The sequence below is a fragment of the Xenopus laevis genome, chromosome 4S, assembly GCF_017654675.1.
Source record: "Xenopus laevis strain J_2021 chromosome 4S, Xenopus_laevis_v10.1, whole genome shotgun sequence".
Lineage (NCBI taxonomy): Eukaryota > Metazoa > Chordata > Amphibia > Anura > Pipidae > Xenopus > Xenopus laevis.
In genome coordinates this window covers 82,328,899-82,400,987 of record NC_054378.1, presented here as the reverse complement: position 1 = coordinate 82,400,987, position 72,089 = coordinate 82,328,899, and the positions used below count along the sequence as shown (strand labels likewise).

Sequence of the window (72,089 nt, the reverse complement as noted above, 5' to 3'; positions counted from 1 at the left end):
TTCAAAATTGAATATAAAAAAATCTGTTTGTTTTTTTGAGAAATGGATTTCAGTGCAGAATTCTGCTGGAGTAGCACTGTTAACTGATGCGTTTTGAAAAAAACATGTTTTCCGACGACAGGATCCCTTTAAGCAAACTGGAGGCCATAAAAAAATCCTTTCGAGGGCAACATCTGGCTAGTGGGCCTCTAGTTCAACAGCCCTTTTCAATTGGAAGAGAAACAATTGCAATCATCTAAATTTATCTTGATGTAAATCCAAAGGTCATAAAAACAGTCCAGAAAATGTACTTACATGCTAAAGAGGAGGCCCTTAAATAATAAACACTGAATTCCAATTTAGGCTTTCCATTTGTTCTTCATACTACTACTCTTCATGGGAATAAGCAGGCAATGGTATATGCATTAAACCAGGCAAATCATGGATCATAATCATACTTTTATTTTTTGGAACACTAATATCCCCAGTAATAATAAGATAATAGTAGATGAATGGTATGAAACAGTCCAAACATTAGCAATATTTTTATTTTGAACATCCTTTATATAAAGGTGAAAGTGAGTTGCTGTCGTTAAAAAAATGAAGTGTTGAAAGTAAATGACCAGTAAAATAGAGTAGTCAAAAACATACAATCTATAGGGTCAGGATGGTTAATACTCAATATAATATATGGCTGTGTTGCTATATATGTGGCTGTGGGGAAGTATATTTTGGAAAAATATTGAGATAAGGGCACAGCTTTATGAAAACAGTGATCAATAAACTGGAAAATTAGAGTCTCTAAGAAAATGGCATCTAACTAATACTGTTACCACAAAAAACTCCTTAGCAGTGAATGTACCACCTGCAATCCCAGCTCAGGCATGGTCAAACAGGCAAGCAAAAGCATCACTTCAAAACCCTTCTTTCCTTGGACCATTATCTGAACCAAACTCAATTAAACAGAAGAATACTAGCCCTATCCCACACTGGCAAGAATTCCTCCTGTTTCCCCACAGGGCAGAATGCAATGTATGCTGGTCCTCATGTTGTCATGCAGCATATTAGTGAAGCAGCAAATCCAGGATTCATTTCAGGAATCAGCCGAATCAGAGACTTTTCCAGCATGATTGGAATTTGGCTGAATCTGAGGCTCTTTCAGGTAGGAGTATCATCAAGAAAAGGAAAATACTGGCACACAGAGCGTTTGCAGCAGGTAAGCCTTGCTTTAATTCAAAAAGTGCGGAATGTGCAACGTTTCAGGGTCACGCCCCTTTCTCAAGCATACGGAATCATTAGTGAACAAGATATATATAGGTGAAACAATTAATCAATTTGCATAAATTATTAACAAAGGTGTTTTTTCTTTTTAGCAAGTGTAAACCAATACAAGCATGTAAAGATTATAAAGATTTAAAATATTATAAAGATTTAAAATATAGCAGTCCACAAATCTCCTCAATTGTGCAATATCATTGTGTAAAATGGTGTCCATAAAATCAATTATCCATAAAAATAGTCCATAAAAAATTAATGTGATGTCCCAAATCCATTCGGGTTAAAAAAAGCGTGTGTAATCTAAAAATAGAAGATCATCTTGAAAAAATTCATTGGGTAAGGTGCAACAATATAATATAACGCAGCTACAGTTAATGTTTTGTAAAAGGATAATAATTAGAAACAAATGTTGTTCAAGACAAAATGTAGCAAAATCTGTTAAGCCAACAGTTACTTAGTAACTCACCCTGTACATATTCAGAAGGTACTATTATCTATCCCTGGATGATACTCATAAGTAAGTTCTTATCTGTTAAGAAAAAAGAAATACTGTTTAGGATACAGATAATTATAGTTAAAAGTCAATCATTCCTGTTCTGTAAAAAACTTGTTTAAACTAAATTTATAACTGTGAATACAGTACCACAAGACGTTATCAAAGAGCATATGTGAACATTTCTATGAACAGTTTATAAAAAACAGGAAAGATTGTACTCCTCATTCAGACCCTTGGGACACCTAGTTTGGAGCCGCCATATCCAGAAGCATTCACGTTGGTGTAGGCAGCGTTTTTATCTTGGCCTTGTATCATCAACACATGCTAATTTGCGAATCTCAAAAAGGAGAATTCAGTGCATCCCTACAGTACCTGCCCAAAAGTATTACCCCCTCGGAACCTTTCCTCTCTGTCTTACTAGCCCAGTCAATGCTCCTTTCCTTAATTCATTTGGCTCCATTATTACATTCTTTGATTATTATCTTTCCTGTATACTCTGAAACAAGCAGCAATTTCTGGGATTAATACCTATCACCAAAAACTACTGCTTGAGGAATAATAAGTTGCCCCTACCCTTTTAATTTCAAGTAGAACCATTGGTTGATGTTGTTCCACTTACACTGTAACACACTGACATTTATGCAAAATGGGTTCTCTGGGCTTGGGGTACTCTTGTGGCCTACTTGCATACCTTGACTCACAATTCATCAATGATTCATACCCAGGTTAGCCTACATCCAAATGAATATGGAAACTAATTTCCATAATTCATTATATATACATTGTTAGGCTGGATTCCAACAAGCTGTTATTACATTACCCAGTTTTTTGTTTTTTTTCAAGTTGCACAGAAGAAATATTATCACATATGTAGTTCATCATCATCATCATCATCATTTATTTATATAGTGCTGTCAAGATACACAGTGCTTTCATGGGGAATCCCCAAACTTTCCCTTATCAGACATGCATTTAATAAGTGCCTATTCAGTTAGGATCACTGACACCCTAGGGCATATTCAGCAAAAGATAAAATGGATATGGTCACAGTATTTACTTTGACCATTTACTTAACGCTCACTTTCACCCATTGATGAATACCATTAGGCAGGATGAGAAAAACTATAGTTTCACTCTGTTGAATACAGGTATACCCCTCTGAGTTTCAAAAAGAACTGCTGATTTGAAAGCCTTGTATAAGCAGTTTAAAAAAGCATATCTCAAAAACCATTAAAACTAAAATGAATATAAAGTTCTCCAAGCACTCCAAGTAAGTTTACATCAGTTCATTTTTTGGGGTTAGACACCCTTAATTTATAACTCCTGCAAGTTACTCCTTACTAGTTACACATTGGCCAAGTTGAAGCATTGGCCTAGTTGACACCCAATCCCTTTATAACTAGACACCTCACACTTGAATAATATGTATTTCATGTTTCTAGACTTAAAATGGTTAGATGAAATAATACAAAAAAAGAAATTGTATTTATAGCAGTCCACTGATCTTGCAACCCTATATCAGATCAAACAGGTGAATCCAGACTCTAGCCAGTGACATAACTATAGAAAAAGCAAACCAAACCCTGCAGTTGTGTGGGGGGAGGGGTGGACTGCGTGTCTGGTCTCCTTACAGGAAAAATAATGCCCCCTCCCCAACCTATCCTCTTCTTCATATATTTGTGCCAGGCTGGGTGAGCAGGTGATAGGCATAGTTTATTGCAGGGGTGGGGATGATGTTGGGGGCAGATGGGAGATGCTGTGCTCTTGTTATCCACTGACTGTAGGTGTAGATTTGGACTGTATTGCTCGAGAGTCAGGGGGAAGTCCTAAAAGGGAAAAGGTTAAAAAGTGTTCTTTTTCAAAACCAGCAATTTTGGCTGTGTAAGCAAGCTGGGGAAGATATTTCTACCTTTTTTAATTTTCCTTCAACTTAGGTCACACATTAGCCATCGGAAAGCTTGCCAGGGTGTATATGCATTAGGTTAAAAAGCACACAAGTGTGAATGGAGTTCAATGGTTTCCTCAGGCACAGGGTTCCTGCTGAGAGGCACTCCAAATATGGCTTCAGAATGTGGCCCGCATGGCAGGAAGTCTATCTTTGTTAATAATCATAATTATATTTGTATTATTAAGTACTGCTTTATAACAAATAGGATATAATTATATTTTTGTAATAAAGCTGTGGCCTTGTACATCCCCAACTTTGGGACGTCCCAATCTTTTTCTTGGGTTAGCAGGAAAGGAGGTTGTTTTGGTAAGGGTTGCTCTCTCTTAGAAGAGAGGAAATCAGAGGACCGCACACTGGATCAATTAAAAGTTTGTGTCTTCAAGCATTAAAATACATACATGGCATTATGGGCCTATAATGCCATGTGTGTATTTTAATGTTTGATACAATCTGACACAAACTTTTAATTGATCCAATGTGAGGTCCTCTTCGATGCTACACGGCGTGGGACTTCAAGGGACACCTGCACCTGGTAATTTATGTCCGGTCTTTGCCTGTAGGATCCTCTATGCTATGTTTTTCCATTTCTGATTGGCTCTCTAATAGAGCCTAAGCATTGAAGCCCCAGTCATGCTGTTCCAATTCCTCCCATTTATTGCAACAGACCTTACCCTGTCTAAAATATGAATAGTGATTTACAAACAGATAAAATGTCTTTTTCATATTTTTTCTACAATGGAACTTTATAAATAAGGGATTTATATTGTGTTTACTTTCTCTCTTTCTGATTGTATTTATTACACTTCTGGTTAAGGGATCTTACACACAGCTAACTGCCCTCCCACGTGGTGAATTTTTGGGTGCTATACAAATTAGAAATGCAGGAGTTAACTCTTTGCAGGAGTTTGACTCTCTACATTGGGTACTGTATCGATAGGTGCACACTCAGGCTGGAACTACAAGATGCGTCTTTTTGAAATCCGACGCGCTGAGAAGAATCGCATGCGAGGAAATAAATATATAAGGTAAGTAATAGAAATGTCGGAGCTTGTCACTGCGTACATCCGACACGACTGTCGGATGTGAATGCTGCACATTGTGTCTTCAGTACTACAAATGATAAATGAAAATCATTACCCTGAATAAAAATACATACACTGTAACAAAGTATCACGTGGTAAGATACACAGACGCAAACAGGTCCCTGCCCATAGCGTTTACAATCTAAGCAAGTATTTTTTTTTTGTTTTATTTCAGTGACTATCCATATTCAAACTAGCAGCTGTGGTGAATGGCTGTTTTTGCTGCTCCACTTCTGACAAGAATTACCAGATCAATGAATAGGCATGTATTGGAAACAGATGTACCACAATGATAAAAACCCTGTAAACTGCATGTTAATAAGCGTGAGCCATTCAGGGTTCTGGGAAACCTGTAAATGATACATGATACCAGCAGAAGATACACATACTTTACACAATTCCATTCACAGTAACAGTTTGTTTTCTTTCTTTGGAGAATCAACTTTAAATTAGATTCACCTTGTTCCATGTCCTGCCACCTCAGTTTGCCAATTTCAAACAGCTGCTGCAAACTCAAGTTATTTTTTGCTGTTCAATGTTCATCCCCTTTTGGGTTAAATATTAAAGTCACGTGGTGCTTGTTGAAGCCACGCCCACTTAAAGCAAACTTCTCTCCTTTCAGTACTTTAGTGCCTTGGGCCTAGTTCTGTACTTGTGCTAGTCATACAAATAGATATTTTTTAACAAGCCATTGTAAGGCAGAACTGCAGAAAACAAAAACAATGTCTCGTATGCTGAGCAGGGACCCGCTGGATATCGAGGTACTGAAAATAGATTGTTTTTTTTTCTTATAGCAGATGTCAGTGCATACATTATAGATCATGAGAAGGCAGAACATGCTACAGCAAGTCTCACTAAGTGCATATTATAGTAACTGCCATCCCTGCTGTTCAGTAGTTTGTTTGTTAAATTAGCAGGTTTAAATTTTTGATTTTCTCTGTAAGCAACACTAGGGGTTATAAATCCACACCTGCAGGCACACACAGCCCGGATTTCATCAAGGGCAGAGAAACACTTTCTTTGCAGCTGGCAGAAAGATTGCAAACAAGAGATTTTATTTGTCAGACAAGTAGAGCTGAATGAAAGCTAGCAGTAAGCACATGGGGAATGCGTCTTAAAGAAATGTATGTTTTCTAGGGAATGCAAATAATTAAAAAAATGGAATTCTTACTGATGATTTAAATATTAATAGGATATTTTAGAATATGTTGTTGTTTTTACAACAGGCAACTGTTTACTGGTTTTAACTAGTGATGAACAAATCTGCGTGGTTTCCCCGAAAAATTTGGGAATTTCACTGTAAGTTTGTAGTTTGTTGTATTTCGGTGAATCGAAACTGCACAAATTCACCCATCACTAGTTAAAACCAGTAATCAGAAACGGTGAAAAATTTGTGAATGCATTGAAGTCAATGGGCATCAAAATTATTTATTTTTATACGCGCAACTATTTGCTCCAAATGCAATAAAGTCAATGGACGTTTGAATAATTGTGACGCGTGGCAATTTTATGCCACTTTTGACACACATCAGGTTTTTTTTGATGCGGCAGATGTTTTGAATTGGCGATAATTTATTTGATTGCGGTGAAACGCAGAAATTTGCAGCGAACTTGTGTTTCTGGAAAATGTATTCGCCCATCACTTTGCACAGACTGACAGTGCTTGCACAGTTGTGCAGAAAAGAGGACTTTGTAAAACGTGGAGTGTGTAAACAATGGGATCCTGCAGCTGCCCTGTATTAAAAACACCCAGCATTCCAAAAAAATTCCCCTGCTGAGTGGTTCTAGGAATTGTTGTTTTATAACAGCTGGATGGTCACATGTTTCTTGCTAGGCTGGTGGGTGCATTTCAAGGAGATTCCGAACAACCCCTCTTATAAATCTTGTAAATCCTGTGCACATATAGTATCAAATAATCATATGAGTGAGCCACCTATCCCCCACAAAGCAGATCATATCCCCAGGACAAGAATCCTGATAAAAAAAATATAGTTTAAGCCCAGAAGTGTGATCCTGGCATGGCCAAGGCATACCTCCCAACTGTCCCGTTTTTTCATGACAGTCACGATTTTGACAGCTCAGCCCGCAGTCCTGCAGTTACTGAAAAGTCCAGACTGTCTCTTTGATCTTCTGCACTGGTGCCAGAAAATGATACAAAGTTTCTGAAACATAATTAAAATAAGAGTCTTTTTAGCAGAGAGCCCAAAACTTTGAGCAGCTGCACTTGGATACTTTTGTAACAATTTATGATACGCAAAGATACTAATGTAACTATTCAAGATAAGCAGGTCTCTTGTGGAAACTGAGACTCAAAGGGATATTTCAGCTCCATTAGTAAAACTGTTATAACACATAAAACATGGCCCTAAACGCCCAGAAATGTGTTCAAACTTTCATAACCTGCCAAATTGTGTATAATGGACATGGTAATTGGGTGGTGTGGCCTTAAAATAGGTGTGGTCAAAAAAAATTGTTGCGCTACAGACACCTGAAGTTTTCGTCCCTCTTTACAATTTTCAAATGTTGGGAGGAATACCATGGTACTTATATTCTACCAAGGATGTTAAATTACATTAGAGTAGTTACCTGTAACAACCAATCAGATCAACATTATCTACTAAACAGAAGATTCCTAAATGGTAAACCAATATAATTTTTATTTGCTTGTTTGATGAAGTATAAAGTTCTGATTTCTCTTCCCTTAGGCAAATATGTGGATAAGAAGGGTGTTTATATTTCAATGTATGTACTGTATAATGTGGTTAGTGAGGTCACAGTGGAATCCTAAGGGCCACTGGTCATGGTGTTTTGAGTAGATTTCTAGAAAGAGGTTTGATAGGAACTGGGCAGGCAGGAGTTCAGCAAAAGAAAGAAGCTCTATTCAGCAGAACAAACAGAAAGGCAGGCACTGGCAGTAGACACAAGGTGTTCATGAAGCACAAAGTCCAAAGAACAGGCAATAGGTCAGCCTGGCAGAGTTAAGTCAAGGTTCAAAGCAGAAACAGAGCAACATTAGGAGCACTAAGCAAGGGCAGAGGCTAGTAGGCATGGAACCAATAAACTTACTACAAACATTGGTGTTGTTGGGCTTTTGGGCTCCTACATTTAGGCATTCCCCTGTGGGCAGTTTTAAAGCTTTCAGCCACAGATGAGTGCATGAAGAACCACAGCCTATTCATTTAAAGGAGCCTATACTCACATAGACACATGTAGGGCACCCCACACCACTTTTGGGGTTCACCTAACTTAAGTCACCAGTTAGCCCATCCATGCATCCCTTTTGGGGTTGGGTACCCTTAGCACCACCTAGGGCCTTTGGATGCCCCCATCCCAATAGGTGTAATAGGCCCTGGTTAGTCAGCTCACCCACCCTTCCATCTCAGCTTCGCCTCACCACCCTTACCATTGTATGCCTTTCCACATTTGGGAAGGTGCTCTCTTCATCTTATCTGGCTCTTTTCTCCTCTCAGTCTAGCATATTTCTTTAGTTCAACCTTCGCTGACACATGCCCACCTATAGACATTGTCTCTGAGCATGAACCAGTGTGACTACTACAATATATTACTTTATTTATATACTGGCCAGACTAATGATACTTATCTTGCATTTGTGTATTGTTCATTATGAATATCATTGTTCACATGTTTTGAAAGCGTATCTTAAAGGAGAATTCAACCGTTTACCAATAAAAATCCCCTAAGCCCCACCATATGTAGACCCCTCACTCCTCCCCTCAGCCTAGCTGCACCCTGGAGAAATGCCCCTAACTTTATACTTACCCTTCAGTGCAGATACAGGCATCAGAGTTCACTGCAGCCATCTTCTGGGTCTGCGTGTCTTCTTCCAGCTCTTTTTCAGCCTATTTCGGAGCATGCACAGTTGCAAACCGGTAGATTGATTCACCTGTGCATGCGCCGCTTCACCGGTTTCCCACTCGGATTACCAAAGACCCGGAAGATGGCTGCGGTGAACTGCAATCCCTGAATCTGCACTGAGGGGTTAGTATAAAGTTAGGGGCATTTCTCCAGGGGGCATCTAGGCTTGGGAGGGAGGTCTACGTGGGGTGGGGGTAGGGTTTTTTTTGGTAAACGGTTGAATTCTCCTTTAAACTTAGGGGAAGGAATCTCAGTAGTTCAATCTATTGTATTATTTATCAAAACTTTCCAGACTGCCAGGATAGCTTTGAACAAATTTGCCCATGTATCAAAGCTGATACCTGTATCACAATGTCTTTAGCTGCTTTGAGCAGAAAATCTGTCTGCTCAGTAATATTGTTTATCAGTATATTTGTTTTATTTTGCACTCAATAGGGAGAGCTCCTTGATCAATGTTTCATCGCTCAGCTATGTCTGTGTATCTGACAGCTGTTTAATTGGCTGCTGTTCAGCGACTTTGTCATATCTGTGCATGGTTAACAATGGGGGCAGATTTAACAATGAACAATAACTTTTAATGACATTGATTTTAAACAGCTGTATCATTTGAGACATTTTCTAGAAATGTATTAATATGTCTGTGAAAAAAATGTTTAACTTACCAGAATATCCCAAAGACTCGTAGTATCAGCACTAAGCTGACATTTTGTATAAAGTCTTGCTCCCCACTGCAATATGCAGATGGGAAAAAAAGGATTTAAACAGTTATTTCCATGCTGGAATGAATTGTTCCAGAGCAGAAAATACATTTTTAAATCGTAAACCCCCAGCAATGTTTCCTAGAGGTCTTAAAAATACAATATTGGTCCCTATGTTATTTGGATCTAACAGTTAGGAGTATGTAATATGCATTATGTATAAATCTTATGTATCTAATTTCCACTATACATACACTGTACAGCTACATGTACACATGTTAAATGTCTATCAGTGTTCTGTTCCCATTGCTGTTAGTGCTGCTTTAACACCAGTTTGTGCACATGTACAGTAGCTTGATTTATAAAGTCCATATAGGGAAGTCAAAGGCAGAAACTCTGATATGTGGAGAGAGTTAATCAGGCTTTCCAGAGCATGGAGAAAACTGCAGTTGACCCACGAGCATTTTGTCTTTGCAATTAACATACATAATGAATTGTGGAAATTAGAATATGGAGTGTTTTTTAAGGACAGCCTACGACCCTGGCATTTTGCCCTCAGCAAAAAAAAAATTGAAAACGGAACTTGGTATGAATTTAGCAATTCATTTACATGGAAAGCACTGTATCTGCATACTTAATAGACTTTTTCTTTCCCCATGGGATTTCAGATCTAATTATGGAGTGCTGTGTGCTGCATTCATAATCTCTTATTGGTATGCAGATTTTACTATTTAATTTTTCATTGATATTTCCTGAAAGTGTTATTTAGGAGAGTATAATGTATTAAAATTGTACAGTGTCAGTTTTACAGAAAAAGCAATGTGGTGAATAAAAATATCCACCTTCATGTTATTAAATAATATAGTGATTTATAGCGATATTTCATTTATGTGGTTCTAAAGGCTTTTATAAAGTAATGGACTACTGTTAGTGCTCTATTTTTCTGCAGTCTGTAGCTTAGCCCATGGATTGCCTTATAAGCCCCATTGTTGCACTCATAAACAATGTGTTGGCTCTAGCGGGGAACTCATATCCATTCCTGTTTTCCCTATGCAGGGCCAGAGACAGCACCTCTGATCTGGCAACATGATGGCAAGGCCATAAAGGATAGCTAGCATATTTTGATTTGTATTGCATTGCATTGCATAGCCCTGATATAAGTCTTTCTTTCGGCTCTTTGAAGGTGACCCAAAGTAGTTACATATGTATTCAGCTATCTCTGCCCTTGAAAACCCATGCTCTACGTACAAGTCTTTGCAATTAGGAGAGATGCTAACATAATATACAATACTCAGATGGTAGAAGTAAAAATTTGACTAAATTGGAAAACAAGCTGGCAAATGAGGTTTTTGGTAGAAATAACATAAATGTAAGTTATACACTGAATGGTAGTGTGTTAGGATATGCTTAATTGAGAATAATCTGTTTTTTTGTCAGTTACAAGCTACGTTACTCTATACATTGTAATTCAGTGGCTACTGAAGCAAATAGAATTGTCTTGTACAGCGCCGGGCCAACCCAGCCAGGCGCCCTAGGCAACCTGGCCGGCCACGGCGCCGGCTGAGTGCTTGCTCTGTTGCGCATGAGCTTAACTGCGCTATGGTGCGCATGTGCAAAACTGCGTTATGGTGTGCATGCGCGAAACTACGCGTGCATGTGCAGAAGCGCAATTCGCAAAAAATAAATATCCACGGCAGTTGGTGAGAGACAGGACCGGACAATGGGGTAGGCAACAGAGCAGGTACGTGCCTGGCGCCCCCCAGCTTTGCGCCCTAGGCACGTGCCTACTCTGCTTACCCCTAGTTCCGGCCCTGGTCTTGTATAAAAAATGTATTAACTTAAGGGGTTCAGTATACAAATAGGTTCAGTATACAAATAAAAACTTGGTAAATAGGCAGTGTAAAATAAAAAAAAGTTTTTAATATAGTTAGGCAAAAATGTAATCTATAAAGGCTGGAGTGACATTATATTGAACAGAACACTATTTTTGCTTTGCAGCTTTCTTGGTTTTCACTGAATGGTTGCCAGGAAGGAACCAATCAGTGACTTGAGGTGGGGTCACATGGGTCATAACTGTTTGCTTGTGTATGTAACCTGCATGCTAAGGATCAATTGCAAACTCACTGAACATTTATGTCCCACATGGGCCCCCTTAAAATTGCTAACTAACTCAAAGTTAGAGAGCTGAAAAGCAGGAAGTTGGGTTCTGTTGTTTTGTTAGACATCCAGTCACTCCAGCTTTTATACAATACATTACATTTTGTAACTATGAGAAACATTTTTTATTTTGCAGATACTATTTACACAGTTTTTATTATTACACAAACTGTTCCTTTAAGATCTACAGTAAGAATAGTATTGGTGTATATCACCATTACAGTACTTCTATCTGCACGTGACTTTAGGTGTGGCTATCAGGGGTAACACAGGTTAGATGGGGGGGTAAAGTTTTCTTTTAAAACATTTTCAAAACGAACTGTTCTAAACCATTACAACAATAACCAGCTAGCAATTGTATGTGTTGTTGCTTTTCTTGTTACATTATAAAATGCTTCTGTGGAGCTGTAAGTAGAATGGGATTCCCTAACAGGAGAAATAAATGGTGTAAGCATGAAGGTTTTGTTGGGTTTTCAAAGCAGTTTTCATTGTTATATTTGCTATACTGGTGTAAATGGTAAGGCTTTTTACTGTGTAACTTTTTAAAATGAAGTTTTGCACTGCTAAAATATGATTTGTACATGCAGCTTTAAACACTGTTTTGAAAACTAAATGACACCACAGATGCTTTCATAGTTTAAATTTGGTAAATCAAACAGAATGGCATGCTTGTAAACATTATAATTAAATTCTGTAACTGGAATCCATATGGTGGTCAGCAATCTCAAAATTATCAGATATTACACTTAACACTTGCTTGTGTTTATTGTGAGTAAATTCAATGATGAAAGCATATTATGCCACTCTTTTAATCTAGTTCCATGAACAATCTTCAGCTCACTCCTAAATTCTTTGAATAAGAGAATTCTTATAAGAGTTGTTTATTTTTTGTTGTTGATACTCTGAGCTAATTTTGCTGGGTTGTTACAATGGGTCCAGTTTTCATTATGCAAATTTGCATCAGTAATCCATGGCAACCAATCAGATGATTGCTTTCAGTGTTGAACCTGCAGCTGGTGCTAATCACTGATTGGTTGCTATGGGTTACTGCCCAGGTGCAAATTTGCCCGTTGTTTATAAATGAGTCCCACTGAGCCTTCCATACATCTTATTGACTTTTAAATACTACCTGTATTAAGCTAAATAGCAAGAATTGCATTAGTAGCTTTAACATTTTATTATAATTATGTTTTTTTTTACATTTAGTTTTGTTTTCATGTTAGATCTACTTTACAACCACCAAACTTTGTCTATTATCTGATTCTTCCATTGCACTTCCACTCTACTGCTACTTTACCTATCTCTGAATTCTCATCAGTAATCGTCTACCCCATATGCTTTCTTCTGACTATTCTACAGAATTTATGCTAATTCTAAAAATGTTCATGTCTTTGGGAAAATCCTCTACTATTTACAGGACATCATTCAAAAATGACTAGTTCTTAAGTGTCTTAAGCTTGGTTACACTTTTGTGCTACAAATTCAGTGTCTAGAAACATTCAGATTCTCTGCATTTTCAACAGAAAAGGTTGTTCGTGCTTTTCATGGGTTTCTTAGCCTTATGCATTTTATGAGTCCTTTATAGTCACAAATGAATGCTGCAATTTGAACTTTTTGCTCCAGGCATTTAGACATTTTATCCAAAAATGTCTAAATACTGCATTTTAATGCATGGCTGTATAATCACAATGATGAAGCATGAAGTAAAATAGATAAGAGGATTTCTTATGTGTCTGGAGACCCATTAAACGGTAAATAATGTGCTTGTTCATGGAGGGAGATTTAGAAAGGTATAAAATATACAGAGCATGCATTTATTTTCTTGGTCATACTGAATGTTTTGTTCATTTAGCACTCTGCTGCTGACACTTATTGTGCTTTAGGGAAATCATGCTCTGTAAGTAGGTCTCAATATTGAATCAAATATCACATTATATATTAAGGGATTGTAACCTGTCTGTACTGCATTGCTTGAAAGTACCCTAGTTCTCCTGACTGTGTAAATGGTTAATATATATATACTGTGTGTGTATATATATATATATATATATATATATATATATATATATATATATATATATATATATATATATATATATATATATATGCTAACTAGTAACTAGGATTCAACAAGGAGTTATTCTTGCTGTTCATGATTTCCCTGTAGTTGTATAAATGCGTAGAGGAATAACTCAGATAACACCCAGTGTGTGCAAAATTGTTGAGCATAAATAGACAACCCTTGCATTGCTCTTTCTTTTCTTTTTCTTTCTTTTCCTTTTTGATTTTTTTCTTTTTTTTTTCCCTTTTATACTAAAACGTATTGAGTACCAGATTATAGATCTTTGCAGCTCAAGGCTTCTGGTGATACATACATTTTTTTCTTTTCTTTCTTTTTCTTCTTTTTCTTTTCTTTCTTTTTCTTTGTTTCCTTTTATATTAAAAACTTAATAACCCCTTATTGAGTACCAGATAATAGATCTTTACTGCTCAAGGCTTCTGGTAATACATATTCACCGGGGTGTCAGAAGAAACTGTATATGCATGCCAATTACATATATATTAATTTGTGGAGGTTTCTTGTAAAGAACAACCCACAAATAGTGATGGGCGAATTTATTCAAACTCACTCGGAGTCGTCAAAATTGTCACGCGCATAAAAATGTTTGCACGTCAAACTTATTTGGGTGCCCATTGACTTCAAAGTGTTTCACAAAATTGTCACCATTTCGCAAATTTTTTTTTTTGCTGTTTTGATAATTTTTTGTCGAAGCAAAATGGGACAGAATCACCCATAACTACCCACAACAGTACAATATTGCATTTTTAAGGAAATAAGCATAGTTTATTCCTTTGAATATTCCCTTGAATTGAAAAATGGGCAAATCTGTATTTTTGCTCCAAACTAACACACTGTAAATCTAAAGTCCTTAATGAATAGACAATACTTGTAATTCACTGATTCATTGGGTCTGGAGTGCCATTGAGCCCACGGAACTAGACTGATACAGGATGTCATCAGACTTTAAATCCTCATGATCTGTTTCAGCATTGGATTTGTGAGGCTCAGAAATGTCCAGCTCCAGTTGAATCACAATCTTTCTGTGGTATCCACTATAGCCCAAGAAACTCCTCTACCTGAGTAACTTCTAATATGCTCTTCTACAAGCTGACCCTCAACATACAGTATGCTCCTGAAGTATTAGAAAAACTCTTTCCACATCTAATTAAGCTATGCCCTGGATAGGAATTTTATCAGGAGACCATCCAAATAGTAAACGATCAGAAGAGTCTGACTTCTCTGAAAAGTTGTAAAGACAATCACCTGGGAGCTGTAGACTGACCAAATGGGGTTAAAGTGAACTGGAAGTAGAGAACCCTAGCACAAATCTTAAGAACTTCTAGCGCTATGGGCACATGATGGTATATGGCTGAGGTCTATAGAGGCAAACCAGTTGTTCTTTTGGATGTTCTAAGTATAAATTATTCAATTTAGAAATCCAAAATAGTTTGCTTTCCTACATTTTTATAATCTTAAAGAGTGGAGAATATCTTCCTTTTCCTCTCTCTACCTTTGGTACTGGGAGAATTAACTTATGTTGAAGTCCATGAACAATGTGTATAGAGCCTAAAATGTTGTATTAACTGTATCAATCTGTGTTTGAAATTCTCCTTATGTTGGGTTTCTCTTGAATCTGTTTGTAACCTACTGAATAGTCTGTAGAACCCAACTGTAAGTGCGCCAACTGACCTGGTCCTAAAGAAGGGGAACCAGGTCTGCCAGTAGGGAGTGTACTATATCAGAATCCTCTCCCAGAATGATAAGCAGAAAGCTTCAAATGTTTAGTATACTGTGGTAAGAAAAAACTCTTGCCTCTGCACGCTCTCTTTATGATTTCATAAAGCTTCTGTCTAAATAAAATAGAACCTTTGAAGCTACTGGAAGGGTAATGACCCTAGCTGTCATCTTAAAAGATCCACATAAGCCTCCAAAAATAACTCAATATTGCTTAATTTCTGCAAGGGCAACTACAATGTTGAATCTATCCACTCTATTCATCAAGTCATTCTCTATATTAATTAGCCATAAGCTCATGACTCTTGAGTCATTGCAACAGCAAAGCAGTTTAAAAGCTTTGCATTTTGTCCCTATTTGAATCTCTGCCTTTCATATTCAGTATTCCAAACTACCTTGGAGATTGCTGCATCCACTTAAGAATCTCCTATAACAGTCTAGGATACAACAATTCAAGCTTTGGTAATAATGGTCTCCCTCTCTGGCCTCTTCCAGCGAGAAGTAATTTAAGGGGGTCGTTCACCTTAAATTTAACTTTTAGTATGATGTAGAGAGTGATATTCTGAGACAATGTGCAGTTGATTTAATTTTCTACTATGTGTGTTGTATTATAGCTTTTTAATCAGCACCTCCCCAGTTTGCAATTTCAGCTATCTGGTTTCTAGGATCCAAATTACCATAGTAACCATGCTTTGAAATGAATAAGAGATCAGAGTAATACAAAGTAGCAAGAACAATACATTTATATGTACACAGCACTTGGAAGCTGGACAGAGTCAAAAGAAGGCAATTAATTCTATAATTAGATTTGAACAGTCACCTACAAGTTAGAAAACAAAAGCAAAGATCAGATTGTTTCCTATGGGCATTATCTCCAATGTTAGTAAACACAACCCAATGTACACCACACATCACTTGAGCATCACTTTGCAAAAAATCAGCGTACTACTCAAGCTATGTAATAATATTCAGCAATTGTGTATCTCTGTGTATAATTTGGTGTAACAGAAGCAGCCGTTTGAAAATGTTATGGGAAAATTCATCCATCATTGTTTCTGCTTTTCTTTTCTTTTATACTTACAGTACTTGCAATTGAATGTTTACTATTGAAGTAGTGTAAAATAACAGGTCAAATCTGTTGTTCAGGTGGTTTAAAATGAAACCCATGCCTTTTTTCTGGCAGTAATAATTTTGCACAATATGATATATAGGGCCCTATAGCTAATGATAAAAGGGCTTGTATCTCCACGTGATTATTTGTGAAAAGTGCAAAAATTTTGGTATTTATGCTTTTTTGCACACAGTGCAACATTCATTCTCGGGATTATTTTGAATGATAAACATTTTAGTCAATACTGAAGAAGCAAATGGGAGGCACTTGCACTTGCAGGGTAAAGGGCAGTGCATGGGCCAACTACTCATTTGGATGAAATACAATGAGTACCTATATGCACAACATGCAAAGAGTGGCCATTTACTTACTCTCGTTGTTGAAGAGATCTGCACTCACAGGACTTAATAAAAATCCAAATCCTCTTTATTATGGGGAGACTTAACATTTTGGCCTTTTCGCATTTCTCACCTGTTAACCTCACCCACATTTTCTACAATTCCAAATGGGCCCTGCCATCTGGCCAAGAATTTGCTCTCTACCGTGGGGATCAACACTGCCACTCTATTCTCCCACCTGGTATTGCCTCAGCTTAGCGGACAAATGGTATACCTTTGCAAGTGCTCCTTAACCAGAGGCATCACTTCTGAAATCCTTTCCCTCATTTGTGGGGAGTAGCTTAACTCTCCCAAGTCTCTTTTACAATATCAAGCAGTCCCTGGGGCTTGCATCTGTACACCAACTCAAAGGGGGAGAACCCTGTGGATGCCTGAGGCACCTCCCAAATAGCTAATAAAAGAGCAGGTAATAAACAATCCCAATCCTTACCATCTTTTTGTACCACTTGCTTAAGCATTATTTTTAAGGTCTTATTAAAATGTTCAACAAAGCCGTCTGTCTGAGGATGGTAGACAGAGGTACGTAACTGCTTTATCTGGAACAATTTGCATACCCCTGCCATAACCTTTGACATGAATGGGATACCCTGGACAGTGAGTATCTCCATGGGAAACCTCGTCCTTGAAAGGCCTCAACATCAGTGGGAGTCAACTTTTGGAGAAAATGACTTGTCCTGGTGGTTACCTGGTTACCTGGGCCAATGTACCAGACTGCTGTCCTGGAATGAGCTACTGTACTGCCTCGGCCAACAACTTGGCTTTGGTAGTTGTAGCTTGTAAGGCAGTTGCTTGTATGGCAACAGACTCCCGCAAAGCAATCAACTAACAATCTGTGGAGAGCTGTTGAGTCACCATGGCGGATAGCTGCTGCACGACCAGGCTCTGTTGAAGCTGGACTGTAGCCAGAGCAAGTTGCTGTAACGGTTCCTCCATCTTAGAGAAAATAGTTTACTGTCTCTTTAAATGTCAGTTTTCAGATGTTTTTTTCCCCTTGGTAGTGCCTGCCCACATCAGAGCACCAGTTGTGAAGTCCTGTGCATCTACATATAGCGGAGCTAATGTCACCGGCGTTACTCTGTCACAGAAGCATGTGGCTCGGATATTTTCCATACTGTATTGACTGGAGCCATTTTGTTGATTGGCAAACTATCCACCTCCAAATGCTTATTGACTCATCAAACAAACCCCTAAACAGACATCCCATAAGGACATGCAACAAATGACAAACAATTTATAATATACTGTATGGTTTAACACAACAGTAAATTTAAATTAAACCAGGACTAGAACAATAATATATCAGTTGGATTAGCCAACAAACAAATGCAGGTCAAAGTCCTTGTTTGATCCCTTGGGATTTAATGTCTTTAATCTATGTATCCATTGTACTTCTGCTTTTTTTAAAATCATAATCCGGTTACCTCCTCTCCGAGGCTGAGGAATATGTTGAATGACCCTAAACCTCAAATCTTCTGAAGTATGACCCAGGAAAAGTACAGAATTGTGAGTGTTTACTGTGGATCTATGTTGGGAAAACCTGTCCCTAATTTTCTGTGCTGTCTCACCTACAGTATGTAAAGTTTGGCACCTTATGCCATCCTTGGGAGGAACAAAGAAGGCATGTTGTTTGGGAGGAGGATTCATCTCAGCTCGTACAAGTTTCTTACCTACCGTGCACCCTTTTCTGAAAGACATAAGACATTGTGTGGTTGTTTAAAAATTTTCACTGTAAAGTATGCATCTTGTAATACAGTAAATGCCAGTGTTTACACAAAATCTGACAACTTTTCACTCTGAGAGTGATACTGGCCAACTAGTTATATGTTGTCCTTCATTTTTTTCTCTATTCCGTAGTCCCTTTTTCACTCTGGCAACATTTTCATCCAAAGTGTCAGATACTCTCTGTATAACAGTTTGGTCTTCATTTCAGTCAAATCCTGTTCCAAAACAGGTGATTCACTAGTGATCCAGCAAACTATAGTAAACTGACTAATAGGTATGGATTTTTTTTAACTGATGGAGGATGGAAGCTATCATATGCTAATATAATATTTTTTATAAAAGCCTCACTGGTTTGCATAATTTGAACATCCAATAAAGTCATATTATAGAGATCAGCTGTCACAGTGAATTTAATGTCCTCATGAGCACTGTTTATTGCATCACGGAAGGTGGACAAGGAATCCAAGCCACCATGCCATAGGAGGAACACATCATTGATGTACCGCCAAGTATGAATGAGTTGGCATATGATGGGTTGAAAATGGCTGTCCCCTGAAGCTGCAAGAAAAATCTGTCCTGAAATTTAAGTAATTTCTATGCAGAATGAAGCTTAATATCTCCATAAAAAAGAAATTGAATTTGTTACATGTCACTGTTTTGTAACAAAACCTCGATAGCATGTAATCCATGTAAGTGTGGTATAGATGTGTATAGACTTGTGACATCTGATTCAATAACTATACCCTGATCAAAAGCTTGTTTAAACAACAATTCAAATTCCTCTTTAATTTTTTTTGGTCGGATCACTTTGTGATGGTACATAAATATTATTGTCCGATAGCTGATCTCATCTATATATATTTATGTGTGTCCAAAATCACATTCATGCCACCCTTATTTGATGGCTTGATTGTAGTATTGGACATGGAAGCTAATACTGAAAGGACTTTTGATTCCAACCTAGACATTGTATGATCCCCTGGTAGTGCCCATATATATATTGTTTTCTATTTCAGATTTCACCTTTTGTATATTTGTCTCAACTGCTGGTTAAGTTGCGGTTTGAACAAATCGACTTTTTAATCAAAGGCCAGTTTTGTTAACCTCAAAACCATCTGAATGAACAGGAAACCCATAATGTTCATGTCCACTTGAAAAATGGGTTTTCAATCTCAGTTCTAAAAGGCAGTATAAGTCCACTTGCAATAGACGTGCCTGGGTGCAGTGTCCAAATTAAGTACATTTAACTCACAGAAAGGTCCGCACTCTCAGGACTTACTTGAAAATAAAAAATTTTTTATTAAAAGACTAACGTTTTGGCTTCTCCGAGTGTGAACTTTGAGAAAGGCCTCGGAGAAGCCGAAACGTTAGTCTTTTAATAAAACATTTTTTATTTTCAAGTAAGTCCTGAGAGTGCGGACTTTTTCTGTGAGATATATATATATATATATATATATATATATATATATAGATAGATAGATAGATAGATATATAGATATGAGACTGTAAAAACAACCATCTAATAACTAGGGATGTAGCGAACGTCGGAAAAAAAGTTCGCGAACATATTCGCGAACTTGCGCAAAAATGCGAGCGGTTCGCGAACGGTTCGCGAACCCCATAGACTTCAATGGGAAGGCGAACTTTAACATCTAAAAAAGACATTTCTGGCCAGAAAAATGATTTTAAAGTTGTTTAAAGGGTGCAACGACCTGGACAGTGGCATGCCAGAGGGGGATCAAGGGCAAAAATGTATCTGAAAAATCTGCCTGTGTGTGCTTGGAAGAGATAGTGTAGGGGGAGAGCTGTTAGTGATTTCAGGGACAGATGATAGTAAGTTTGCTGGCTAGTAATCTGCTTGATACTGCTCTGTATTGGAGGGACAGAAGTCTGCAGGGATTTGAGGGACATTTTAGCTTAGGTAGCTTTGCTGGCTAGTAATCTACTGTTCTCTTTAAACAACTGCCATACGTTGACCTTGTAGGCATTGTTTGCCCAGTTTTTTTGGACGCAGCCACTGAAGCACAGTTGCCAGAAAAAATATGCCATATAAATGCTGAAAATAGTAATTTTTCGCCATACGTTGACCTTGTAGACATTGTTTGCCCAGTTTTTTTGGTTGCAGCCACTGAAGCACAGTTGCCAGAAAAAATATGCCATATAAATGCTGAAAATAGTCATTTTTTGCCATACGTTGACCTTGTAGGCATTGTTTGCCCAGTTTTTTTGGTCGCAGCCACTGAAGCACAGTTGCCAGAAAAAATATGCCATATAAATGCTGAAAATAGTAATTTTTTGCCATATACGTTGAGTCAACGTATGGCAAAAAATGACTATTTTCAGCATTTATATGGCATATTTTTTCTGGCCTCTGTGCTTCAGTGGCTGCGGCCAAAAAAACTGGGCAAAAAATGCCTACAGGGCAAATAATGCCTAAAAGGTCAACTTATACACTACTACAGCGATGGATACGGATTATGTAAAATATATTATGGCTGCTTGAAAAAAGTCACTCCGGTGTTTTTTCTGGAGACGGTAATATTATGGATATTTAGACAGAATGTGAACAAGGTCATACAGCTAGATGGCAGTTGGTTGAATAACACACTGGGCAAAAAATGCCTACAGGGCAAATAATGCCTAAAAGGTCAACTTATACACTACTACAGCGGTAGTAAAATAAAAAAAAGTAAAATAAAAAAAAAATGAATATTAAAAAAAAAAATTAAAGTTGGTGCTGCTGAACTACTAGGAGCAGCAGATTAGCACACCAGTCCCACTCCCCAACACTGCTAGACTAATAGCACTGGGCTCTTATAGTAGTAGTAGGTGTAGTAGTAAAACAACAAAAAAATAAATAAAAGCAGTCCTTACAAGGACTACTGTTATTGCAGCAGTCAGCAGATGAGATCAGAAGCAGGACAGCTGCCCACTGCAGCTACATACAGAGCACTGCAGTAGAAGGTAGATTACTAGCCAGCAAAGCTACCTAAGATTAAATGTCCCTCAAACCCCTGCAGACTTCTGTCCCTCCAATAACAGAGCAGTATCAAAACGATTACTAGCCAGCAAACTTTCAACTGTCCCTGAAATCACTAACAGGCAGCAGCTCTCTCCCTACACTATCTCTTCAGCACACACAGGCAGAGTGAAAAAACGCTGCAGGGCTTCGGTTTTTATAGGGAAGGGGAGTGGTCCAGGGGAGAGCTTCCTGATTGGCTGCCATGTACCTGCTGGTCTGGGGTGAGAGGGCAAAAAAAAAACGCCAACAATGGCGAACCCAAAATGGCGAACGTCGCGCGACGTTCGCGAACTTCCGGCGAGCGCGAACACCCGATGTTCGCGCGAACAAGTTCGCCGGCGAACAGTTCGCGCCATCTCTACTAATAACCACTATCATGAAGAAGTAAGTGAAATCCATTAGCAAAATATGCCTTTCCATAGTTCCCAGAATAGGATTGTGAGCTCTTTCCGAGTCTGCCATTTAGTACAGAGAGCAAGTGCAATACTATTAAAATACTTAATGCATTTTCTTGGCATATTGCACTATGGGAGCTGTGGAGATAATATGAATGAAAAAAATAACGCACTTCTTGCTGTGTTTCAACCATGACAATCAACATCACTCTGTTCATTTGATCAGTAGATGCTGCAGGGCCATGTTAATTGGCTGTTGTTGCCTCTCTTGCACTCAAAGTAATGGTCCACAAAACATCAAATTTACTGGAAAATTTAGTGCTGTATCATAAATATGGCCTTTCATGTTCAACTGACAACCTTTGTTGGTGAAACTAATTTGTTCTTTTAGAGAATCTATCCATATGTGAGCTTATGTTTGCAAGTTTCAGGTTTTAATAAATAGTTTTATATACCAACTATAAGCAAACAAATGATTTAATTATACAATACAGAATAAGAAATATAGCAAATTTTGTAATTTTTGACTAAATCTTCGATGGAAACAGATTCAATACAACTAGTTTTATTGGGGTACAAAATGCTAATACAATTAATACTGATTATTTTCTGAGTTTTTTTATAAAAAGTGTTAGCATCACTTAAAAATTCATGTTACCAATAACCCCGCCTTTATAAAAGCACCCTAAATATGATTGCCAGGGGTCCTCCAAACAGTTTGATGCCCATTGTGCATAGGTTTACTAAGGTATCTGGCCCCTTCAGATAATGAAAAATCAACACATTGACTCAATTTTTGTGGGGTAAAAACACAGAAAAATATGATTCCCAAAAAAACATATATTTTTTGGAAAGTACACATTCTACTGAATCTAAAATGGGTACCCATGCCTTTCTGTGCCAAACTAGTCTGAAGGCTTTCTCAAAATTAGTGGTTTTGGTGAAATACCTGAAAATTGCCTGAAAGCTTCAACATTCCAGCATTGTATAAGACATGTATCATTACATAAAGCATCCTAAATATGAACGCCTGGAGTCTATTAAACAGTTTGATGCCCAATATGCACAGATTTATCAAACTACAGTATGTTTCATACAGAGACCCCCAAGTTCAAATAGTGCATATGAATTCTCACGTATGACACTCTGGCTACTACAATATAAGCACCCGGTATGTGTATTATCATGCCATTAGACCCCTAACAGTATGGAGACCCTAGAAAACCATATATTTTCTGAAAGTACACATACTGAAGAATCTATAACAGGTAAATATGTATTTCTACTGCAAACTACCAAACTGCAAAGCTATGCAAAACACAATGCTTTTTAGGAAATTTCTGAAAATCATCACAAAGCTTGCATTTTACCCCATTATATACCCCACATTTCGTAACATACCAGCAAAAGGCATCCTTAATCTGAACGCCAGGGGTCTACTTAACAGTTTGATGACCAATATGCATAGATTTACCAAACTATGTGGCATACAAAGACCCAAATTCAAATGGTGCATATAAATTCTCACTTATGACACTCTACTACAATATAAGCACCCGGTATGTGTATTATGTGCCATCAGACCCTTCTAACACCATGGAGACCCCATAAAACCATGTATTTTCCAAAAGTACACATTCTGATGAATCTAAAACAGGTAAAATCGCTTTCTATTGTAAACTACAAAACTACAAAGCTATGCCAAATATAACACTGTTTATGAAATTTCTGAAAATTGTCACAAAGCTTGCATTTTACCCCATTATATACTCCACATTTTGTAATGTACCAGCAAAAGGCATCCTAAATATGAACGCCAGGGGTCTACTGAACAGCTTGATGCCTGATATGCATAGATAAACCAAACTATGTTGCGCACAGAGAGCCTCAAATGGATATATAGCAGACAAAATTCCCATGGGCAAAATGAAATAACAAAGAACAGAGCGAAATAAAATAAAATCACTAAAATCCAACTACACCACAAAAATCCAATGCTTTTTTTTTTTTCTTGCCTAGTGTAGTCAGCAGTCAGAATCACGGTTTGAATATTTTAACATGGCCGAATAGGTTTTATGGACAGAAATAATAATCGAACACCTACACAAAGCTGAAAATGCAATAAAATCGCTAAAAATTTCACCAAAATCACCCCCAAAATTGCAATATAATCACCAAAATAACACAAAAAATGTTTTGTGCAGTGCAATTAGTGAATACACTATTCGCAATGGCAACAAAAATTTTTTTCAGGCAAAAAAACAGTAAATGCGATAAGAGGAAAATAGACACAAAATAGTGTATGCGTGTACACATTGACAAATTGCGTGCGTGTGCAAGCGTGTGTGAGTGCTGTGAATGTGTGTGACCACCCTGATCCCCCAAAATTGTATATGTGTGTAAGTGTGAATGTAAATGTTCATTAGTATAATAAGTATGTGTTTGTGCGGGGGCACTAACCTGGGGTGGCAGGCTGCAGATCATCCATTTAGGGCAGGAGGCAGAGCTGGAACCGGAGGAGATGGTCTTCCATGCAGGATCCAATAAGTAGGCGGAGCTGGAGGGCCAGGAAATGCAGGCAGCAGCATGACACATAGATTTTACTTGTCTGCTGCTGCCTTGAGACTCCTGGGCGATCGATCACAGGGGCCACTCATTCCCCACTTCTGCTCATTGCCTAGGGGCTCTGGAGAAAGTAGAATGGAATGAGTGGCTTTACAAGCTGCTCCTCCATTCCCAAACCCGTAAATGCTACAGAACAAAGGTTCTTAGTCCTGTGTCATTTAAATGGTTAAAACCACAAACGCTAATTTGAATTCAAATGTGAGATTTATCACACCTTGACCCTGGAAACTGTTGTAATTCGACTATTCTCCACCTGAAACCTTCCAAGTTCATGTAGAAGTCAATGGCAGAGGTCCCTTGAACTATTTGAAAATGTTAATAGTAGTGATGAGCCTAATTTTTGCTAAGTTTTGCCTCGAAAATGACGCCCCATAGACTCCAACGGAAGAATAAAATGTATGTCAAAAAAAATGTCTTGCGTCAAAAAAATTTTACATGCAAAAGTCGAGTCGAGGTCACAAGACTATTCAATCAATTTTAGACCAAATTTTTTCATAAATAGCAAAGCATTCAAATTGTGAATAAAATCATGTTTATTAAAGTTTAGACAATTCACATAACTCTAAAATTCGACCTTTGATAAATAACTCCCTAAGCATTGCCATCCCAGGCACGCATCCTAGTTGAAAGGTTAAGGCTGACTTCAGAGGAAGGCTCCGGAAGGCTGCAAAAACATGGTGCCTAATGATGGTCCACTTTCCACAGATGAAAATTACTGTGTTTCCAGTACAGGTACTACTATATCTACACTTCACATAGCCTGTAGAATTTAGAGCCATTTACATTTCTGCTAAAACTATCCTATGACATCCTTAAGGAAACCCTCAACATGCCTTGAGTATATGCTCACAGAAAAAGAGGTGAATACTACAGATGATCATAAAGAACCGTTTCTCTTTAATTGCTTTGTTTAAGCAGCTCTGTTCAAAATCCACTGACCCTTGCAAAATCACAATTAATATGTAATGCTTCTTATATTAAATGATATATCATCAGGGTTTTAAAATATATAATTGTATGCACGTATTCATGTAAACCCTCTCTCCTTTAATTTTTATTCTGTTTTGTAGCCCTGTGAAGATGACCAAAAAAAAAACTGTAATGGGAAATTTGATAGGGTTTTGTGCAATAGTCTGTGAAACATCCCAGAAAAAGATGATTTTCCATCTAATGTGGCAGCTTACACTACCTAGAAATGTAACATTTGTATAAAATAGTGATATTTCCAGTAATAGGATTGTGGTGATTTTAAAGTAATTTCTGCTTTCATTTTTGAAGCAAGAATGACATTTTCAGACTGACTGTTTAAAATGATGTGATAGTTTTTCCTATTACACATCTAGAATAATACTGTAAGAGCAACTTTTAAATAAAGGGGTTTTGACATCTTGGACATGGCACAAGGCTGTGAAGAGTTTAACCTGGTGCCTATAACTATTTTTATTCTTTTCTCCAATGTTACGTTGGATTTTTAAATGCATAGGTTTTGCATTATACTAATGCAAAACCTGAATTACATGTCATTACAAAATGCTCAAATGCTTGACTTTCATAAAATACAGTTAACAAAAGTATTCTTAACATATTTTCTCTTATTCAGGTAGTGGTGTAACTACTGGAGTTGGGGGTGCAATCACACACAGGCCCACACCCCCTTTGGGGTGTGGACCCCAGAAATCAAATGTCACAGCCAATGCTCCCTCTAATTCTCTGATGTGATGTGCACAAAAATATGTGGTCAATTTTAAAAACTGTGTGCGGGTCAGAATATATGCATTTTTTTTTGTACACACCACAATTTGTTGTGTGTGCTAGCCTCAAAATGTTTGTGCACAAGCACAAAGCTTAGAAGGAATATTGGTCATGACATATGGCAAGGGGAAAGTTTTCCATAAAGTGGGAGCTGGTGCAAAGACTTAGGTTCACATTCTGCATCCAGGCCCCTCCATGGCTAGTTCAGGGTTTTTATCTAAAACACATTGGCTTTTATAAAATGAATCTCAAAAGAAAATTACTGAATACATATAAGCCTAAATATATACTTCAGACTGTTTAACTTTTTTTGACAAAGTGAATCTTTTTGGTAAACAATGAACTATGTATTATAGATTGTTCTAATATCTTTTTAAAATGGGTCTTTGTGTAAAATATACATAACCATTACCATATCCATGGTTACAGTACATTAACATTACAATGCACAGGTCACCTTAAAATTAGGATAGCCAAGACTTGCCATCTTTTTGCATATAACAGGTGATATAGTGCAATTCTGGTTTAGCAGCTTCGGGGTTACAAGTATATAGGCTGAAGTCTAGTAGAGTTTCGGTTTGGAGTGGACTTCAGCCTATATACTTGTAACCCTGAAGCTGCTAAACCAGAATTGCACTATATCACCTGTTACATGCAAAAAGATGGCAAGTCTTGGCTATCCTAATTTTAAGGTGACCTATTCATTGTAATGTTAATGTACACAGATAGATAGATAGATAGATAGATAGATAGATAGATAGATAGATAGATAGATAGATACTGTAGATAGATGATAGATCATTTATCTTCTAGAGTAACAGTCCAGGCCATTGCGAAATCTGTTGTTGAGTAATCTTGAAAATGTGCTGAGTTCAACTAAACAAAAGAAGTCAAAAACAGAAATCCTTATGCTGGCTGCTTTCTACAGCTGGTATGTTAGTTTCTCTGAGTAGACCATTTTAAAAAGTAAATTGATATTTAACCACTTTTAAGTCTCATACTTGCATAATACTTTGTTACAGGCTGCATACATTTTTTTCTTAAATTTGACCTTTGGTGGGCAGTTACTTGTTTAGGTGAACTTGTGCCTCTAACAATTTTGAATCTATTTGCAATGAATGTATGAATCTGTTTATGAACATGAACTAAGGTGGCAAAACTTTTTCCTGTTAGGTTTTTACAGTATATGAGAAAATGTGCTGTCAGTAGAGACTTTTTCATTTGGGCAAAATGTTCGTTAGCAGTCAGATATTGCATGTGTAATTTGTAGCAATATACAGGGTCACTAATTAATATGTATGCGTTTGATTTCTGTATTTTATTCTTCAAATAGTCATCTTTCCATCTGGTTATTTTTTATTAGCTGCAGGAGCTATAGAATGTTCCCATGGAGATATCAGTATTCATGCATCTAGGAAACAAATTGTATGGCTTTGTGTGTGTGATGCTTCTAGGGAGGTACTGCATTTTTTCTGCTGCAAATATTCCATAAACTTCATTAACAGTTCTTCATTGCAGCAGAAGTTATGAACTGGGCTAGTAATCCATAGCAACCAATCACCAGTTATATAATACTAATTTATATGCCTTCAGGACATTTTTTATTTCAATAAATAACCCTCTAACTTAAAGGAGCAGACCGAGAATCCAAAAAAAGACATAAAAAGACGATATAACTTGATTTCTGTCTTTTGATAGTATGAGCCCTATGATTAATAAAAATGACTTTGCACAAGGCTGTCTCTGCCCTAAAATGTAGTACATTTTAAAACTTACTTTTGGGAAATTAAACTTACCGTTGGGAATTAAAGATCAGATGATGCTTATAACTGAGAGAATATAGCTGAAATACTTATCTCATATGGTATGAGCATTATAAGACTAGGAAAAGGGACGGCTCATCAACTACGAACATAATGAGTGCATGTAGGTTACAATAATGTATTAGCAACATGATGTCTTGATTGAATCCATTATTTTAAAGGTCCGCTTGATGAATATATTTGACTTTATGGATGCACATTGAATATAAAAATTCAGAGAAATCCCTTTTAAACTAGGCACTAAGGATGAATGGAAAATTGTGCGGTGTATATGAATCTTCAAATAAATCATTACATTAAAACTGAATGTGCATCAGAGTGTTATACTGTAGCTATTGCATATATTTGGCAGCTTGTAAAATTCAATGTACAGAACTAATATTTGGTTGTTTGTCCTTGAAATAGCATTTCCATGAATATTTATAACACAAATAAGCTGATACACAGTTCCCATCACTGAGTAAAGTGTGTAAGTGTTGCACTAGTATGAAAGACCATGTAGAACAATACAACTATCACCCACCAAACTGTGGAATAGTGATGCATTTGGTGCAGTCGATTCTTCTGCCTATTTATCCACAGTCTCATTTTAATGGTTTTAGAGGTTTTTGAAAGCACAAATAAACTTTCTTTAAAATCATGAATGCCATGGAATTTATTAAAAGATCCTAATTTAAAAAGCGCATATGAAAAGAAGCGCTGAACAATCCAAAGAAATATGAATACCTCTAAAAATTTCAAGTTTATTGGATAATTCACAGCGAAAAAATCAGAAAACCTCTAAAAGCCTGGCTTGATTAAAAAAGGTCCAATAGAATCAGTGCAAATCCCATTAACTTCTAGAGGACCTTGACAACTTTTACTTTGAGCTTTTCGCGGTACATTTTTAGAGATTTAAAGAAATGTAGAAAAACCACAAATTTGTAGAAATTTGTTTAAAAAAGTAAATAGGCCCCATAGTATTAAGCTTTATGTACTACTGCTACCCTCTAAGTAATTATCTCTAATAGATCATTGTGTGCTGAGTTACAGAATTACAAAATACAGATCTTTCTCATTTGTCTGGTACTGATCCTGTATCATGTCCGATAATGTTCTTCCCTATGTCTTTATCCATAATTGACCTCCTTTTGTCTGGCCTTAGTCAGTTTAAAGTGTGCCATAGTTATCACATATTTACCTTTTTTTTAACATTCTCTTGATTTAATAATGTTATTATAGGTTTTGACCTTATAGGGTAATTTTTGAATGCACCATAAGTACTGGTTCTCTAAAATGATTGCAATTTAGAAAGCACATTGATGCAATTAAATAAGGTACATGCATCAATATGTGCTCCTGCACTTCCACTTCCTGCCAATACATCTAACCTGCCTCTTCTGATGAATGGTAAGCTATTGCACCTATTGACATTGAGGAACCCTAGGATTGCCACCACCCTAGACCTGGTTGTAGCGCCAGGATTTCCACAGTGGGGGCATCAATAGGCAAACCAGTCTTGCACCCAGTAATCACAGGCAAATGTTGTTTGGATGGAAAAGTGGAGGAAATAAAACAAAAGCTCATATACTACATATTCACATTTCATTCATACTGCTCTATCCTATTAAAAAAACTGTCCCAGATGCCACCTCTTCATGACCCACCTTCCACTGTCAGCCCACAATGTTGCTGTATGTATTTGAAACAAAACAGAGACCATTAGAAACGAGATGCCTCCACCTACCACCTCTCTTGTTTCATAAAACAACCTAAGCGCTCGCTCGTCAACAAGGAGAAAGAATCTTCATTTTTCTTCTGTCTCACACCAAATCACTTGCCTTCCTAATCAAATCCCTTTACATTTTATTTATTCCCTTCACTCAATCACTCTCACCATTGTCACGTTACCTTCTGAACTAAGTCTTCACTTGAAACATTTCAGTTTATTACCCATTACATTCATATAAATCCATTTACCAAGGTCTTCAATGACTTTTTATGCTAAATTCTAATTATAGCTCTCTTTATTAATCAACTTTTAATATAGTGGACCATTAACATCTATTTGACATCTTACTCTCCCTTGGTATATAGGGTAAATTATTGTCTTGGTTCTGGTCATAGCTGTTTTATCCATTCATTCTCTGTCTTTTTCCTGGATGAACCTGCAAACCACTGGTAAGTTTCCTGTTCTTAGACCCCTTAATCTTCTCATTATAAACTAAGGGGGATATTTATCAAAATCCGAATCTATCTAACTATTTTTGGAAAGCCACTCTGACCAAAGCAACACTGACTCCCCCCCCCCAACGTTTTTCTTAAATTGTTCCCGATAAATTTGTGCATGAGAAAAGTCTTGAAAAGTCTTTCAAACTAAATATCCAACTTCCTCTATGTTATATCCTCTTGGACAGAGGTGGGCAAGAGGGGCCAGACACCCTAGGCAGCCCAGCCAGCCAGCTCGCCTCCTCCCTTCCCCCGTCAAGCACACTTGCACAGAAATGCCGGTTTTGGAAATTGTCTGAAAAATTAAAATTTTTACAGGTATTCAGTTAAAAATCGCCACAGTCTGCTAGAGTGAAATTCCACCACTCTCTGTCTCCATTCATTTCTATGGGATTTTGAATATAGGCATATTTATCAAAAGATGAACTTTCACTTTCACCCATTGATAAATAATGTTTTTAAAATCCCATAGAAATGAATGGAGAGTGGCGGAATTTCACTCTAGAGGACTGTGGTGATCTCTAACTTCACTCTTTAATAAATATACCCCAAGTGAATCCTTTTCTCCAGTTACTCTCCTAACCGACCCACAGCAACTCCCTGGCAAAATCATTACTATTAGGAATCCATAATTTTAGTTTTTGCCCGAATCCACCATAAAACATTTGGCCAAATCTGAACACTAGATTACATATGCAAATAAACACAATTTTTGTTATTGCAACATACAAGAAAAAAACGTCACCTTCAGTTTTCCAGGGGTCTAAAGTCATGTGATATTTAGGGTTTGGATTTTGTTTGGCCAGATATTTAGGGTTTAGCTGAATTATGAACTTAATATTTCTCCCACATAAACTTCTCCATATACCTATACAACCTAAAAGGCCTTGCAGACAGTGCTAATTTATCTACTGCATGGTTTTGTTTGTTTGTCCATTTTGTATGATTGGCAAAATATGTATGCTGGGTAACGTCTTTTTTTTTTTCTTTCTGGGTTTCTGACATGTTCACATGATGTAGGCTTCATTACCGAAACATGCTATGCAGTGAGTATTATTATTAATGATAAGGGTAATCCTATCAAATAGACACAATCCTTTAGATAAGCTTTTAATGTGTATTTACAGGTTGTTCTTTAGTACAGAATAAACCTTATTTGTGAAGCACATATCACATTTTGTTTTGAACAGATGGCTATTGTATTGTGTAAAACTTTACACATTTTTCATGTCCTTGATTTGTGAATGCTAAAAACCAAGGATAAACTTTATTTTTTTTTTTGCATTTGATAAAACCATCCAACAGAGTAGTTTAAATTTGGATATGTGTCTGAATTAACTGAGATTCTAAAATTGAGTGGTTAAGTACAGTAGGTTATATTTGGGAATTAAGGACCTTTGGTGAACATTTCCTGTAAGCAATTAAACCAGGAGTGCCTGTACTAATGTGAGGTCTACTTTTAGTGATGTTGTCCCATTATGATCTACATCCATAAAGCATTGTAAGCATTCTGTTCCATTGGAAATAGCATTTAAATACTGTTTGATGAAAACATGTATATTGTTATATTGTAGCAAACAACTATTTCTTATGTAACCTTAACATAATAAATATCTAAATAAAAAGCATAAAATAGGACAGTGATTTAAATAAGCTGTTTGTTGACAGAGTCTTGAGATCTACTGATAATCAGCTAAAGGTCTACTGGTAGATCCCGATCTACCTTTTGGGCACCCCTGATTTAAAGTGACTCATGCAGGGGAACTGCTTAAATGTACAGCAAGTACGGGTAAGGGATCAATTGTCCAGAAACCCATTACCCAGAAAGCTCCAAATTATGGAAAGGCCATCTCCCAAAGACTCAATTTTATACAAATAATACAAAATTTTAAAAATTATATATTTGTCTCTGTAAGAATAAAGCAGAATAGTGTACAAAGATAAGATATAATTAATCCTTATTGTAAACACAGCCAGCCTATTTGGGTTATTTAATGTTTACATGATTTTCTAGTAGATTTAACGTGTCAAGATCCAGATTACGGAAGGATCCTGGGAAAACCCCAGGTCCAGAGCATTCTGGATAACAGGTTCCATACCTGTAATATGTATTAATCTGTATTTATTGTTTAGATTTACTTCACATACTTTGATGAAACATGTGAATGTCATGATAACTTTTCAGCAGGTTTCGCCTAGAAAAAGATGCCCAAATTTTCACGGTAGTCTCATGAATTTATTCGCCGGAGGCAAAACGTGGAAGTTCACAGCGAATTTACACCTATCGAATTTATTCGCCCATCACTAATTGTCGCTTATAGACTTCAATGCATTTGGCACGTTTTTTTTTTTACCAATTCATGAATTTTCCATGAAAAAAAATAGCCAGATTTGCCCATCACTACCATGACCATATTGTGAAATTCTGGTTTGTGTACACTTTTTGATATTAATACACACGCACACACACTTTTTGATATTGCTTGATATAATAATGTCCTAGGGTGCTGCTATGCCAATGTCACATATATTCTCATTTTACCCAAAATGGGGAACATGGCAGCTGCAAGAATGTACAAATCACTACATTGCCCAATGACAGCTATAGTTTGATCTAGCAGTGTATAGACCCTATTGATCATACTATTTGTAGCTGTAGCTGTACAGTTCCCATTGTTATATAAACCTCAATCCTCATGTACTGCATTCTGTTGTATGATTAGAAATGATCTCACCTACTACTTTCTTTACCCATTATGTAATTTAAAACCATGCAGCTAAATATAGAAATGTAACAAAGCCATTTTTTGTTTAGGCCTATTTTTGGTACATATGTGTTGATTGATGCTGCATCTATTGATCAATCAGTGGCTAGGTAACGGTAGGACATGTTTATAATCAAATAGTAAAGGATACTTTTCAGTCATATACTTTTTATTCTGCTGCCCTTAATTTACAGAGCTGAGGCCTGCAGCTATAGTTCTGGTCTCTGAGATTTAAAGGCATGGACGTGTTTAGCGAGTGAGATTTTTGGCACTTCTAAGGTATTGTTAACCTGTCTCTGTTACCTAATCCTTATCAGACAGATGCAGCTGCTTTGATACATTGCGATTGGCTTCAAATGTGCATGTCTATAATACATGTCCACTTTAATGTCTTATCAGCCTGCTAAAAGGCTAATCTTTATAGCCAGTAACACATTCCCTTCGCAAAACCCCAAGTTGAAACTGAATAAGTAAAGTGAAGCTGCATTAAAATAATCATCATTTGAATGTTGACTCACATGACTGTAACAGACAAGACATTTTTTGTGGTTGACCCAACACAAAGAACATGTAAACATTATTTTTATGCATTGTAAATTGCTGCGTAAATGTTGTCTGAATGTATCATTCTAGTTCAGGTTTCAGAAACAGATTAAACTTTTACATCGTCGCTGTAACATCGTCGCGCAAAATCTTATGAGAATTTACATTTTTTCTTTTGTTAGTTTAAAATTACAGCACATTGCCTACCTGCTGTTTTTCACATCATATTTTGGTACCCTCTGCCCAGTATTTGAATTTTATGGAGAGATGTTTTTCAAGTGATTTTTGAAGCCCATTAAACTACTAGAAACTTTAAGAAATGTTTTAACTTCCCACTTTTCCATTTTTATTTGCTGTAGCACAGAACAAAAAACAAAGGCTCATCTTTAATGATTTTGGTTGAATTTTGCAGTTTGATAGTTCTTGTTAGTTTCCAATTAACTTTAACCCTTTGAGATCTGCGTGGCAGTATAAGGAGAGAAAGACTGTTGCATGCTAATGGTACACTGCTTGCTGCCTGAGGGCTGGTTAAGTTGTTTTATCTCCATTTTTCTAAGTTACCGTCAGTTGAAATTAACTTGTGCTTAATAAAAGAATAATAAGGGAAAAATTGCTCTTTTTAAGCAGAACTGAAGGAACAGGTGTCGTTGCTGTATAACATTATCAAGTGTCACTTGGCAAATATAAAATATTTTGTTTTTTGAACCACTATAGAGACCGTTCTCATTAGGCAGTGATGCAGATTAAGGAAGGCATCTTCACATAACATCAATTTGTTAAACACTGCTGAGAAATAGATTATTTATTAGGATGTTTTCATTTCATTTAGGTCTCCTGAGTCACATAATAGATATAAATTATGTAACTCAAATGACCCAACATGCCACTAGCCTCAGTAATCGAAACAAGCTGTTCTTGAGAGAGGCTCATGCAGAGACAATTGCCCTCAGTGATCATTTCCTGGGGCTTAATAATAAAAAAAATGGGTGTAAAAGGTAGGGCAAAATGTAAAATGCTGCAAATTATGATTATAGGCAGACAAAAATTATTTTGCCATGTAGAAATTATGTACTGCTGAGTAGTGCCGGAACTAGGGGTAGGCAGAAGAGGCAGCTGCCTAGGGCACAACGAAAGGGGGGCACTGAGAGGGCAGTATGAAAGGGGGGCACTGGGAGGGTGTCGGTCTTCTGCCTACCCCTATTTCATGTCCACTGTTTTCCCCTGCCTCCCTCCCCTCTGGCACTCTCTCCCCTCCCCTCTCTCTCCTCCCCTCCTGCTTTCTCTCCCATCCCCTCCAGTGCTCTCTCCCTCTCCACCCCTCCCTTCCAACGCGCTCTCCCCTCCTGATCTCTGTCCCCTCCCCTCCTAAAGCTCTCTCACCTCCCCTCCTGCTCTCTCTCCCCTCCCTTCTGGTGCTCCTTCCCGCACTCTGTGCATGCAGTCAGTTGAAGGGGAGGGCGGTGGCTGGCCAGGTGGCCTAGGGTGCCAGGTCGACTTAGCCCGGCGCTGCTGCTGAGCAGGTGCTTGACCAGGGCTTGGCACTCATTGAAATGGGAAACATTGGCACTCAAGGCAAAAGAACTGCAGGGTTACCCCTTGCTGTTTATTAGTGCGAATGTGCACTAATAAATAGCATGTTCGCACTAATAAACAGCAAGGGGTAACCCTGCAGTTCTTTTGCTTTGAGTGCCAGTGTTTCCTATATCTACTGTACTATTGGAGATGGCTGTACCCTCCTACATTGTGCACCAGGCTAACAGCAGAGGGAGGGTTAAGGCTGTGCGCTACTTCAAGGAGAAGGAAAGGTAAAAACTAAGTAAGCGTTATCAGAAAGGTCCATCTAAATATATCAGTAAACCCTAAAGTAGTGCTGCTCTGAGTCCCCTGTCAAAAGAAACACTGCATTTCTTACCTTCTATTGTGTACACATGGGCTTCTGTATCAGACTTCCTGCCTTCAGCTTAAACCTTATTGCCCTGGGCAAAAGCATGCTCAGTTTGTTCCTCTTCCCCCCCCCCTCCCTTCTCTTCTGTAATCTGAGCCCAGAGCAGGGAGAGACTCAGGCAGGAAGTGATGTCACACCACATTAATACTGCAGCCCCTATCCTAAACAAACAGAGAGCTTCTAGAGCTTTTTACTCAGGTATGGTAAAACATTCTACAGAATAAATATAGCATTCTAGCTTGCACTATTGCAGCTAATCTATTGGCAATAGCTTTCCTTCTACTTTCACCTACTTACAGTTTGGCACTCATTGACCCAGGGTTTTTTACTTTAGTATGGACACTTCTATGATATCAGTTAAGTAGAAGACTACATTGTGCCTGCAGCACAGCACCTTGAGTGATTTCAATACAATGAGCAGGCTGCACTGAAATCCCCTGTTCCAAGTTGCAAAGAACACAGCGGCTAATTATGTGGAGTTGTATTTATAAACATTCTCATTTTAGAGGTTTTTGAAACCACAACTTTACTCACATTCTCTAAAACCACACATGTCATGGAAGTTATTAAAGGATCCGAATATAAAAAGTACAAAAAAAAAAAATGCAGAACGATATGAAAATAAAAAACAAATACTTCTAAAACCTCAAAAAAATTAGTATTTCAGACAATTACTAGTAAAAAAAAAAAAAAATTAAATATCTCTAAAATCCAAATTGATTAAAAACAGTCCCATAAGATTAGTGAAGCTCCAATTGACTTCTATAGGACCTTGATCACTTTTACCTGGTGAAAAAGGTATTAAAGTTTTTTGTGTTTTTTACGCTTAATAAATTGCAAATTTTTAGAGCTTTTAGGAAATACATATAGGAAAATCGCAAGTTATCCGAGATAAATGTGTCCATTATCCTTCCTCTTTATCCTTTCTTTGCCATAACAAACAAATGAATGAATGGCATGGGAATGAGACAAAGAATGTATTGGATATAGGGATACATCCCAAGATTTAGTCCACTTTAGCGCAGTGAAGTATCTTTGCTGGCATTTCTTTCTACAAGCTATGGGAAAGATTAGCGTTTATAAGCATCCATACATAGTTAAAACTAAAGGTGGGGGTGGGCAAAAATGTAGAGTACAAATAATTTACATTGACAAGAATATTACACAGAGGGAAATGAATGTAGCCATTTAAAGTCCAGGCCTATATTAAACTGAAAAAGGATAAACATGTTTTCCCCCCTTTTTTAAAAAAAATGACAGTTGGCAAGGATTTCGGATATGTTATCTTTTTAATCTGGCAAGTTTATGAGCCAAACAGCAGATGCACTGCACTCGCTCCAGTCTCAGCTCCTATCCATGCCACTAATGACAAAGCAAGCAGTTGAGCTGACATGTATCATTATTTTTAGCTTTAACTAGGTTTCTGTTTAACACTTGATTCTCCTTGGGCTGACCTTGCTATTTGTGTATGAGTTACAGGCACACAGATATACTGGAAATTAGAAAAAAAATCTCTGAGCTACCTTAAGAAGCAATATTTAATTTCAGATTAATTTATGGATGCAAGAAAAAGTAAACTCGGGTAGCAGTTGTATAGTGTAAGGTAACTTCATTTGTTAAGATATAGCCCCAAAAGGAGCTTTTAGATCAAATTCCATGTACTTTGCATAAAGGTATGGGACCTTTTATCCGGAATGCTCGGGACCTGGGGTTTTCCAGATAACAGATGTTTCTACTAGAAAATAATTGAAACATTTAATAAACCCAATAGGCTGGTTTTGCCTCCAAACAAAATTGATTATATCTTAGCCTTTAAGTACAAGGTACTGGTATTATAACAGAAAAAAGTAAATATTTTTTTACATTTTAATTATTTAGATAAAATGGAGCCTATGGGAGATGACCTTTCTGTAATTCAGAACTTTATGGATATTTTTTTTTTTAAATTTGAATTATTTAGATAAAATGGAGTCTATGGGGAGATGACCTTTCTGTTATTCAGAGCTTTATGTATAAGAGGTTTCCAGATGGATCACATACTTGTACTAGAAGAATGGCTAGATGCCTGTTTTTTTGCTATTGGTCCTTAGATGTTTCTTTTTGAGGAATGAGCTCATTTTTTACTTGATGCAGGTTTTTCAAAAAAAAAAATTGAGAACTATGGACATTGGCCCTTTTGCAATTTTGACAAGAGAAATATGTCCTCTGACTTCAATGAATATCTTCTGACTGCAATGCATTTGGCAAATGTTTTGTATTTTGAGAAATTTCATATATTTTCCAGTGGCTTCACAATTTTTTGAGAACAGTTTTGTTCATCATCTTTAGTCTGGGCTAAAACCCCTAGCAAGATTTTAGCTTACTAATGTTGGAGAAGTTGGAAACTATAGTGCAGCAACATCTGAGGACCTTTAGTTTATTAAACAATGGGCTAGATCAAGCCCCTCCAAAAAATGTCCCTAGGTGTTCAACAATAATCCGTTGCCAACAGGGCTCACTTCTAAATGCAAGTGCGTTTTGCGTGTATTCCCAAAAAAAAATTTTTAAATCCGAAATGTTGCATTTTTGCAGACTTCAGAGATAACAGCGGGGGCTGGAAAAATATATGAAAAAGTTGTGACTGTGCATTATTCACCAATGTACCAGTGCAGTGGTAAATCATCCAAAAAAACACTTGCTACTCAACTGCTGCAGTCTATACAGGCCTGTCAAAAAAGGGCCAAAAATGCTGGAATATAGCCCCCAACTCCAAAGGGCACCCACATCAAAAATATATTCCCGGTCAATACTCTCAAAGTTAATACCCTATGAATAAATGCCTGTGGGTGCAAAACGCGTAAGGCGGAGCATCAATTGGTCTGTATGCCTACTTTTTAATATTTATGATAAATAAACAGTGGTAAATCATGAATTGTTTTTGGTGTAGTATTTTCTTAGTCGCTGTGCATGCCAAATGTCAATATTATAGTTTCCAGTGTTATTTTTTCACTTTTAGGATGCAAGGCACCAAAATGGGTAACGAAGGGTGTCTGTGACTGTGGTGAGGTACTAGGAGCAGAGGGAACCCTGGGAATGGCTATATGGGATGGAAGGATTGGTTGATGGTACTAAGGGAGGGCTGTTATAAAAAAGAGGAAGCGGCTTACCCTCCTCCTCTTGTGACATCACGGGCACCTGGAGCGCTGTGCAGGCTGGCAACGTGTCTGGTCTCCCCTAATGGTGGCCGATTATCCCACCCCCCACCTGTTGCACTGTTACTCTTTTATTGTTACATTTATGTGTTAAAAACTTTTCAATGGATTGTCTTCCATATTGTTAAGAATTGTGAGATATTAAAAAAAAAAATATATATATATATATATATATATATATATATATATATATATATATATATATATATATATATATTTGTCACAGCTGTTGGCAGGTAATTGTTTTTGGTCCATACCATTTGGGTATGGCCAGTAGGTTTTTCCCTTTACATGCCCACGGCTGCAGTGGCTGGCATCTGTGGTAACCTGGTCTTGGTATAACATGGCAAGGACAGGGTTATCAGTTTTTTGGCAAATATGGTTTTAATAAAAACTGTGGCCAAACTTCACCCACGAAAAGAAAAAACTGAGTCTTGTGTTTTATTTTAATGTTCAAGCGACTGCCTCCCACAGTCACTGAGGGACATTGTTGGAATTTTGGTTATTCCTGCCAAAACAGCAAAGGTTCAACCCTTTATATATGCGTACCATTCGTATAGAGAGATATGAACCCAAAGGTCTTTTGTTATGAGAGAACATGGGAGGTAGAGATCCTGTGGTCCTTTAGGTAAATGTCTAACGGGGGAATGTAATAAAAATCGCTAATGAAAAAACTATTCGCAATGCGAAAAGTTATGCCTTTGCGTGAACAAATTTTGCTTTGTGCGAATTTAATATAGCTTTAGCGAGCCCGGAAACTGTTTAGCGACCACTTCCGACAGTGAAAGACCGTTTGCGAATTTTATAGTTTGCACCAATGCGCAGTCAATGTAATAAAACTTCTTATTTAAAAAGTCGTTATGTTTGCTCCAAAAGATTACGACACCTTCAAGCACTTCTTATGAGTGCGCAATTAAAATTCGCAATGCGCAATTAAAATTCGCAATGCAATAACAGTTTAAGGAACAATATTACATCGTGAGATGTGGATTTTTAGTCTTATTGGTGCGAATTGTTTTGCTCTTTGCGACTTTTATTACATTCCCCTATTTGACTTATAAGGCGTACTTATTGATCTTATTTAAAAGTTCTTTCTATCATCATGCCAATGGTTCTTGCAGCTTGCCAAATCCATATCTACTAAAGGTATATTCCAATATACTGAATGTATTATTAGCTATCTAAGCACAAATGGATTACATTACCATTATACAAATGAAACTAAATATGTTTGCATAGCACTTCTCCAGATGCTAATTGGTTGCATCCAAGTGTTGTACTTTGTATATCTATAGCAAATATAGATATAGCAAAAATGATCTTATCTCTAATCTTAAAACCTGATACTTTTGGTATCAGGAAAAGAAGACCTTAGATTTAAAGTGACCCTGGCACCTGTGAACACTTTGCACTTTTATGTTGCTATTTGAAAGTTGCCTTTATCATCATTATGTGGACTTTTTTTCACGTGTTTGGAAGAACATGGATTATGCAATCCTCCCATAACATAAAGAAATACTAGAGGAATACCATTTTTCATTTTGTGTTTCATTTCTTACTTATTCAATTCAAGACCAAAAACATGACTTCATCTTTAAAGTTTAGAAAAAGGAAAAACTCTTAAACCTAAAATTACACTTTAACATACTAAAGAGACTTGGGCGTCAGTTGACTAAGGTGCGATAATAGCCTGCGACAGAAAAAATGTCATAAAATCCACAAGAGCATCGCCGGGGAATAAATTTGCAAAACCGCCACGAAAACTCGCTGGCGTAAAAAAAATTGATGCCGCATTTTTGCCGGCGACTTTTTTGCCATTGTGCAAGGAAAATTTCGCAGGAAATTCACTAGTATTAATGCCTATTATCACATTCAAACTACATAAGTTGTCTTTCAAAGTTTTCTAAAGATTATCACCAGAATTGTCAGCAAATATAGACAGAATTGTTGCCATCCAGATAGTGCCGTTATGTGAAACAAAGACAAATTGTGTAGTAAAAGAGAGGCATAGTCCGTTTTTTTTTTAAACATAAGCAGCAGAAATTAGAGATTGCTCTGGGGAAGAATGAGATTTATAAATTTATAATGTAAAAATGTATAAAATGGAAAAATAATTTATTCCTGTCCTGATCATATTTAATAATACAATATAAACTGTTAAATACTATTTTATTTAAACTTGTGTGTGCCAAAAAATCTGCAAGATTTAAAGCAGGTTATGAAGTTAAGCGCCAAACAACTCTCAAGTCGCCAGAAATACTGAACTGCTATGCTTGTGTAATTAACGCAAATTTGTCTTATCACAATTTAGTAAACATGCGAGCGGCATTCATTTTGTCGCAAGAATGTTCTCAGCGATAATGGGCAATGGGTTATAGACTATTTCATGAACTTTAGTAAACCGACCCCTTGGTTTACTAAGTTGATGTCCTGGTGGTTTATGACCATTCTTATATCCATTTACTTCTAACCTTTATGGCTTCTTAATGTCAGTTGATTCACCCAATCTTTCATATTAAATCTGTTTGGGTATTTTTTGTTTGTGATTTCCCTCATTTTTGTTGACATAGCTAACTGATACAGGCACATTTTTAAGCTGTGAACTACAGTGTCAGTCACCACTAACCCTCTGATACACGTATTTATCCCAAGGTGAAGATCAATGTTGTTGTTTTAATAGATGAAGTAAAAGTTTGTTTTAAATTTTTGTCCCTGGTACAAGCTGCATTAATTGGTGTGGAGGGACACTTTTTTCCTATCCCTCTGTGATGGAGTTTCTCTCTGCCCTACAAACACATTCCTGTTGAATGTGCTGCACACTGCCTGGGATTACTTGGCTGTAGAGCAAGCGATTTTTCTTGTTTTGCTTATAAACTATAGTAGTGTTTCTGAAGCAAATACACAACTTTTATCAGCGCAGGACAACACTACATGATATATTTATATATGTCTTCAGTTTTCTGATCTAAAACAAATTGTTGAAGTTTGCAGCCATCTGTTACAATAAATCAATCATCCAAACTGAGATTTTTGTAAGCAAAATAACAAGCTTTATTTAGTCTTGGTTATTCAGAATTTGCTACTTTTTCAGACCATCTAGATGACCTGTTATGCTAGGAACTGGGGTTTTCCAGATAAAGGGTTCTTTCCATAATTTGGATCATCATACAACTTTTACAAAATTTTAAACATTAAAAAAAAATACGATTGTTTTAATGATTATACCTTAGCTGGGGATTAAATGCAATGTAGTATGTTATGACATGAAGGGGCAGATTTATCAAAGGTCGAGGTGCATTTCCGATTGAAAAAAAATCTAATTTCGAGCTATTTTTTGTCAACTTCGACTAGGGCAAGGTCCAAATTTGATTCGAATTTGCAAAAAACTTGAACATTTGAATATTGAAATTTATCTTGCACTGTCTCTTTAAAAATTCAATTTCGACCATTTGCCATCTAAAACCTGCCAAATTGCTGTTTAACCTATGGTGGACCTCCTAGAAACTATTTGGAGTCCATTGGTGGACTTTGAAAAATCAGAGTTTTTTTAGGGAAAAAAATCTTCTACTTAATTTTGGTTGGTCTTTTTGAATTCGAATTTCAAAGTTTTTTCAATTCAAAATTTGACCCTTGATCAATGTGCCCCTAAAGGAAATCTGTGAGAGGTGGTATTCCCATAATTTGGAGTTTTCTGGATAACTGACCCCATACCTGCAGCAACAACATGAGTGCTCATGTACTTTGGCCGGAATTAGAAGTTTTCCACTTGGTGTATGGTATAAGTGTAGTTTGAGACAGCGCCCAGATCCAGATTATAAAATGCACTATAGTTTGTACTGAGACACAGTTAATAGCTACAGTATGTGCTTATGATATGCCAAATGACTAGGGATTAATGCTGTAGATTTAGCCAGGACACCGAAGAACACCAAGTTCTTTAGAAATAAATGTGCTTTAAATTTGCTATTTTTAATAGCTGTTATATGTGCAATATACCAAATTACTCAATGTTCTGGTTTTGCAATTAGGAGACATTTCATTATGTCTTCTTTTAGATTTGGTTTGCCTTAATAATAAACTGAACATGAATATGATTACAATTATTTGCTGCTGCCATTAGAACTTGGTTTTAAGATGCCACTGTGTATTAAGTGTATTAAGACCTGGATTTGGAGCGAGACAATGTTGCCTACAATTGGAAATCCATTTTTCATGCATTTAATTATTCACTTACCATTTTCAAAATTCTTAAATGTTGTTGCGCCTTGGCAGTAAAGCTAAATGAAAGTTTCTAAATCTAAATAAAACTTTAATAGGAAAACCATATTTTGTAGATTTAATGTGACAAACTCCTGTATTAAAAAGTTATCACTAAATAGGAGGTTAACATGATAAAACTTTAAAATTACATATGAAAACAATCTCCTGTGAAATCAAAATCATTTGCTTTGTCTCTGACCAAAAAAAACTCTTAATATCAGTCTTTGTGTGTGTCTTTGTGCTATAACTCTGTATAATGCCCATTTATTACTAGGGGTAGCAATCTGCAATAATTGTCAGCTCATTGCTGGCAAGATTTTTCCAAAGAATTAGTCGTAAAGACACAAAGTGGGAGAATTGCCATTTACAACATTACTCCTCAGCTACTCTGTGCAGAGATAAATAGTGATTGAAAATCTCAGACAACAAACTGCATCTGGAGCTGCCAGTGATAGTTTCAGCTGCAGCTGGTCTTGAAAACAATGTCATAAAAAGCAATGGAACCTAAATTCTCCATTAATTTTTTATCTTAGAAACGCTAATGAGATTGAGTAAAAGTGCAACACCAAAAGGTAGAAAATCTTTGAATTCAGCTTTGTTTTTTATTATGTACTTCTGTATTTTTCAATATCTATTTCCTTCTTCTTTAATTCTCCAAAAATGTTATGAAGATATAATTAGCCTAGTCTGCAGTTTAAACCTAGGTAAGAAATGTATTGGCTCCCTGCCATCTCTCCACAAACTCATTCATATCATCCCACAGAATGCAATGCCAAAAGAACACCTAGTTGCATGGCTTACTGTACATAGGGATGTGTCCCTTCAAGCAGGGCCGAAGCAAGCATAACTCCTTGGACTTTGTTAGGATATCTTGTACAGGGTGAACGTTGTCAGCACAGGTATCCATCTCAACCAAGCAGTGATCCCCCAACCAGTAGCTCATGAGCAACATGTTGCTCACCAACCCCTTGGGTGTTGCTCTCAGTCACCTCAGAGCAGGTGCTTATTTTTGAATTCCAGGCTAGGAAACAAGTTTTGGTTGCATAAAAACCAGGTGTGCTGCCAAACGGAGTCTCCTATAGGCTGCCAGTCCACATAAGGGCCACCAAACAGCCAATTACAGCCCTTATTTGGCACCCCAGGAAGTTTTTGCATGCCTATGTTGCTCCCAAATCTTTTTGTTTTTGGATGTGACTCATGGGTTAAAAAGGTTGGGGACCTCTGCTCAGAGCTAAACTATTGTTCTGATTAAAGATAAAATCAACAGTAATAACAGAACTTGTCTGGTTGACTATTAGGCTTGTTTACTGCAAAAAGGACAGTTAATTTTTAGCTACATGTCAATATCTGGTCCAAATTGATATAGTAGTACATTTTTTGTGATCGGTGAGATATACAGTTTTATAATAAATTGCATTAATGGGTTTGTGGAATAAAACTTTGGAGGGTCAATTCAATCATTACTATTTGACCTTTTCCCAAAACCTTGGAGGCTATAAATGCAATAAAAAATGGTTACGCTTTTGTTTTTACTGTAAACTTGCAACTTGGTCATCATTATGAATATGTACAGGTATGGGATCTGTTATCCGTACTTCTCAGTACCTGGTATTTTCTGAACAAGGAATCTTTCTGTAATTTGGAACTTCATACCTTAAGTCTCCTAAAAAAACACTTCAACATTAAGTGGCCCATGTATCAAAGGTTGAATTTCGAATCCATTTGAATTTTTTGTTTAATTTGAATATACTCACATTTCGACTGAGCGGTTATTTAAGAAAAAAATTGAATGTCTAGTATTCGATCGAATGGTTCCGACCCAAAAATTTGAATAGTATTCAATTTGTATTTGATTCATACGAATAGAGTTTTGCTCCTGAAAAAAAAAAGCTTAAGGGGCAAATTTACATATGGTCGAATATCAAGGGTTAATTAACCCTCGATATTCGACTGCCGAATGTAAATCCTTAGACTTCGAATATCGAAGTCGAAGGATTTACCACAAATGGTTCGATCGAACGAAAAATCAAACGATTAAATCCTTCGAGTTGTTCGATTCGAAGGATTTTAATCCATCGATCGAACGATTTTTAATCGACCAAAAAATTGCTAGGAAGCCTATGGGGACCTTCCCCATAGGCTAACATTGCACCTCGGTAGGTTTTAGGTGCCGAAGTAGGGGGTCGAAGTTTTTTTTAAAGAGACAGTACTTCGATTATTGAATGGTCAAATAGTCGAACAATTTTTAGTTCGAATAGTTCGAGTCGAAGGTTTGGATAAAACTATGTCTATAATTCGGAGCTTTCTGTATAATGGGTCCCATACTTGTAATGTTTTGTTTCTTTGTCTTCATATTCCATTGGGATAACAAGTTTGCTTTGAATAAATTGAACTTTTAAAAAAGCATTTATTATAAATCTAAATCAACTGGGATTCATGTAACCTTGAAAATGTTTCATCTCTTATTCAATTTCACTTTAAGGGGTTGAACTTGATGGACTCAACATCATCCTAGGAAAATCCAAACATGATTATCCTTTGTTTCTTAAAAAATAATGATCATATACTTTAGTTTTTGCCCCAGAGGTGTTTTCAGTCTAATTTACCATAGCATGACAAGTTTCATGGGATGCCACTGAACCTGGCAATGTGTGGATTAACTATGTAACTATGTAATTGGTTTGAAGTTCAACAATCAGACAAGTTGCGAAACTATCTCAATATTACTCAGTAAGTGTACTTGCTTTAAATTCATCACCACTAGATACTGTAAATCATGTAGAACAAACCTATCCAGAAATGCAAACAATACGGGCCACATTTACTAATGGTCGAATATCGAGGGTAATTTAACTCTCGATATTCGACCGTCAAAGTAAAATCCTTCGACTTTGAATATCGAAGTCAAAGGATTTACCGCATTTCCTACAATCGTACGATCGAAGGAAAAATCGAACGATTCGAAGGATTTTAATCCATCGATCGAACGATTTTCCTTCGATCAGAAAATTGTTAGGAAGTCTATGGGGACCTTCCCCATAGGCTAACATTGATGTTCGGTAGGTTTTAGGTGGTGAAGTACTTGGTCGAAGTTTTTTTTAAAGAGACAGTACTTTGACTATCGAATGGTCGAATAGTCGAACGATTTTTAGTTCGGATCGTTTGATTCAAAGTCGAAGTAGCCAAAAAAACATTCGAAATTCGAAGTATTTTTTCTTCTATTCCTTCACTCGAGCTAAGTAAATGGGCCCTTACATGTTTCCTTGATATCCATCCAGCAAAGTGTGTAACAATGGGACTGTTACTTATCAATTAGGTTGTAAACCGAAATAATACATGTTGTTGTTTTTTCCAAAAGTTCTGTTCCTGTATGATCTTGCTTTTTTAATTGTTATACATTCCAAAAGTGTTGCATTTTAGTAATTTTTGTAAGTTTTGGAATAATTTAAAAATGTGTATTTTTTAAATCTGTTGCATAATCATTTTCTGTCTTTCTGTTTTTTGTTTCTTTCTTTCTGTCTTTGTTTTCTTTTGTTCTTATTTGTTAAATTCTGCAAAGCTCCCTAAAAGTCCCCTTCAGAGTTCTGAAAGGAGCCATTACATTTGCTTAGACAGTTTTTATGTTTTGTGATCCTAAGGAATTGCAAATAAGTACTGATAGGCAAATTTATTTGCCAAGCATGGATTCACGACTAATTTCCGCATTTTGCCTGACACGAATGTTTTCGCGATATGGCAGCAAAAATTTGCCCTGGAAATTTTTTTATCCTCGCAACAATTTTTATGTGACAACATTTTTGGGACGACCATCAAATTAAATGCATTTGGACAACAGTGTCAAACATGAAAAAAAATTGTTGCTCATGTCAAAATTGTTGCACCTCAAATTATTATTTTGACGCCCATTGACTTCAATACATTTCACAAATTTTTTGCGATCATTACAGACAAGCTATAATAATGTTCTGAATTAAAAGTGATCAGTTTCTACTTCATTGTTTAACTGTTGATAAGTAGAGACAACCACAATACGTTTAACAAATAAACATTGTGAACTGGTAACTGGAAAACAGTTTGAAGGGAGATATATTTCTCCTAGGTTCATATCATACTCCCATATGTACAGCAGTCCTGAGTTTAATTCTAGTGATGGGCGAATTTATTCGCCAGGCGCGAATTCGCGGCGAATTTGCGCGATTCGCCGCCAGTGAATAAATTAGCGAAATGCCGCAAAAATTCGCGGCAAAAACGGGCGCCAGCGCCAAAACCGGGCGCAGGCGTCGGAAAACGGGCGCCGGCGCCAAAAACGGGCGCCGGCGTCAAAAACGAGACGCCGGCGCAATTTCACCCATCACTATTTAATTCCCCTAGAGATTCTCACCTGGGGAATAATTAGCAGGCTAGATCTGCAGGCTGGTAGAGATTGAGGGGAGATCCTGAGAGTAAGATTGAGCTACACTCTGAATGGGTTGAGAGCTGGTATCTTAGTGAAACAGTTTGGAGCTGCTGTTTGTTTGTCCCAAAGGAAAAAAGGACACTGTAAAGGTACTGTGACTCAGTAGGGGGACCAGTAGTAGAGAGGGAATATACCATCTGTATTAGTTAGAGCCCAAGTGTGGCAAGGGTTTTGTTTTATTTTGTTTTTGTACTGGTTTGCTCTCAGAGTCTGAACCAATAAATGGACTTTACCCTGTTAAAGAACTGTCTTGTTCGTCTGATCCTGCTCACAACATATACCAAATCTTGCAGATCTTACTTTTTGCAAAGAACCACATATTTATTAATGTTTTAATGTCCCCAGCAACAAAGTTAGAAAGGTAACTGACCTTTAAAACTGTCATTTATTTATCAGGTTGTTGCAGTGTAACTGATGCTTTGGTGCTTGTGCTAATGCAATCTTCTATGTTTTAGCTGCAAAGAGTATTGTGGTCAGTTCTCCATTATAAGTTGCCCCATCTGTGTTCAGACAATGAACATAAAATTATGTTTTGTACCTTTACAATATTTTGCTGCCAAATTAGTTTTATCAGAAGAACATTCTGCATGACTATATATCATTTGGTTAAAATAAAGGTTGTTGCAACATTTAAAATTATACTATCATTACTTTTTATTTTTTATTTCAGAATATTTTGGCATTAAAATCCCAGAACACCAACTCATGCCGCCTTATTTTCAACAACAGCCAAGAAGCAGGAACCCTGACAAAAGTTGCTCAGTGAGTATTTGTTGTTTTTTTTTTGTTTGTTTAATTACCCTGAGTAAGTGATGCAACATCAATAAATTTGGGACTGTAAACTCTGATCCGATGACCATATCTTGGGCACATGCTGTTCAAATTCTATCACCCAAGCAGTGAAATAGAAGACTATGCTGCAATGGCTAAAGAGATATTTTAATGGGCAAATGTAAAGCTGCTGTTGCCACTTGACTTAAAGTGAAATTGGGTGACATTTTTTGCAAAGCATGCAAGTAGCTGTGGCAAATTATACGCAGGGAGACCTTCTTTTAGCTGGTGTGGTCTTTCCTTTGCCCAGAAGATATCAGTGCACTTTGTATTTGGCTATATTATGCAGGCAATAGTATAAAAATAGACATGTACCATAATAGGTGTGAGGAAATGAGCATTTCTCATCAAGTTGAATCTGGCCCTAAGTATAGTGGAAAGTAGTAATTACAGTCACTCCTATTTGAAGATTTATTTGTAAATTATTTTAACTTATTTTAATTTTGTCTGTAAGCAAAGTATTTATGCTGTAATTCTCTAGGCTATAGATTAAAAAACTGTTTGTAAAAAAGAATGATTAAACATCTAATACAGTTTGATGAAATTTTTATAATAGAAACCGTTGACTTTGTAAGGGTGCTAGTTGTTAGTGAAGAGCAAAAGCTGAGAGATTTAAAATTCAGTAACAGACTCAAAAGATTCAAAGTAGGAAGAAAAGGCTTATAAAGGAGGAAGTAAATGTTTGAGCCTTTGTAGGAGCAAGTGGCAAATAGAATGTAGAGAGAGTGATTCTGTTGCTAAAGAATGAAGATCTTTACTGAATATGGAAATCATAGCCATGGCATCATGAATTGGGTTATTTCTTCGGTGTACTATAGTAATGCTTCTTGGTCTTGAAAGAGCATAACTGAGGCATTAAAGGACAAATTCATAGGAAACAGCCTGCTAGGGCATGGGATTTTCTCTACAGATCATGAACAGGAGCATAACAATCATTTGTCTAGCCAGGGGATGATGTTTTGTGTCACTGCACTGGCATTGTAAGGGATTAAAGAAGTCAATGGAGCAGAAAAGCATAGAGTTATACATGCTGACAAAAAGCAGGACCAGAGGAAGATTTAAGAGAAAAGAGATTGTGTCTAAGAGAGTTAGGTAGAACGAATAGGTCAAAAGAGTCCGTATTCAGACTCAAAACAGTTTGAGGAGGGTGAGATAAAGGTGATTATTGTGAGAACGTTAAGGTGGTAATCTGCAGAGCAGAACGTTTTCTGTAAAACGAGATAGGGTCTAATATTTAAGAGTGACTTTTCATGTCCACTGCTGGAGATAAAAACAGCAAGTTCAGTATAGAAACTAAGATGTCCAGAGGAAGTGACCATGTGATCACTAGTCACAACTGCAGGGTTGTAAGTAAAGTGACTGAAGTAACAAGGTATTCAATTCAGAGAAGATCATAATAGTGCATGTGGCAGTGGAGTTCTGCCCACATATACAATGTGGGGGTGGAAGAAATTAACTGGAGAAAGCGAAATTGCTGAGTCTGCACTTTTTTGTCAATGGGATCAAATCCTAAGAAATCCATCCAACATTACACATTTCTGTTGTCTTACCTGTATATTACATATCAGGTACTTTAAGTGGGGTATGGACCAAACTCCCAAACTGGATTCCCCTTAATTTATTAATTAAACTCCTAAAATAATCAAGGCAAGAAAAAGTTGCAGCAAAATTGTGCATCAATTCGAATCGGAATTTTCCAAATTGATGCCCTGAAAACTCTTATTTAACTAATTGTTGCTGCAACAGCTTGACTTTATCAGATTATCGAACGAAAACTAGCACAAACAGCCCGAACTATTGAGAATCCTAAAAGTAAAAACATGTTCCAATTGGTCCAAAAGGGGCCATCTGCCATTGACTTCTACATTATTTTGACAGGTTTTAGCTGGAGTATTTTTTAATTAGGATTTTTAGCAGCAGCAGAGCATAATAAATCATTCAAAATGTGAGGTTTCCTTTTTCCTCTAAAAATTAGTTTTTTCCCCTTTAAAAACTCGACTGGAAAAATGTGATGTTTAATACATTGGCCCCTTTGTGAACAGCCTGCAATATTGCTTTTTTAGATTTAATGTACTGAAAATGGATAATGACACAAAAAAACTAAAAAATTAGTATTCAGTTTCTTCCACTGCTACCTTTTCAAGTAAGACTTTGGCTCTTAGTGAATTAGAGCACTCATAAAACTGCATTAAGGATAAAGAATTGTGACAAAATGTATTTTAGTGGAAGCACAATTGTTCACTTTACATATATAGATTGGTATTACTATTGTTTGATGATCTTTGGTGCTATTAGAGAGGTTTCATTAAGAAGCACACTGTGGTTTTCTATTCTAGTGATGGAAAGCTCTGCAACATGGGGCTGTGTGTATTGAAATAAAGATTGGTTACATATACTTAATCCTCTAAACTAATGGTGTCTCCCCAATCCGGCAATCAAAAAAATGGCTCTCCTCCACCCTCAAATAGACACTTTCCACAGATAGACTGCTGTAGATATCAAAGACCATAGTCATTGAGGGGAAAAAAACAGATAAATAATATAGTGAAGTATATCAAATTAAATTTTTGCACATGCACTTTAAGGGCACATTTACTAATGGTCGAATATCGAGGGTTAATTAACCCTCGATATTCAACCCTTGAAGTTAAATCCTCGAATATCGAAGTCGAAGGATTTAGCTCTATTCGTTCGATCAAACGATCAAAGGAATAATCATCCGATCGAATGATTAATTCGTTCAAATCATTTGACTCACTAGGAACCGGAGTGTGGGCTCTTGTTGAACTACAACTAGACACCACGGGTTTAATTTCAACTATTTAAAGGCACAATAACACCCTCTGTCCTAAGGGAATAGTATTTCACAGGATATATTTGTTTATTCTCTTGCAAAGAATTATGTGGACTGCATTATTTTTGAGTCTGTTATACTGAACTCCCATGTGTATATCGTTTGTTATTGTTACCCTATAACCAATTTTTTTTAGAGAAGGAATAAATTCCTCATGAGGTTAAATAAACATCAGTGTTGCTGTGTGCCCCAGCCGAGTCTTTTCTATGGAAGTACTATGTTGCCTTCTTACTTTTATTCCAATGGTTCCCTTATGTAGACCTGTGCATGCACAGTAGATTAAACATTTCCCATTTTAATATACTGCATGTGCTACTTAAATTCTCAATATCTATACCCTTAATTCCATATTAAGTAAAGCAAATATAAATAGTGATGAGTAACTAGAGATGTCGCGAACTGTTCGCCGGCGAACTTGTTCGCGCGAACATCGGGTGTTCGCGCTCGCCGGAAGTTCGCGAACGTCGCGCGACGTTCGCCATTTTGGGTTCGCCATTGTTGGCGCTTTTTTTTGCCCTCTCACCCCAGACCAGCAGGTACATGGCAGCCAATCAGGAAGCTCTCCCCTGGACCACTCCCCTTCCCTATAAAAACCGAAGCCCTGCAGCGTTTTTTCACTCTGCCTGTGTGTGCTGAAGAGATAGTGTAGGGAGAGAGCTGCTGCCTGTTAGTGATTTCAGGGACAGTTGAAAGTTTGCTGGCTAGTAATCGTTTTGATACTGCTCTGTTATTGGAGGGACAGAAGTCTGCAGGGGTTTGAGGGACATTTAAGCTTAGGTAGCTTTGCTGGCTAGTAATCTACCTTCTACTGCAGTGCTCTGTATGTAGCTGCAGTGGGCAGCTGTCCTGCTTCTGATCTCATCTGCTGACTGCTGCAATAACAGTAGTCCTTGTAAGGACTGCTTTTATTTATTTTTTTGTTGTTTTACTACTACTACTACTACTACTACTATAAGAGCCCAGTGCTATTAGTCTAGCAGTGTTGGGGAGTGGGACTGGTGTGCTAATCTGCTGCTCCTAGTAGTTCAGCAGCACCAACTTTAATTTTTTTTTTTTAATATTCATTTTTTTTTTATTTTACTTTTTTTTATTTTACTACCGCTGTAGTAGTGTATAAGTTGACCTTTTAGGCATTATTTGCCCTGTAGGCATTATTTGCACACTGTTTTCTTCAACCCGCCATCTAGCTGTGTGACCTTGTTCACATTCTGTCTAAATATCCATAATATTACCGTCTCCAGAAAAAACACCGGAGTGACTTTTTTCAAGCAGCCATAATATATTTTACGTAATCCGTATCCACCGCTGTAGTAGTGTATACGTTGACCTTGTAGGCATTATTTGCACACTGTTTTCTTCAACCCGCTATCTAGCTGTGTGACCTTGTTCACATTCTGTCTAAATATCCATAATATTACCGTCTCCAGAAAAAACACCGGAGTGACTTTTTTCAAGCAGCCATAATATATTTTACGTAATCCGTATCCACCGCTGTAGTAGTGTATACGTTGACCTTGTAGGCATTATTTGCACACTGTTTTCTTCAACCCGCCATCTAGCTGTGTGACCTTGTTCACATTCTGTCTAAATATCCATAATATTACCGTCTCCAGAAAAAACACCGGAGTGACTTTTTTCAAGCAGCCATAATATATTTTACGTAATCCGTATCCACCGCTGTAGTAGTGTATACGTTGACCTTGTAGGCATTATTTGCACACTGTTTTCTTCAACCCGCCATCTAGCTGTGTGACCTTGTTCACATTCTGTCTAAATATCCATAATATTATCGTCTCTAGAAAAACCACTTGAGTTACTTTTTTTCAAGCAGCCATAATATATTTACGTAATCCGTATCCACCGCTGTAGTAGTGTATACGTTGACCTTGTAGGCATTATTTGCACACTGTTTTCTTCAACCCGCCATCTAGCTGTGTGACCTTGTTCACATTCTGTCTAAATATCCATAATATTACCGTCTCCAGAAAAAACACCGGAGTGACTTTTTTCAAGCAGCCATAATATATTTTACGTAATCCGTATCCACCGCTGTAGTAGTGTATACGTTGACCTTGTAGGCATTATTTGCACACTGTTTTCTTCAACCCGCCATCTAGCTGTGTGTATTATCGTTTCCAGAAAAACCAACTGAGTTTTTGTTGTTGTTGTTGTTTTTTTAAAAATAATGCCAGGCAAAGGCAGGCCGCCACGCAGAGGCCGTGCTAGGGGCCGTGCTGCTATGCAATCCTGTGGCCCTAGCAAATTGCCCAGTTTTAAAAAGCCAATGACCCTGAACTCCCAAAATGCTGAAGAGGTAGTTGACTGGCTTACACAGCACACCCCATCCTCTACCGTTTCTAACTTTACCACAACATCCTCCTCATCCTCCACTGCTATGGCCACCCCACGTAACACTTCCTCCACCACCGGTGCCCCTTCTTCACTGGGGTCAGAGGAGTTATTTTCCCATGAGTTTCTTGAACTGAGTAATGCGCAACCATTATTGCCAGAAGAAGATGAAGGAGATGAGGACCTTACACCAGATTTAATTCTGGCAGAGAACACGATAGAGATGGACATAATGAGTGATGAGGAGGAGGTCCCCGCTGCTGCTTCCTTCTGTGATGTGTCAGAAGAAATTGATGCATCTGAGGAGAATGATGATGAGGAGATTGATGTTTTGTGGGTGCCTAGTAGAAGAGAGCAAGAGGAGGGTAGTTCAGATGGAGAGACGGAGAGTCAGAGAGGCAGTAGGAGAATAAGACTTAGAAGAAGCAGGGAGGACAGCCCGCAGGGATCAGTAGGGCAACAACATGTATCGGCACCTGTGTTCAGCCGGCCAACGCACCCGCCATTGCCGCCAATACCGCCAACTCCGCCAACTTCTACTGTTACCGCCAGATCGCACACTTCCAAAAAGTCAGCAGTGTGGGATTTTTTTAATGTGTGTGCCTCTGACAAAAGCATTGTAATTTGCAATGAGTGCAGTCAGAAACTGAGCCTTGGTAAGCCCAACAGCCACATAGGTACAACTTCTATGCGAAGGCACATGAGCGGCAAGCACAAAGCACTTTGGGAGCAACACCTCAAAGGCAACAGGCAAACTAAAAGCCACACTCCTTCTGGTCCAGCATCTTTACTGCTCTACCTCTGCTCTCCTTGACCCGTCTGAACCACCCTCCACTCCGCCTTCCACCTTGACCACCTGTTCCCATTCCCAGTCATCTGCCACCAGCCAAGTTTCTGTGAAGGCCATGTTTGAGCGTAAGAAGCCAATGTCTGACTGTCACCCCCTTGCCCGGCGTCTGACAGCTGGCTTGTCTGCACTCTTAGCCCGCCAGCTTTTTACCATACCAGCTGGTGGACTCTGAGGCCTTCCGCAAATTTGTAGCAATTGGGACACCGCAGTGGAAGGTACCCAGCCGCAATTTTTTTTCTAAAAAGGGAATACCACACCTGTACCAACATGTGCAGAGCCAAGTTACCGCATCTCTGTCACTTAGTGTTGGGCCAAAGGTCCATATGACTACTGACGCATGGTCCTCCAAGCATGGTCAGGGCAGGTATGTCACCTACACTGCCCACTGGGTGAACTTGGTAATGGCTGGGAAGCAGGGAATGGGTAGCTCAACAACAACAGTGGAGTTGGTGTCACCACCACGGATTGCACGCGGTTCTGCCACCACCTCTACTCCTCCATCGCTCTCTACCTCGTCTTCTTCTTCTTCTTACTCTGCTGCTGGGTCCTCCTTCTCCTCCTCCACACCTGTGCACCCCCAGCTCCCCCTAGGCTATTCGACGTGCCAGGTACGCCGTTGTCACGCTGTCTTGGGGATGACGTGCCTGGAAAGCAAAAACCATACCGGATCTGTACTCCTGTCATCTCTGCAGTCACAGGCCGATCGGTGGCTGACCCCACACCAACTGCAGATCGGAAAAGTGGTGTGTGACAATGGAAGCAATCTGTTGGCACATGTGTTAAATTTAATAGTCCAACGTTTTGTCTCCAAGTACCCAGGATTCCAGGACGTTCTCACCCAGTCCAGAAAGGTGTCGGCCCATTTCAGACGTTCCTACACAGCCATGGCACGCCTTGCTGACATTCAGCAGCGCTACAACATGCCAGTCAGGCGTTTGATTTCTGACAGCCAGACTCGCTGGAATTCAACGCTCCTTATGTTGGAACGTCTGCTGCAACAACAAAGGGCCGTCAACGAGTACCTTTTTGAACTGGGTGGTAGGACTGGATCTGCAGAGCTGGGGATTTTTTTCCCCCGTTACTGGGTGCTTATGCGCGATGCCTGCAGGCTCATGCGACCTTTTGAAGAGGTGACAAATATGGTCAGTCGCACCGAAGGCACCATCAGCGACCTAATACCCTTCGCTTTCTTCCTGGAGCGTGCCGTGCGACGAGTGACAGATGAGGCTGTAGACCAGCGTGACGAGGAGCTGGAAGCGCACGATTTCTGGTCGGAATCACCAGAACGAACCCAGGCACCTGCTGCAACGCAGGGAGAGGTGCCAGAAGTGGAGTCAGAGGAGGAAGGTGGCTTTGTGGAGGAGGAGGAGGAGGACCAACAGGAGCAGGCTTCCCAGGGGGCTAGTGGTGACCTTTTGGGGACCCCTGGTCTTGTACGTGGCTGGGGGGAGGAGACCGTGGATGATGCAGTCCTTGATAATGAGGAAGCGGAGATGGATAGCTCTGCATCCAACCTTGTGAGAATGGGGTCTTTCATGCTGTCATGCCTGTTGAAGGACCCCCGTATCAAGAGGCTTAAGGAGAAGGACCTGTACTGGGTCGCAACGCTACTAGACCCTCGGTACAAGCATAAAGTGTCAGAAATGTTACCAACATACCACAAGTCCGAAAAGATGCGGCATTTACAAACCAGCCTGCAAAACATGTTGTACAATGCTTTTAAGGGTGATGTCACTTCAGGAACTAATCAACATTCCAGGGGCAGAGGTGCCAGTAATCCTGCCACGAGCACACCTGCAAGGACAAAGCCCTTTGGCCAGTCTGTAACGTCAGACATGCAAATGTTTTTCTGTCCAAGGCAGCGCCACAACCCTTCTGGATCCACCCTCAAAGAACGCCTCGACCGGCAGGTAGCGGACTACCTGGCATTAACTGCAGATATCGACACTCTGAGGAGCGATGAACCCCTGGACTACTGGGTGCGCAGGCTTGATCTGTGGCCAGAGCTGTCACAATTTGCCATGAACCTCTTGTCTTGCCCAGCCTCAAGTGTGCTCTCAGAAAGGACCTTCAGTGCAGCAGGAGGGATTGTAACTGAGAAGAGAACTCGTCTAGGTCACAAAAGTGTCGATTACCTGACCTTTATTAAAATGAATGAGGGGTGGATCTCGGAGGGTTACTGCACGCCGGAAGACTTGTTCTGACTTCTATGCAGCTGTCCTCTCTTCAAGCCTCATGACTCCACACACAGCTGTCCTTTAGCGTCCTCCTCCTCCCTCCGCCACCGTTACAAACTAGGGTGCAAACCCTACTGGTTTAATTTTTTCTGGCCTCTGTGCTTCAGTGGCTGCAACCAAAAAAATTGGGCAAACAATGTCTACAAGGTCAACGTATGGCAAAAAATGACTATTTTCAGCATTTATATGGCATATTTTTTCTGGCAACTGTGCTTCAGTGGCTGCGTCCAAAAAAATGCATATTTTCTGCATTTATATGGCATAATTTTTCTGGCAACTGTGCTTCAGTGGCTGCGACCAAAAAAATGCATATTTTCTGCATTTATATGGCATAATTTTTCTGGCCTCTGTGCTTCAGTGGCTGCAACCAAAAAAATTTATATTTTCAGCATTTATATGGCATAATTTTTCTGGCCTCTGTGCTTCAGTGGCTGCAACCAAAAAAATTTATATTTTCAGCATTTATATGGCATAATTTTTCTGGCAACTGTGCTTCAGTGGCTGCGACCAAAAAAATTACTATTTTCAGCATTTATATGGCATATTTTTTCTGGCCTCTGTGCTTCAGTGGCTGCGGCCAAAAAAACTGGGCAAACAATGCCTACAAGGTCAACGACGTTGACCTTGTAGGCATTGTTTGCCCAGTTTTTTTGGCCGCAGCCACTGAAGCACAGAGGCCAGAAAAAATATGCCATATAAATGCTGAAAATAGTAATTTTTTGCCATACGTTGACTCAACGTATATGGCAAAAAATGACTATTTTCAGCATTTATATGGCATATTTTTTCTGGCAACTGTGCTTCAGTGGCTGCGACCAAAAAAATGCATATTTTCTGCATTTATATGGCATAATTTTTCTGGCCTCTGTGCTTCAGTGGCTGCAACCAAAAAAATTTATATTTTCAGCATTTATATGGCATAATTTTTCTGGCAACTGTGCTTCAGTGGCTGCGACCAAAAAAATGCATATTTTCTGCATTTATATGGCATAATTTTTCTGGCCTCTGTGCTTCAGTGGCTGCAACCAAAAAAATTTATATTTTCAGCATTTATATGGCATAATTTTTCTGGCAACTGTGCTTCAGTGGCTGCGTCCAAAAAAACTGGGCAAACAATGTCTACAAGGTCAACGTATGGCGAAAAATTACTATTTTCAGCATTTATATGGCATATTTTTTCTGGCAACTGTGCTTCAGTGGCTGCGTCCAAAAAAACTGGGCAAACAATGCCTACAAGGTCAACGTATGGCAGTTGTTTAAAGAGAACAGTAGATTACTAGCCAGCAAAGCTACCTAAGCTAAAATGTCCCTCAAATCCCTGCAGACTTCTGTCCCTCCAATACAGAGCAGTATCAAGCAGATTACTAGCCAGCAAGCTTACTATCATCTGTCCCTGAAATCACTAACAGCTCTCCCCCTACACTATCTCTTCCAAGCACACACAGGCAGATTTTTCAGATACATTTTTGCCCTTGATCCCCCTCTGGCATGCCACTGTCCAGGTCGTTGCACCCTTTAAACAACTTTAAAATCATTTTTCTGGCCAGAAATGTCTTTTCTAGATGTTAAAGTTCGCCTTCCCATTGAAGTCTATGGGGTTCGCGAACCGTTCGCGAACCGCTCGCATTTTTGCGCAAGTTCGCGAATATGTTCGCGAACTTTTTTTCCGACGTTCGCTACATCCCTATGAGTAACTATGAATCTGTCCTGTTTCGATTCATCCAAAAAATCGCAAAACGGCAAAAAATTACTGAAATGCATTGAAGTCAATAGGCAATTTTTTTTTATGCGCAATGCTATTTTTCTCATTTTTAATAATAATAATACTCTTAAAGTCAATGGGCATTTTTTCTTGTGACAAATTTTTGCTGCAGTTTTGTGAAAATATTTGCAGATGGTGAAATGTGTTTTATCTATTGTTTTTCAATTCCTGGTAAACTTAGAGCAGATTTATTAAGGGGAGATTGTAAAATCCATCAAATTCAAAGGATTTTAGCGCAAATACGTCGACCGAATGATCGAATAAAAATCTTTCGATCGAACGATAAAATCCTTTGACTCGAACGTTTCGAACGATTTTAAGCGATCGATCAAAGGATTTTTATTCAATCAAAAAAAGCTTAGAAAAGTGCTGGGGAAGGTCCCCATAGGCTAACATTGAACCTCGGTAGTTTTAAACTGGCGAAGTATGTAGTCGAAGTATTTTTTAAAGAGACAGTACTTTGACTATCGAATGGTCGAAAAGTCGAATGATTTTTACTTCGAATTGTTCGATTTGATCGAATTTGACCAATTCGATGGTCGAAGTACCCAAAAAAAAAATTCAATTTTTTTTTCATTCAAATTCTTCACTCGAGCTTAGTAAATCTGCCCCTAAATGAAGTCTTTTGTGTCAGCAATTTAAATGCCAGAGATGTGGGATAGCTGCTCTTATTCACATTTTTGATTGATTAGTTAAAAATAAACCTTTAAATAAACAACAGGCATCCACTTAAATCAAATGTGTTTATAGAATGCAACCTTCTTTTAGCAGCCTGTCATGAATGACTTTTATACTGTATAAATGGTCTGAAGAATCTCTGAGGGTTTAAAAACTGGAAATATATATTTTCTTTGAGAGGCTTGCAGATAAATGTTTCAATTACGCATCTTTTTCTCTCCACTTATTCAAGAATGTATGATAAATGGTGAATATTTTAGAATGACTTAAATGCAATTAACAAAAAAAATCTGAATTATTCTGCAGAGGACCTAATTTAAATTATGTTTCAGCGTATGTTTATAGAAGTAAATCTACTTCACATACTGTAGCTCTATCAGGCATAGTTGAACTTACCCTACATTTAATTAAAAAAAACCTTCAAGCAATTTTGAAAATCTATAATTAAAATGTATGTATACTAGTTATTGTATTGAAATTAGAGTTGTATAGCAGCTTTGTTCATTTAAAAGCAAAAAATCTCCAGTACAGTAATATTGCAACCTGAATATTATACATGCAAACAATTAATGTTACCATTTATTATAGAGTAGGCTACAAATAAAGGTGGAAAACATTCACAAAATTGGCATTTTACCAGAGGCAATCACTGTAATTAGGGTTTCATGTCTGTTAGATTCATTCAAATGAAGAAACAAGGATTGCTATTACATTTTGCCACGCTGAACCTACAGTATTTACATATAGGAAGCAGTTTCATGATATAACCCTTCAGTAAACCACAAAGTGGTGGATACCTGGGTGTGTGTAAGAGCATTCCATGTAAATTGACAGTTTATGACCTTATGCAGTACATATATCAAAACTGAGAAACAGGGAATTATCAAATATAAAATAGCAATGCTATACACGTGCTTATCCTTTTTAAGGATTTGCAGTTTTTAGTCGCATACATAGAATATGCAAGTATGAGCACCCCTGTTGCATATCAGGTATAACTGATTGTGTAGCATTCAGATCTTAAGCATTTGAGACACATGAAAACCATGTAAAGTTATCCACTACTTCTAAAGAGGTAAGATGTTCCCACAGAGTTGGTTGTAAAACACTACCAACTCTCTGAGGCAAATTTATTATACCTGTTGAGGGTTGGGTTCAGGTTCAAACAATGCCACACATTTAAGAATGGTCTTTAATGTCTTAACATTTTTTGCAATTGAATAATTTTTAATAGTGCGCATATTTTAGTCCCTCGTAATCTACAAAAAAAATAAAGCAAACAATGCCAGTGTCGGACTGGGGAGGGGTGGGCCTACCAGGGCTGCCACATCTGGGCCCCGCGCCCCTTCGTTCCCTGACCCCCCTCCGTCACCTGCATTAGCCACCGATCCCCATCCATCACCAACAGGGGCCTCCGACCCTCCCCTCTGTCACCTGCACGGGCCTCAGACCTGCCCACCGTCACCCGCACAGACTTCCTACCCCCTCTATCAATAGCACGGGCCTCCCACCCCCCCCTGTCACTAGCACGGGCCTCCAACCCCCCCTGCCACACACATGGGCCCCTGCTGCAAATCCCTCTAATCACTATGTGCCCTCCCCCGACAGTGCGTACCTTCTTCAGTATGCGCCATTTCTTCCTGCTGCAGGGGGAGATGATCGGCAAGGAGGCTCTGTAGGCTCTGCCAGCAGTGAGCGGGTCTGGGCTGCCGGGGCCCATGAGGGCTGTTGGCCCACCGGGTTTTATCCCGGTGTCCCGCCGGCTCAGTCTGACCCTGAACAATGCTATAAAAGAGGTGCAAATTCAATGTCGATGAGCCATTACAGCAACCTCCCACCAGAAAAATAAAAATAATGATCAACTGATGAAGGGGGTGGTGGATAAGTCAGGGAATTTGGGCAATATTTCCCAATGATAAAATGTCCTTTAAGAGGGTTCAAACTAATCTTCCCACAATTAGATTTTTAAAAAAATTAATTTTACCACAATGGATTTTAAAAAACAAACAACAAAATGCTGTTTTTGTATTTTAAAAATCCCAAATGAAAAAAAATGGTAAAAAATAGCAGAAAAGTAACATTTTGAAATCAGAACTCCTGAACCCAACCTTGCTGGTGGAGGCAGGTAACAGAGAAGCAGCTAACTTTTCAAGCTATACTTTTTTTTTCTTGGTTTACACAAATGAAGAACTATTTAATGAAAGCTTCCCTTTTAATAGTTTGAGTGAATTGTTATTTCAAGAGGAAGTTCAAACAAGACTAGATCAAGTTAAATCAAGGGCCAGGGCCTTATGTTCTTCGTTCCACCTCTGTGGTTAGCAGACCACTTTACTTGATCTTACTAAAATGCTTTGAAATCAGGCATTGTACCTAACGATTAAAGAATAGTTATGTGGTGCCATCCTTTTCTCAGCCAGGGAACTGTAGGTCTGGTAGTTTGACATCTGTCATAGGAAAATATTTGTAAGGTATATGATAAGCATATGCTAAGATGCTTGCATTGATTTTTTTTTCCTACCGGTGAAATGTAATTTCTTTCTAAAAGGAGGCAAGATAAAATACCCTGGGGCTGCAATAGTTAATAACTTACCATTTGATATTGTACTGCACAAAACATTAAAGGTGAAATTGAATCTTATTGGCTTGGAATATACAATTTCTACTTGGATGAAGAACTGGCTCAAGGATAGATTACAAAAAATACTAATACATTTTGCAAATAATGTTAGGGGCTGTCGCTGGTCAATTTCTTTTTTAACTTATTCATACATGCTCTTGAAGTATTATGTACTCTTTATATGACAATATAATATGAAAATAATATATTCAATAGAGTTGAAAATGTGCAAAAAAGGGCAACTACACTGATAAAAAGAATGGAACATCAGTAAAAGAATATTTTGGGCTGTAAGACTGTAGAATAGCTGATGAAGTTATTATGACTGCTTTAAGGGGGAACTTTTAGTCTTCTTAGACAGGCAAAAAAAAATGGACTTTATTTTTGTACTTGCATACATACAATTACTAGTGATGGGCGAATTTGCGCCGTTTCGCTTCGCCGAAAAATTCGCGAATTTCGCGCGAAATGGCGAAAAATTCGCGAAACGGCGCCGGCGTCTCGTTTTTGACGCCGGCGCCCGTTTTTCCGACGCCGGCGCCCGTTTTTGACGCCGGCGCCCGTTTTTTGCGCCAGCGTCCATTTTTTCGGAAAATTTTTTTTTGACGCCGGTGAATTTTTGCCGCGAATTTTCGCGGGCGTTTCGCAAATTTATTCGCTGGCGGCGAAACGCGCAAATTCGCCGCGAATTCGCGCCTGGCGAATAAATTCGCCCATCACTAACAATTACATATGTTGTAGGTAATATTGTAACAATTTGTTTGGAAATATGTCACAGTTTGGACAGTGAGACCAGTTTGGCCAAAAAACAATGTACAGTAAGTTAAATTGTCTGGTGCATATGGCGTGCTGTAGTGTCTTATTATCACTCTATGGATTATACAAGATTACAGAGCTAGTCCAGTACTTACAAAGTAGCATAAACGCATAACATAACGTGGTGTACGTTTATATAGTATATTATATATTATTAATAATATCAATATACCTCAACCCACTTACTAGGGTTCTGGTTCTTTTGAACAAGCAGACAATGAATCCACACCAATCAGCGTATAGTAATATTTACAGTTACACATTACACAAGTCTACATTGTTGTTACCAAAAAGGCAGGGTGAATAGAGTCCAGCATCATCTCTGCCTTCCCCTCTGTTCTGCATTCCTCACATGTTGTCTTGTCCCAGGCTCCTTTGGCTTCTCCAACTCTCTCCTTCTTCCTCTCAGCTGCTCAGCTCCGTTCATCCTCTGGCCAGCATTTTTTTATCCTGGGTTCTCACCTGCCCCCACAGAAACCCTCCCAACTGCCAAGATGCTGTGATAAACCCCCAACTTGCCTACATCCTGTTAAGCAAGTTTTTGTATACAAAATCAGTTTTATAGCTCCTGTAGAAAGCAGCTACAATTCCAAGACAACCCTTTGATATTGAAATGTGTGTATGGGTGTGACTTGGAATGTAAGCTTCCTGGAAGACTAACTTTGCAGACACTGCATAAATTCACAAATTCATATGTAACATAACATAATGGCATACCCAAAATGGATATTTCATACAGTGGTGCTCTTCTCTGGGTCTAATAGAGAGGTTTGCACCTACCATGGTTGCCACTGTATCTATAACAAAAGCCTTGCCAAAGGCACGGGACCAAACAAACAAATATATAGGGTGATATTGCTTTAAATATGTTACCACTTTCTGTGCTCAAAGGATTTGGTTATCGCCACCACAATATGTGTCAATCCCTTCCGATTTCACCACCACTATAGGTGAAATCGAAAGAAGATGGTTGCCACTGTGTTTTGTGACAGTAGGTCAGCCTGGACCATGGTAAGGCTTATGATAAAGGACCTTAAGGTGGCCATACATGTAGAGATCCGCTCGTTTGGTGAAATCTCTCCCCAATATGCCCACATTGAGGTAGGTGATATCGGGCTGATCCGATCGTGGGCCCTAGGGCCTAATGATTGGATGATATTGCAGCCGATACGGGTGGTCAGATCGTGAGACAGCATTCATAAACAGATAACCCTGACCAATCGACATTTGGTCGACTTCGGCCGGGTATCGATCAGGGAAGCCTTTGGAGGTCCACACACACAGGCCAATAAGCTGGCAACTCTGTCGGCAGCTTTTAATGGCCAGAATATTACCATACAATGTATTTTTCTTTCAATCCTTGGGGGTTATTTAGTATAAGCCGATTTTTTTTATACCCCGCGGCTGCTAAATGTCTGAATTCGAGAATACTTTCTCTCAAACCAGTTGAGGTCATGTAGAAGTCAATGGTAGATGTCCCTTTTACAATTGGAAGATATTGTGATCTGTGCTGGATTTTGGACTATAATCCAAATAACTTGTGGTTTTGGGCAATAATTCGAAAAACAAGTAGAGTTTTCGGGTGTAAAATCAGAAAAAAATTTGTCCAATTAAATTTTTTTTATGGAGTCTTTTCCCGCACCAAATTTTTTTTGATTAATTTTATTGATAAATAAGGTAACATTGTGGATGGGAGTTTGAGTGAATTTGTTTGAATGAAATAATGAGAACATTTAGAGTTTTAGTAAATAACCTCCAAAATTTCACTTAGGGGCAAACTTAGGGGCAAATTTACCTTGGGTCGAATATCGAGGGTTAATTAACCCTCGATATTCGACTGTCGAATTGAAATCCTTCGACTTCGGATATCGAAGTTGAAGGATTTAGCTCAATTCGTTCGATCGAAGGAATAATCGAACGATTCGAAGGATTTTAATCCATCGATCAAAGGATTATCCTTCGATCAGAAAAACCTTGGAAAGCCTATGGGGACCTTCCCCATAGGCTAATATTGGCCTCGGTAGGTTTTAGGTGGCGAACTAGGGGGTCGAAGTTATTTTAAAAGAGACAGTACTTCGATTATAGAATGGTCGAATAGTCGAACGATTTTTAGTTCGAATCGTTCGATTCGAAGGTCGTAGTTGAAGGTCAAAATAGCCCATTCAATGGTCGAAGTAGCCAAAAAAAACATTCAAAATTCGAAGTTTTTTTCCTCTATTTTCCTCTATTCCTTCACTCGAGCTAAGTGAATGGGCCCCTTAAAGTGCATATAAAAGAACTTCTACACAGCGCCTTGGGAGTGGTATCGATGCTCTATAAATAACAACCCTGGCAGCGTGCAGTTACGGGAAGTGTTGCTATACATAGAAAGCTGGGAGATTGAGCCCTGTGAAACTGCTGCTGCTTAACTGAAGGTTGTGACAATAAAGAGTTGACAACAGGTAAGGCACTGGAGATATCTGCCAGATTTGTTGTGTAGCTGGCTAGGTGGAACAGAACAAACAACCCTCCCTCTATTCTTTCTTTTCAAGAAGAAACAATTTATGTAACATTACAATATTACACATATTCTCTCTGGGCCAATCCTACTCGCTTAGGGAAATGGTGTAGGACTAATGTATTCTACATTTACAACAAAACCAGACTTTTTTACAAACACTTTTAAAGGACTAAACTTGATTAATGTATAGGGTTCCATTTTCAATTGTTACTGCCTAAAAATAAAATAATTTCAAATGTTAAAGAGACATGCATATACTTATACCATCTGTGCATGTGTTGAAATAAGCAGATGGAAATAATTCCATTTTTATTTGTCTGCCAAACACAGGAAGTATTTTGACCATATTAGTTAACATTTTTTTTTATATTTTATTTCAAGGCTACACACTTTTACATAACTCCTGCAAAAGAATTACAAATTGTTAAACATTTTATTGCTGCATCCAATAAAGGATTCATCCAGCCGTACTCATGATAGAGGAAACCATGGCACATTATCCAAAGAAAGATGAAGGTCATTGAATTCTTTCAGTGACGAAACTGAAGTATACCATAAGGCAACAGACATGAAAGCTATGACCTTGAGTGGCCTATCTTCTGTGTATGCAATTTAATCAAGAAACCTGTATTTGTATGAGTTTATAGCAAGATCTCTATTTCCTTTTAAACTTTTCCTATCCATAAAGAGTTTTTAAACATCTTTATTGTAGTGTGGTCAACTGATGAGTTATATGCTGTACTTCTATATTTAAAGGAAAATGGCCATAGCTACAATGATAACCACAACATTTGTGTGTTGTATTTAATTCAAAGATTGTTTTATCATAAACCCTACTGTTGGCAAGCATTCCTTCTAATTTCTCTTTGCCTATGTGTGCAAAACATGTGTTCATTGGTGGGTCTGAATAAGTACACAAAAGCAAAGTATTGTGTGGCTGGACTCAAAATTTGTGCACACTTGACAAAACCTTGATCAGAAGTATTGAACTTACAGTGTTGCAAGCTTTCTCAATAATTGCCCTCTCCAAGTAAATGGCTTTGGATTTACAGTACAGATCCCCGTGATAACTACTATGCAGTAAGACATTGTAAAAGTTATATTATTGAAATATGTGCACATTTTCAAGATACATTGTTTAGGGGACCTCTTATAAATGTTACTTTAGCTCCCTGCATTATCTTTCTTATTATATATGTCAAAAAGCAACAAACAAAAAAATTAATACCACCACAATTTATTTTATCAGTCCAGGTTCTTGAAAGGAACCTTGACTCGTGCCAGATTCTGAGCTTTGAGAAGGAGCCAACACTTCAGGATGGAACTGCTTTGAGACAGTAATTGTTTCTCTGCTTCCCATTGTATTTACCACAACCTAGGTCATGCTCCCTAACCCTAAGCAGGGCTTTTCCTGCTTGGGTGCTATTCTCAGCTCTATCACTAGGGAGCACCTTTAGCAATGCAAATAAATCCTTCAGCAGAGGTGTCAGGTAGCTGCTCTCTGTTAACTACCCATTGCTCTGTTGATGGGCTGCTGATGGGGAAGGAAGGGGGTGATATCATGACAACTTGTTGTAAAGAGTGACTGAATGGATCAGTTCATAGTGTACAGGGATATAGTAAATTGTATATCCATCTTAGACTTTGTTCTTTATCAGTGCTTTTAGCAAGACTGAGGGGAATACAAAATTATCTGTCAATCTGTGCATTTCCTTTAGGCATGAGAAACAGAGGGAGCCTACAAATGCCTCACAATGGGATGTATTGCCTTATTTAGGTAGGACTTGTGGAGGAATGTAAGAAAAGTTGTAAACAGAAAAAGAAAGTTACATAATTAAAAAAAAAAAAATCAAATTTAACAATATATTCTAAACCTGACAGGTATTGCATTGCCAATTCTTATTACATATGACACATTTTTTACAACTTGCTTTTGTCATAAATATTACTTTCTCAGTAAGAACTCTTCTTAGATTTACATTGGCAGGCAGGTTGCTAAATACCTTTGCAAGTTTGCAGAACCTGTTAAACGATGACAAAGGAGTTCATATACAAAACATTTTTTTTTTTTTACCTTTGCTCATATTTTTTGTTGTTAATTTTTCTGACATTCCCTAAACGAGAGCCATGTTATACATACAAACCCCACTGGGTTCATATAAGATAGGGGATGCAGCTCAATTATTATACTAGTATTCACCTTTGAGACATAAGTAAGTTGTGTCCACAGCTTTGACTGGATAGACCCCCAGTTAAGTCCACTTTTGGAGAAGGAAGAGTAAGAAATACCAGAAAAACTGATTTTTATACCCACTTTAACAGCACACTATGTTGGTACATTCAGGTGTCCTAGCATAGTTACATAGTTAGTTACATAGTTAAATCGGGTTAAAAAAAAAAAGACAAAGTCCATCAAGTTCAACCCCTCCAAATGAAAACCCAGCATCCATACACACACCCCTCCCTACTTTCACATAAATTCTATATACCCATATCTATACTAACAATAGAGTTTAGTATCACAATAGCCTTTGATATTATGTCTGTCCAAAAAATCATCCAAGCCATTCTTAAAGGCATTAACTGAATCAGCCATCACAACATCACCTGGCAGTGCATTCCACAACCTCACTGTCCTGACTGTGAAGAACCCCCTACGTTGCTTCAAATGAAAGTTCTTTTCTTCTAGTCTAAAGGGGTGGCCTCTGGTACGGTGACCCACTTTATGGGTAAAAAGGTCCCCTGCTATTTGTCTATAATGTCCTCTAATGTACTTGTAAAGTGTAATCATGTCCCCTCGCAAGTGCCTTTTTTCCAGAGAAAACAACCCCAACAGACAGTCTACCCTCATAATTTAAGTCTTCCATCCCTCTAACCAGTTTAGTTCAGTTTAGTCTCTGCACTCTCCAGCTCATTTATATTCCTCCATATTCTTACCGTCCACCAACAAAATATAATGACTGTTTCTTATGACCCAATGCAGCTTCCAATTTACTATAAATATTGTTCTGCAAACATATTAATGGATCCCAACATCCTCTCTACTGCTGGTGGATGTGGACAGTAAAATATATGCAGCAGGTGTCTAACTTTGAAATTATGATCTGACAAACCTGTATTTTAGCAGGTACAATTTCACTCCATCTGCAAACCACTGTTTAACCTTTTACTTAAAACTGAAAACTTGGAATATATGTTATAACTGAATTGCAAGTAGCTGTACAGTTAAATGTTTTTCTCAGTTTAAGGTGTAATGTAGCCCAGTGACGGGATCATTGTAATCCAGCCTAAATGGAGAGGAACTAAAACCAATTATTTATCGAATGGCCTATTTAATCAAAAAGTGTTTGTTTTATGTTGGCTGCCATTCTAAATTTCATGCCTATGGGGATGTTAACTGACAATATTTCTAGCCAGGACTAAGCAATTGACTCATCACACATAGGTCACTCAGAATTGTCACTTTAGGGCAAGTATGAATGGATGATCCAAGATAATCACATTCACTCTCATTTTCTCTAATCACATTCACTCTCTTTTTAACTTCTTAAATTGCTTCCCACCCCTTAGAATTTTTTTTTCTTGCAATATCCATACAATTTATTCAGTTTCCAATCCAGACAATAATGGTTTACACCACTTCAATGACGTTGAATACTTTACTTTAAAAAAAAAAAATGGCAATTTCAAAAGTGATTTAAAAATCTGAAAATTTAGTAAAAAGTAGAAAAAGTCATATTTAGCAAGAAATATAACTGTATTTTAAAATAGGGGTAAAGAAATATTTTTAGTCCCAAATGCAAATGTCCATAGATATATTTACACAAGTGAAAATAGAATTTTTAAATTCCCACCAAAAATATATCCTTTTATTTTCATAACTATACTCAAAACAAAATGTACTCTCCCACTAGTAAATATAATACATTAATCAGTTCCCATGCGTTGTATTCACTGCAAAAAATTTTTAAAATTAAAGGTAATATCAATAATACCATACTTTATATGACTAAAGTAATCCATGCACTATTGGTCAGATTTATCTCTGAAATTAGAGTTCCCCACAATAAAATTTCACTACTTTCTTTTCATTTCTGTTTTTTAGAGGCGTATTTATCAAATGGTGAACTCTTACACCCATTGATAAATATACAGCTAAAAATCCCATAGGAATGAATAGAGAGTAAGAGAATTTTACTGTGGTGAGCTCTTAATTTCGCACTTTTATAAATCTGTCAAGAAGTCTAACATGACCTGTCCTCTATCGGAGCACTTACTGCAGAGTTCCTAGCTGTCTGTGTAAGCAGTGTGATATTGTAGAGAGCATTGGGTGTTTATGGGTGATAGGAGAAAATTAAACTTCCTATGCAATGGCAAGTGTCTGCTAGAGGTGGTATAAAAGTTACCACCATTGGACTATGGAGCCGTTGAAATGTGTCCTCTGGAGTGACAAATGGCTTTTTACTGTCTGACAGAAAATAAAGGATTGGCAGGGGCCATGATAATACTCCCTGTCTAAATGCATAATTCCAATGCTAAGTAGGGATGTAGCGAACCGCCGCCGATGTGTTCGCGAACGCCGTTCGCGAACACCGGCAAAATTTGCGAACTGTTCGCGAACTGTTCGCGAACTTCGATCATCCGAAAATCGTTCGATTCGAACGATCGAAGGATTTTAATCGTTCGATCGAACGATTTTCGTTCGAATCGAACGAAAATCGTTCGATTTTAGCGATCGAATGGTCGAATGGGCGACCGATTTTGACGCGAACGCCTATTGGCGAACGTCGCGCGACGTTCGCGAACTTGCGGCGGACGCGAACAGTCGAAGTTCGCGCGAACTAGTTCGCCGGCGAACAGTTCGCTACATCCCTAATGCTAAGGTTTGGTTAAGGAGGAATAATGGTTTGGGCCTGTTTTCCTTGGTTTGAGTTAGGCTCCATGGGGCCATTATAAGAAACCTTAAAGCTACAGCATACAGTGACATTCTTAAACCCTAAAAATGAATAAGACTAGAAATGCCATATTTTATATACTGAACTTATTGATTCAGCCTCTCTATATTAGTAATGATCCAGGACTTCCAAATTGTCACAGGAGTTTTCCATCTTGGATTTTGTTAGTCCGTGACACACACATACTCGGTGTGCCTTGAGCAGCTGTTGAGAAGCTAAGCTTAGAGGTTGTTGCATATCATCAAGAAGAAATGAGGCTTGTCTGTCATTAAGCTGATGCTACAGGGCTGGTTATTAAATTCTGATGCTAACTGTACTAGTTTCTAAGCTGTTGTTTACCAGTAAACTGAGTTATTTACTAGCCTTATATTGTGACATTTACATTATTTATATTCAGTATATTGTACTTTGGTCTTTAAGCTCAATAACTGACAGCTAGTGATGGGCAAATTGATTCGCCAAGCATGGATTTGCTGCAAATTTCCACACGTCACTGAATGTTTTTGCAAAACTACTGTAAAAATTTGCCATGGAAAAAGTTTGCTATGACAAATGTTTCCAAAATTAAAAAAAAATTATTCAGACGCCCTTGACTAATGCATTTGAACAAAAGATTAGCTCGTATAAAAATTGTCTCTCGTGTCAATATTATTTTGACACCCATTGACTTTAATGCACTTCACAATTTTTTTCGGAGTTTTGCAGATTTTTTGAGGAAGCTAAGTGGGACAGATTAGCTCATCACTACTGACAGCAGCACAGATCATGTACACTGGATCTGCAGAAAAGAAGATGGGGAGTTATTGGGGGCATATTTGGAAGCACAGATCTTAAATGCTAAAGGGCTGTGGTTGCCTTGGGTTGATACAACTGTCCAAAACATAACGTACAACATTTCTGCCCTATTTCTTTAGTTAAAATTTACTTATTCTTCAACAATTTCAATACTTCCTATTTTTTGGTAACAGTTTGAGCAAGGCTCTTTCCTGCCCCCATGCACAAAGCATGGTCTATGCAGAATGGCTTTGTGGTGATGCATAAAGCCATGTCCTCAATCTTACTCAACACCTGTATAACCAGGCCTCATTCCGAACAGCCTTGCTCTTGTGACTGAATGAAAACAAATGCTATCAACAATGTTACAAAATCTTACAAAGTCTTCTCAGAAAAGTTCCAGTACCAAGTTTATATTATATATTGATATAATAATTGGGTTTGGAAGGAGAAGTTGGACAGGCAGTTGTCACCTTTGGCCGTATAATGTTTATAAGGAAAAGGGGATTTCCTCTTTTAATGGGACCCCTATTGTTAAATATAATGTTTTCTTTTTTAAAGACCACCTTTCTGAGAAAGTACTTTGCTTTTTTAGGAGTCACCTTTCTAAATACCTCTCTGCTGCCCTCATGCCAAGTCATACATTTCCTTTAGAGACTACCCCCATATATCCTAAGATCTCTTTTATATAATCATAATTGGATTGGAATAAGCTCAATTTGCTACTTGATTAGAGGCAGGATAATTACAACAACCCAAAGGATTCTAAACAGAGCAATATGATTCTACTTTTTATTAGACGCAAACACACACAGAAACCAGATGTCCTTTTTGAAGCCAAACAAGTAGCAGATAAAAAGTATTGCATCTGTACAAGAGAGTTGTCACTTTAATTGCAGGCAGTTTTTTTTCTTGTTTTCTTCCCCCTTGATATTTAATTTCCTCCTTAATCCATCATTCTAGCCATTCACGCCTTAGATATGCTACTTTGTTTTTTTTTTTTTTGGAAGATTGGGGCTGTAATTCCCAGTTTACTGAATGCAGCATGAATGCAATGTGTAATGTGTAGAATCTGGAGACACAGAAGCAACGTGCAGGTGGGTTTCTGCATTAGTAATTATATAATGTGTACCACGATTCTAGTAGACTGTGTGTTCTTTTGTTTGGCAATTCTAAGTAAATATAATACACAGGCTATGAAACACATTTCTAATGAAATCAATGAAATTATTATTCAGAATTGCACATGTGTATATGTTTATTCCTGAGGGCATTTTTCAAGATCCGCAACCTCTTCTGTGATACGGAGGTTTTTTCTTCTACTAACAGCAGGCTATGAG

At 37.9% G+C, this 72,089-nt stretch overlaps 1 long non-coding RNA gene across 1 annotated transcript; it reads right to left on the bottom strand.

Moving 5' to 3' along the window:
• Nucleotides 1–16,035: 16,035 nt before the first annotated feature.
• Nucleotides 16,036–63,018, bottom strand: LOC108715654. Its single transcript, XR_001935565.2, has 3 exons — nucleotides 62,808–63,018; nucleotides 60,703–60,872; nucleotides 16,036–18,503 (listed from the first exon to the last, which is right to left on the bottom strand). It is a non-coding gene; the product is annotated as an uncharacterized LOC108715654 (long non-coding RNA).
• Nucleotides 63,019–72,089: the final 9,071 nt, after the last annotated feature.